This window comes from Notolabrus celidotus, chromosome 20 (assembly GCF_009762535.1).
Source record: "Notolabrus celidotus isolate fNotCel1 chromosome 20, fNotCel1.pri, whole genome shotgun sequence".
In the NCBI taxonomy this organism is placed as follows: Eukaryota; Metazoa; Chordata; class Actinopteri; order Labriformes; family Labridae; genus Notolabrus; species Notolabrus celidotus.
This window is the reverse complement of record NC_048291.1, coordinates 28,037,041-28,109,129: the sequence shown is the minus strand read 5'-3', so window position 1 is coordinate 28,109,129 and position 72,089 is coordinate 28,037,041. Positions and strand designations below refer to the sequence as shown.

Genomic DNA, 72,089 nt, shown 5'->3' with positions numbered 1-72,089 from the left:
TATAGAAGGAGTTAGCTTCAGGATGTGTGTGCATAATGGACAAAAGTTGATTCCAATATGTGAAGAAAATGAAGAAATGCAGCATGAATGGCTGCTGCACCTCTTCAACGATAGATTTTTATACTTTAGTTCAGATTAAGTGTCCTCCCCTCGCCGTGGCGCCCATAATCTGAACAGTTCTGGCAGCAGACCTGATACTGGACTTTGTTGCCTGTACTCTGTTCATTGTCATGCAGCTGAATTTTATGCAAATGTATCATAACAGCAACACAAGCTCCCGTGTAACAGTGAGTTCCAGCACATAAGCTGTATAAAGTTTGTATTGGAGTGGATGTAATAGCCATGTACACAGTAAGCCGCAGCACTGCTGGAGTGTGTGTGATAATTAATTCCAAATGTTGCGGCCCCCAAATTAAAGCCAGTGGCTTCAGCACAAAGCCGCCTGCGCTTATCAGCCCAAAACAGGTCAGCGTTCGATACCGCCTTTCATTCACCCCTCTCTCCTCTTCACCTCCCTTTTCCTCTGTAGCTCTCACTCTCTCCCCACATCCTCGGCTGACATCGGCTCGTCTTCCGCTAATCCTCTCGTTACTGAAAAGAGATGGGGTGAAAGAGAGAGAAAGAGGTGGAGGGGAGTGACGCAGAGGAAGAGAGGGAAGGAGAAGGGAGGTGTGAAGAGGGAAAGACTAAATTAAAGACTTACAGTCATGTTTCTCTATTAAACCTCTGCCTCTGGAGCACAGAGAGGAGAGAATGATTGTTTTCCACATTGTTGCCGCTCCATACTCGGAGCTTTCTATCCACACATCTCTACCGAGGGCCACTGATATTTATCTCCCTCCCTGTCCCTCTCTTTTCCTTTTTTCCTCTCCCTATCTCTGTCCCTCTGCCTCACAGCACTGACTGCAATTGAAGCGTGTTGAGATGGAACACATTATGAGCTGGCCTACATGGCTGGCAGCTGTGTATGAGTGTGTGTTTATGCCTGAGAGAGAGATAATGTGTGTGTTTTAGGTGATAAATATCTGTGTGCATGATCTGCAGCAGCGTGCACGCTGGATTTAAATGGTTTGTTGATATGAACGTATACATGCTCATCTTTCAGCTCGCATTTGAATTTAAAGTCGGCTCTCCTGCAGGACCAACGTTGGAAACGATTAGCTCGACAGTGTAGCAATTAGCAGTGACATGAGCCGGATGATGAAGTGTTTGAGGATTCACTGCTGTGTTCAAACTGCATTAAAGGAACTACGTATCACAGCTGTTTAAGAAGCCCCGCCTTCAACAGTGTTACTCACGTTTTTTATTAGCTTTCATTCGAAACAGGAAACGAGGAGAGGCTAATAGATGCATGTCATGATTGAGCATGTCAGTAACATTCCTGTGCTCACATACAGTCCCTTAAAACTGAATTTGGAGCAAGTTTCGGTACAGATGTGGACTTCTGGACTAGGGCTGGGCGATAATTCCATAACAATAATAATTGTGATATAATTTTTCTTGGTATAAATATAAAAAATGTACCTGTGATTACACCCACCAGCCACTAAAAAGAAAGGTGGCTCTAATGGTCCTTGAATGCTAGTTGCCTCCCTACATTAGACAGGAGAAGAAGATGGCATTGAACAGCCAATCATGTAGCAGGGTTAGGGGTAGGCGGGGCTTAAAGACGTCCGGGGCAGAATGTAAACTCAGCTGAAACGAGCGACACTGAAGAAATCTCAAAACCTAGCAGCTCAAAGCAGAGTTGACTCTGCAGTAACTATTAACTTCCTACCCTTCATTTAATATATAATTTCAGGATGTGGGTAAAGGAAGAGCAGTGAGACAGCTTCTGCTGTGCATTTCAGACACGTTTAACGTCCACCGCGACCGTAGGATAACTGAATAACCGTGATGCATTCACTGCACTGTGGGAAACAACATCACTCTGCCTGTAACCCTTAGTAATCTTAAAGGGGAGAGCACAACAATACTCCACTAAACTGATACACAGAATACAGTTTGATATTTCTTTGTTGTAAATTTAAATCAAATTATGGGAATAACCTCAACCTGAGAAAAAAAGGAATCTACAAACTGAAACTTCACAAAAATCTCATCTTACATTAAAGACCTGCTTCCTGTTAGCACCGTCAGAAATGATGGATTCAAGAAGCTTATCAGAAAACTAAATCCAGATACAAACTAACAAACTGTCTGGTTTCTTTAAATTCACTCAGGAGCAAAAATCTGACTTTATAAATGAAATCATGATTTGATATTTTATCGTGATAACATCATTTTCAATATCGCCCAGCTCTATCTGGACATCAGAGTCACGGTCGAAGTAGCTGCTACCATCCTGGTGCTGAATCACCTGTCGGCAAACTTTGTCATCCCCATTCACGTGACTTCTGAAGCTCCTGTGCTCGCTGTGAAACCCCTTCAGTTCAACGTGTAGTTTTAATGTTAAAGTAAACAACACCACGTCATTGTGAACGCTGCACCAGACCTCTCCTCCTCCTCCTGGATAAACCCGGGTGACATGAGATAGATCTGTGTCCCTGTGGATGGAGGGAGCTCCTGACAGGCTGGTGAAGGTAGGAGACTGAACACTGGTTCCTCTGAAACGCTCTCCTGTCCCTCCCTGTCGCTCTCAGTGTTTCTAACTTTACGTACGAGCTGCATCGCACGTGTTGAAGCAACGTCTGCGTGACTTAGTCCTGTCTTATATCCTTTACCCTGTTTCTTCTACATGGTGTTAGACGCTCTGACCTGTGGATGTGTTTTAATGTTTTAAAATGTGTTGTTTTCTCTGTGACGGCTTGTATCCAATCCATTCTCTGTCTGTAATAATACCTGCTCAATGCTTGATCCTTGGAAAGGTGTCCACTATGTCCACCTGGTTTTGGTTCATGCATAAGTTTGCACATCATCCTCGCGGCGTATTCATTCTACGACAGACAGAGTATGACTCATCTCACGCTGTCTTTGAAGAATCAGCCTAACGTGGAGCACAGAGATACAACCTCCCGTACCTTCTCCTCTGTTCTCCAACACTCAGAGTCTTAACCGTGACATCACGGCGCGGTTAGCATGGGCAGAATTAAATCCCAAGCCTTGCTCTCCAGTGTCAGTGAATCCTCCTCTAACGTGCCCCTCCCCCCTCCGACACACACACACTCCTCCATTTTTAACACTCTGCTCTTGCTCTCTCTTCTTGCCTCCATCCGTTCACCCACCGAGCCAAGCAGTGCATTAACAATGCCCTGCCCCAGAGAAACCCTCTACTACCACTACACACACACACACACACACACACACACACACACACACACACACACACACACACACACACACACACACACACACAGCTTTTCCTCACCTCCCACACAAAGTCACAGTTGCCTTTACTCAAGTGTCTCCGTCTTTTTCGCTTGAGTCTTAGCATCTGTTTTCCATCCCTCCGTCTCCGTCACTCTCCTCCTCACTTCTTCCTCTCTCTCTCCAACCTTCCCTGAAGTTTATTCACAAACATGTATTTTAAATATCCTCTGCCTTTTACAATCTTCTGTTTCTAGCCTTGAGCTGTGTTTCATTTCTTGGAACAAGGTAGACAACACATGGCTTTTTATGCGTCTGTGTCTTTTAACTTCCAACACTAAGACCAGTCTGCTTGTAGCATCTTAAACATAGATACTACAAACAGTATGAGCAAAAGGATGAATATATATACATGCTCATTTTAAATTTGATGCTAGTGACATGTTTGAAATAGTTGGGACAGGGACAACAAAACAACGACATTCTTTTTGGAAATCCTGGACGCTGTGTCCTCCGCTCTAAAGAGGAGAGGGACCACCCGGCTTGTTATCAGCTCACAGTCCAAAGCCAGCATCCCTGATGGTATGGGGATCATAAGAGTCCATGGCATGGGTAGCTTCCACATCTGGGAAGGCTCCATTAATACTGAACAATATATACAGGTTTAGGAGCAACATATGCTGACATCCAGACCATGTCGTCTTCAGGAAGACCTTACAGATTTCAGCAACACCACATTCTGCACGGATTACAACAGCATGGCTCTGTAGTAGAAGAGTCCAGGTGCTGAACTGGCCTGCCTGCAGTCCTGACTCATCCCCCATTGAAACTAAAAATACAACAAAGGAGACCCTGAACTGTTGAGTTGAAGGTTTCAGCTCTTATGGAGTAATTGTTGTTTATGTAACTCACCAGCAGCAGTGAAACATGCAGAATGAATACATCTCTGTCCTGATCTTCAAAGTGAAGACTCCCTAAAATCAGAGTCTGTTGGAGGATTTTTTTATGACTAACAGAGTGAACCGAGTGAAGTAGCACACCTTCACTTCTGTACCGACATCTTTCCCTGTCAGGTCAGGTGTAGGATGTCTTCCACAGTCTTGTACCTGTCAAAGAAGACACGGGGAGGCTCATTGTTGAGCTGTAAAAATATCCTGGCCTTACAGAGATAATGTTGGAAAAGAGGAAGGTGTTCACTCTGAGACCTGGCTTTAGAGACGGGATTTAAGGGCATTAAAGACACGGAAGAAACAGAAAAGTCCTCTATGATCAAATCAGAACTGTGTTTTATATTTATTTAAATACAGTAAATGACCCAGTTAGCATTTTTTAAGAGATTTAAATATTGTTTAGGTCGAGAAATGGTCGAAATCAGAACATTGAGATAACAGATTTCCACTGAAATATACCAGTTAGTGCTTACTGGGTTTTATATGTAAAGTTTGGGGGTAGTTTCTAGAGTATGATGTCAGGGTTGTGCATTTACTTGTTAAAAGAAATTGCAAAAGAAGTTCTCATTCACTCACATGGGTTCAAAACAACTTAAAGTCAGTGGTACTTATTACAAAGTTGACGTTTTTGGTCAATTTGCAACGACGCTGGACGACACAATGCTAATCCCTATGCTAAGCTACAGGAAATCAACTATCCGAGCTTGGCATAACACAGCAAGATTGGAAACAGAGCGAGAAGTTGTCTTAAATCTATCTGCAAACACCTTGTTTGTGGATTTTCTTACTTTTAAGGCTAGCAGTTTCAACCGTTTCAAAGTCTTTATGCTAAGCTAAGCTAATTACCCTCTCAGTACAGCTTTGTATTAAAAAGGCACACATGTAAATGATCCATCCAGCAGGCTGGTAAACTGTGCAACCAAGATATCAGAAAGTGAACCCCTAGCATGCACGAAAAGAAGCTCTGTGCCTCTCTATGCAGACGATCCTGTCCTGACAGAGAACTAACACTAACGCTTTGTCTTCTTCTCCTTCTCTACGATCCATCACATTTTCCTCCACACACCCTCGCCCTCCCTCCTGCATCATAATCTCATAAACTCCACCTGCAGAAGAACCGCCGTGACACCTGTAACTTTGACAAGGAGTTCACCAAGATGGTGACGGACCTGACGCCGACGGACAAGCTGGTCATCATGAACCTGGACCAGGACGACTTCCTGGGCTTCTCCTACACTAACCCTGCGTACGTGGCTCCCAATTAACCCGCACCGGGTCACGCTGATGGACTGGTTGAATATCAGGCAGATAGGAAGGCGAACTAGCACTACAATTGTACTTTGTGTTTGTTTAGTTGATGTCTGTACACGTTAAAGGCCACCGAGTACAAACAAAAGGTATCACGGCTTTCAAAGTAGACTGGACGCCAAAGATTGTGAATGAATCCATCACACGAGGCAAACAGAAGCTGAGTGATGATGAATTTATGGGAAAATGTAAACTCCAAAAGCCAACAATTGACTGTTTCCATACATCATGATGATAAAGAAAGCCCGGACACCGTACTAACCTCACCACCTCAGTCCTCATACGTGGAGTCTGATTATTCACGAGGCAGGAATGAATGTTTTTCCTGAGACACATTGTTGCACCCATTTTCATCTCACCTGTTACTTGTCTTAAGTTTCTTTAACACGTTTCCTGCACTCATGAACACATCCGGACGTAACCCAGCTGCAGTAGACTCAGCAAACCTGTTAAAAATACACATTTAAAAGGATCCATTGCGTAACGGCAAGTCCATGAGGTTATCATCCCACTCAGCAGCGAGGTTAAGCTTACGGTAGCACAGTAGCATCCTGGGAGAGAGGTTAACCCACTCAGTGAACACACAGGCTGATGATCATTCAGGCAAGAGCTAGTCGTAGTCTATGTTTTTGCAGCCAGCCTCAAGTGGACACCTAAGGAACTGCAGGTTTTTACACAGAAGCGTTGACTCAGGAACGGGAGCAGGGTTTTATTTTCAGGATACGACGGGACCAAAACAAACAAGAGCTGCTTTTAGATTAGCAAGTGTCTTACACCGACAACTGGACCAAACTGACATGCTGTTCTTTCACGAGCACGTCTGTTTCATATGCTTTTTAAATCTATCAGTAAAAGGTGTAACTTCCTGAAGCTTAAAAACTGCATCACGGCGAGGAGTGTCTTCTGCAGCCGTTCAAAAAGAGCTGCTGAGCACGCACTTCACCATCAAAGAGCGCCGCGTGTCACTTCATGTGTGTTTTGAACATCGCTGCCTCTCTCAGCCGGCCTGTTTAAACTGTCATGAGTTTCTCTGTAGCAGTGCTGACCGTTTCACACTCAGCAATCACAGAGGGGATATGCTTTATGAGCAAACTCCAGCGCCTGTCAGAGCTTTAATTTCCTCCTCTTTCTTTGGCTCTCTCTCTCTCTCTCCGTCTCTCTCTCGCTCCCCCTCAGCCCCTCTGTTGTCTCTCCTTATTTATCTGTTTATTTTGTTTTGGCTCCAATTGGTATTTCTGACAAGGCCCGCTATGACGACTGGCAAAACACACACCCACACACACGCGGCACAGGTGCACTGTGTAAATAAGGAGCTGCTTTGACAACCCCCAAGTGAGTGATTTCCCAAACAGCAATGATAAATAATAGCAATGCTGCATTTCTCAATAACTTATGTTCACGTTTCTCCTCTAACACGCTTCATGTGTATGTTTGTGTGCACGCTCTGACTAATGTGCATTACTAGAATACAAGTTTAAGCATGTGTGTGTGTGTGTGTTTATAAGTGTGTGTGTGTGTGTGTGTCAGGCTTCACTGGATTTAGCCAATTACTTCAAATTCAGCTCAAATTCAACCAATCTGCCTTCCAGCTTCAAACCACATTACATGAGCTATAATGCCAGCTAGCTTTGCGTACTGTACTCTCTCTCTCACACACACACACACACACAGATACACACACACACACATGCAGCCATACAGTCCAATCCATGACTGAGGGTTGGAATTATGAGGTGAAGCGTAACAAGGCGGACAATGACTGTGAAATGTTCGCTCCTGGAGGCACAGAAGACATATACTGTAGGTCCATTACACAGGCCTAGATAGTCCCCCTCCTCCCCTCCTGTAATCAGCACACAGCCCACATGTATACTATATATACAGCACATATACTGTACATATTTATACTTTATGTATGCAAACACACAACATCCCTACTTATTTATTCACCTTTGGAGTAGACGTTGTATTCTATAAGATGTAAAGTGATGTTTGTGGGTTTCTTAAAGCTCTATATTGTTCAGGTTAATGGTGTAAATATCTCTAAATATTAATCACGCCTACTTTAACATCTGCTGTAGGGAAGAGTAGAGACGTGAGCTATTAGAAGCACTCAGCAGAGATTCTACACGGCTGTCCGTGTGAGACGTAATCCTGCACAATCGAATGTTGGTCTTCCTTCAGATGTTATGAGAAATCTCTAACAGTGATATCTTTATAACCTGAGCTGACGGGGTTAACTGGACCAGGTGATGTGTAGTGAGTAGGTTGTTAAAGTGGAGGAAAACCTGCAGGGCGAGCAGGTCAGGGTTCCAGTCCGCTACAGCAACCCGCTCACCATACATAATCCTGATTATTACACAGCTGTGTACTTAAATCTGCACAGAAGTTATTTAAAAATCCAGATATTCCTACTTGAACTCAGTCTGTTCCATTTATTTGAGTTGCATTCATGTCAGGCTAACACTAGCCTTCCTCAAATGAGCTAGCTTAGCCGTCTTCGCGTTAGACCTTCTCACTGTCCGTTATTTTGATGGACAAGGTTTTAAAAGTTTGGTCATTAACTGTCATTATCCATCATCTTAATGTCTGTTTCATCACTGGATCAGTCTCTCTACCAACGATGAAATCACATCTCTTATTTAACTTCTGTCAGCGTCATTAGAATCAAACAAACTCCTACAGCACTCGACATCGTTATGCTACGGTAACAGTTAGGTACAGCATGCATTAGCATTTGTAAGCTAATACTAATCAAACTACTTTGTAATTGTGGATTGTGTCTCGCTCAAACCACTTTTGGTTTGAAGTTTCTTAGCTAAAGCTTGATACAGTCACAAAGCACTTCCATCCTGTGCTTAATCGCACCAAGGTTTAGAGCGGCACTGTAAACATGATCATAAATGTGGGTACGATTCACTGTCATCAGTCAAAATGAGACGGCCTTCAGACTTTACGCCGGTGTTATGACAAAGATGGAAACTACTTGGTCAACACCATCCTCTGCCTCGTCACCATCACTGTCACTGTCTGTGATATCTCCTTTTCCATTCATCAGCCCTTAAACACTTCCATATCTATAACGTGCTCACGAACTCCTTAACTTCATATTTTCAGTTTTGTAGATTTCTCTGTAGTCATCAGTTTCATTTCTTAAACCTCTACTGCTTTATCTCCGTTTGTTTTCTTCTCTGTTCTTGGTTTTCCGCCGTAACCGAAGAGAATTTGAAAAAACTTGATCATAAATAATGCTTAGATTTGTCCTTCACTTTATTTTGAAATACACAGACATCAGAGCTTAGAGGGATGGTCTGCAAACTGATTTATTCTACTGTAGCAAGCTAACGAATTAAGCTAGCAGTGTGGAGGAGGAGACCAAAGCTGGAGCACTAACTGTATTTTGGGTATCTTGACTCAAACATTAGTATTAAAAAGCTTAAACATGATCTTTGACTTAAAAGTTATGCTAGAGAAGCTTTTCCGTCTTCATACAGAGGTCACTTCATGCTGTCTTTAGTTTTCTAGATCTCTCTCTCATAGCCGTAAGCTTTATGTCACGCTGTCTTCACCTCTATTCTTGTTTTACCGCCATGACTGACCAGACATGTGAAAAAACCTGATCTTAAATAATGCTTAGATGTAACCCTTTAGTATGTTGATAGTTTGCTAATCAAAGGGTCCTTTATTTTGAAATACGCAGACAAACAGAGCTTAGGGGGATGGTCTGCAAACAGATTTTAAACTACTGTCGCAAGCTAACGAATTAAGCTAAGATCAACCTGGACACATCGTAGTGTGGAGGAGGAGGAGACCAAAGCTTGATCACTAACTCTATTTTGGCTGACTTGACTTAGTATCACATGCTCTTTGACCATAAAAGTCATGCTAGAGAAGCTTTCTTGTGTTCAAACTTCATGCTGTCTTTAGCTTTGCAGTTTTAGCGTCTTCCACCTCCGCTGCTTTTCTCCACCGTCTTAATCCCCTTTCTTGGTTTTCCCTCCCTAAACAAACTGGGAACATTCTTTCTTTGATATGATCCAATCAGTCTGCGATCTTCTTCGTAAAGACCTTTGCTCAGAGAAGACGCTACGTACCGACCAATCAGAATGAAGAGCTGTGTGATAACGTGAAGTAACGGCCTGTTTCATATCTACAGTAACACATATAGACACGTTCCTCATCCTCTGGATTCTGCTCATGTTTTAGTGTTTAAAGTTCTTCATCAGGACGATTAGGATTTTAACTATGCATGCATGTGATGATCTCTATTTCTCTTTTATATCTGGATCCATATCTCCTGGATTTATCTTAACTATGTGTTGATTGATGGACTGTTTGATCGCTACTTTATTAGACATTATAGGGTTTATGTTGCTTGATGTAGATAAGTTTGTCTCATATGGATATTAAACGGGAGCCATGTTCTGCTTCATGTGTACATATCTCGCTCTGTAGGTCTTCCATCTCCGTTTGACATCATGAGTTTCACTTCATGTTAGGGGTTAATTAAATGCGTTGCAATAGAAACGTGTAGAACTACCAGGATTAGTTTTCTTTGTTCGTCAAGTTTTGAAAGTGTACAAACTCTCAAGTAGCGTCCTCGCTCCTTCACTCCTTCCTTTCTCTGCGACCTTTTCTTTGATGGCGCCTTTTCATCCATCATTTGATTTTCCTCTCTGACCTTTCCCTCTCCTCCATCCTCTCATTCAGCGTCCTCATTGTCTTTTTCTCACCTCATTTTCCTTCCTCTTGACCTTTACCCCTCTCAATAACCACAACCCATCCTCTCTGTCGTTTCCTGCGTTTATCCGCTCTCTCTCTCTCTCTCTCTCTCTCTCTCTCTCTCTCTCTCTCTCTCGTTTTTATCGTCCCCACCTGTTGGGCATCATCTCTCCCTGATTTGTTCCTCCCTGTTTCTCTTAATGCTCAGTCTTTCTACTTCTGCAGCGTGTAGCTTCGTTAAGGCTACCTGACATCACACTGTACATTTAATAAGCTTTAGTGTTTAAATTTGATTTGCTCTTGAACTTATTTCTGCTTTACTTCAGATGTGCAAAACAACAAATAGTTGAACCTTTATGTGAGAATAATTTACAGTTTGTACGTGCAGAGAACAAAGACTCTGCAAACGAAGTATAAGAATGTGTTTTGTGAGATAGTTTACCGATAAGACGATGTGTATTGTGACGTTTCTGATTGTAGAATAATAAATCATTCTGACATGTTTCAGTTCATCTGCTTCTTGTGTTTTCCTTTCTCTTTGGAGACACTAGCGTAGAGACAAACACAGCTCTCCATGCGCTCAGTTTCAAACTGAAGATGAGTTAGATCCGTCTGCGAAGCAGTGACTGGACAATAACTGCTGGGGGCAGAGTTCAAAGAACGGTCAATTAGCTCTGTTATCAACGGCTCTGCACTGATTCTGTTGTTTCTGATGCAGAGAGAGGGATGAAGGGAAGGAGAAGCGACGTGCGGTAAACGACAGAAGGGCACTGCAGCACACAGGAGAGAGAGAGAGAGAGAGAGAGATGAAAAAGGGGAAAGTGACAAAAGCAGAAAGAATCTCCTCTTTATTTCATTCAGTGGATCTTTGAAAACGCTAAAGAGGGGAGCATGACGGAGGAGCTTATTGGATTTATTTCTCTCTCTCTCTCTCTCTCTCTCTCTCTCTCTCTCTCTCTCTCTCTCTCTCTCTCTCTCGTGCAGCCTCACACACATTTTCATTAGGCAAACATATTAGACACACTTTCACGCCATCAGAGATGTGGCCTCACAATTAACAAACATCTCTTGCTCTCCTTATTCACTTTCAGCATCCTCTCTGTCAACCTGTCAACACACACACACACACACACACACACACACACACACACACACACACACACACACACACATTGTCATTCCTTCTAGATGTCAGAAATGCTTTGACAGAATATTACTGACCCCTCAGATCCCATCCTCCCACAAACACACGTCATTGTTTCACTTTGCCGCACGTTCTCTGAAGCTTAAACTCAAACTAAGATTTTAAAAAGTCTTAATTAAATGTCTAAAAATGTTCTGCTGCTCGGGGATGTTTGCATTTCCAGGAAGTGTCCCCTGGGCGACATGCCCCCGACCCCCCAATGAACTGGTGGAGCTGCTGCACTGTCTGCTAACCAAAGCACACATTATAAACTACAAAGATCCCTGAGGTCACTACAGTCCACTGCAGAACACGACAGATCTTGCAGTGATTTAAAGAAGACACTCTTGTGTCAGTGTTTGTTAATCTGGGGTACATAGGGCTGCTGGAGTTGCCAATCATTGCATCATAATTCAATTCTATTAATCTAATACCCACCTAAAAGTAAACTTCTCAGCAAACAAACACCTGGACATAAATCAGGATGATAAAAACTTACTATAGTGACAGAAACATGTTTGAGAAACATTTATTTGTCCAGAACTCAGCTGCCCGGTTACTCGCCCACTCCCGCTCTAGATCCCACATCACACCCATCCTTCAGCACCTCCACTGGCTCCCCATACAGCACCGAATCAACTTCAAGATCCTGCTCATCACCTACAAAGCCCTCAATAACCTCGCCCCCTCATACCTGACTGACCTCCTCAAACGCCACTCCCCGTCTTGCCTCCTCAGATCATCAGATGCCGACTTCCTGTCCCCTATCACCAAGACCAAGCACCGCACTTTAGGGGACAGAGCCTTTGCCTTCGCTGCCCCGACTCTCTGGAACTCTCTCCCTCCACACATCCCCAATTCTGACTCACTTCAATCATTTAAAAACCACCTCAAGACCTTCCTGTTCAAAAAAGCCAACAACACACAACCTCTACTCCAAGAAAAGTGCTACTATACAAATCCTATCAATTATTATTGTTATCATTTATTTGAGGTGTATTCTTATTTCAAAGTTTGACTCATGTCCCATCTGTTGATATGGAGGAGGCGGGCTCTTGGAGCTATACTGCAGCGAGTCAGCAGCTGGAGCTCTAAAGGTTTTGTTGTCCATCTTTTCATACATTTGCAACAGGCTTCCAGTAGCTCTTGTTGTATTTTAATGTGGCACACTTTCTATTGTAATTAGATATGAAGGATTTATATGTTTTCAATCTTTGGTGTAATCCTTTAAACACAAATAAACTACACACAAGAATGTCACAAATGTACAACACGACAGGCTACATAACTTCCACTCTTTATGCCCCTGTATTTATTGTTGCACCAGTTTGGCCACCAGTCCCAAAAACATCAGGACTCACACCTGCTGTTTGAAATCTACTCAGAATGTAAAAGCATGTAATGAGACATGATAAATAATGTAAACACATCATGCCACCCCTGCACAAGTTGGTGCCCCAGATGGGACAGCCCAGTCAAAGACCTGTGGACGCACCCCTGCTGCTGTGAAAGGATCCTCCACACATCTCAGCGTCTCTCACTTCAGTAAACTCACACAGAAACACCCTGCAGCTGTATCTATGGACGTCGAAGTCATAAATCACAGTTTTGACATTTTAATACCATGCCAGATTCATGCCTCATCACCATATGTCCTCTCTCTGCCCTGGAGACGCTCCCATCTGCTAAAAATACACAAAACCTGAAACAAACATAAACACAGATGTACACAAAGATAGACGCACACGTACATATTGTAAGCTTCTTAGACGTACACATGGTTTTAATGCTACAAACACCTGTCTGTGTGAGAGTCTGCCTCTCTCTGTTCAACCTGCGCCCTCACTCTGCAGCATATTTGTGTCAATCATTTTGCACTTCTTATTCCTCCCTCTTCCTCCAAACACTTTATCTCTCCCTCTCTCTAATTTCTATGTGGTTTTTCATTTCCTCTCACTTCTTCCTCTTTTCTTGCTTCCCCTCCTCCTTTACTTATTCTTCCTCCTCCTCCTCCTCCCCTCAGTCTCTGAGAACTGGCCAGAGGCATGAGAAGGTTCCAGCTCACTGAGCAGAAGCCCTGCAGTCCTCCTCCTCCTCTATTCAAGATCCAGCCTGTCCCTCTCTCCTCATCCTCTTGTTTTACAGCCAACATCCGAGGGAAGGGGAGGAATGGGAGAAATACAGAAAGAGATGGAAACATAGACTCAGAGAGAAAAAGAAAACACAGATGCTTCAGCCTTAAAGTTCCTTCTCTGCACAGTTTGTGACCTCACTGCAGCCCAGAAAGAGAGGAGTCATGATCACAAGAAAAACAGACCATCTTTTGTCAAACCGCTTCTCTCCTCGTCATCCAGCCTAAGGACCAAAGCAGCAAAGACCAGCATGGACGAGCTGACAGCCTCCAAGACTGCAGTCTGTTTCCTGCATCATCTAAAGGCCGCTGAAGTGGACCGTGATAATACGACCACAAACCAAAACCAGAACGGTTCCAAACAGGGGGGCTTGCTCAGACTTCTGCAGGGGTATGAAGTACTGTATATGTCCACATATGCAGGACTGAACACCGTTTATTCACTGTGTATTTATTACATTAACAGTAACATGACAGAGGGAGAACGTTAAAAATTGAAGTGTTGACAAACTGAAATGAGAAGAAAGCTCCCAGCAGACTGCTGCAAAAGTCCTGCCTCCAATAAGGCAATCACAGTTTAGGATTATAAGGTGGCCAATCACACTTCAAGAGGGGGCCATGGCCACCCCTGGCAACCCCCTTGACCCACCCCTGCAACAAGAGTTGTTCCATGCAGGTCTACGGCGCTCCCTGAAATGTAGAAGAGCAGGTATGCACTGAAGTCACTTCCCCACAGGGACACAAGCTGAGAGGAAAAACATCCTGCAGTATGTCTGCCTTCAGTAAATGATGAAAACAGGAGTGAAACAGAGAAACATCTGCTTAGAGATAGACTCAACGAAGACTCCTCTGAGTTACCAAAGACCAGATCCATCCATCAGAGTCAGTATCAGGAGAAAACATGGATCAGAAAATCTCTAATTTGAACTTTGAGGTACGGAAAAAGGCACAAGAGGGATTTGTCGCTCAAACGTACATCCACCAATCACGTGGGAAGGTAAATGTTGCCCCATAAAATAATCTTGATGTGACTTTAACACGTGTAACAAATCTTGGAATGTGATTTCTTGGATCCAGGGTTTCCCTCCCTTTCTCTTTCCCAAGCACCTTTCCCCTTTCATCGTCTCCTCTTCCCTCACAGTCTTTCAATTCTTTCATCCCTCAACACCTTCCTCTTTCCATCTGTCTTTCCTGCTCCTCATCCTTCCCTTCCTTATCTATCCTCCCCTACCCCAGTCTCCCTCACCTCTTCCTCCCTCTCTCCTCTCTCCTCTCCTCCCGCGCTGTCACTCCACCTCCCTCCCTGCCTCCTGTCTCTCAGCCGAGGTGAAACGCTGTACTTCTCTTCCTGAAGTCATTTCTATGTTAATGAGTCTCCTTGTGAGATAATGCAGGCGGCAAAGGCCTCGGACACACACACACACACACACACACACACACAGACACACACACACACACACACAGGCAGAGCTAGTGAGAAGGATGATAGGACCTGTCACTGCTTCCTCTGTTGATCTGTTCATGCAATTATTTAATTATAAACTGTAATCCCTCTCTCTCCCTCCACTTTTCCCCCTCTCTGTTTGTTTTCAATCACTTTAATTCTTCTGTTTCTCCCTCTCTCTCTTTCATTTGTAGTCTGTCCGACAAACTCCAATTCAAAACAGCCCGTTGCCCTGTCAATCAGCACATCATACACCCCATCTTTAAATTATTTACAGCTGAAGAGTCAAGCCGTGGAACTGCCAGGTAGGTATTAAAGCCGCTGCACTGTATGAGATTAACACCTCGCTACTTCCTCAAAATACCAATACATCCCTGCTTCAATTAGAGCATCTGTCTTTCTATTTCCTCCTTTACAAACATGCAGATGTTTCTTGTACACATGTATATTTGAAAACCTACTTTTTATATAGGGAATTTTCAAAGTTGGAAACTTTCAATGGGAATTTATAGGAATAAATGGGAATAAACAGGAATAAACCTTCAAGCAAGAACAGTTGAATATCTCTGATATTCCTCAATCACATGCACATAGCACACTGCTTACTGCAGGGCTATTGAGACCACGCCCCCTATATGCCCTGACAGCCTGACACAGAGCCATCCTCAACAAAGCTGTGACAGTGACACTGAGGAGGAAGATTCGGGTTTGGATGTTGAGGAAGTGGACATGGAGGATGTTGATGAGACCCAGGAAGATCCCATTGCCTGAAAGGGTTTAGACCTGCTTTTCCTATAATTGATGTTTGTTTGTGAAAGGAAGACGTAAAAAGCTAACAGTGAATAAACATACCTAAATAAAGGTTAGAGTGGAGGAAACATGCAGTTATTCATCCCTGCAGTCCCCTCATCCAATCATCTGTATTGGTCTCCAGGGAGAACCTCAGGCTTCCATTCATTGCTGTTTAAACAGGCAACACAATGAGCTTTAAAACAGCCCGACCTGCTCAGCCGCCTGCGGCAAAAACACGCACATACACACAGAAGACGCCAAGACGCGCTCATATGTGAACGAGCTTATACACAACAATGTCACGTAAACGCAAGAACGTGCACACACACTCACTCGTGCGTCCTCGTGCACACATACGCACTCCTGCATGTGAAGTGAAGTGTGAACCTCAGACCGCCTTCTGTGGGAGCCTCGCTGGAGTGGAATCATTAAAAACGGTCCGTGGCTCTTTAAGTGGCGTCTCTGCTTCTCTCTCGGGCGCGATTCTTCATGCATCGCTTGCCAATCTCTCTCTCTCTTCCCTTTCTCTCTCTCCCTCACTCCCTCTCTCTCTCTTCTAACTAATCAGCGCGGTGCAGGGGCTGCTGGCGCGGCACAGGCGGAGCAGAGAGGCAAACAGAAGGGAGAATATAACGCTCTGCTCCCAGTCAGCGTCTTACATTCAGCACCATGGACAGCTCAACAGCATGTCCTTTATGCATTCAGCACCACGGACAGCTCCACAGTACGTCCTGTATGCATTCAGCCATATGGACAGCTCCACAGCATGTCCTGTATGCATTCAGCACCATGGACAGCTCCATAGCATGTCCTGTATGCATTCAGCACCACGGACAGCTCCACAGCATGTCCTGTATGCATTCAGCACAATGGACAGCTTCACAGCACGTCCTGTATGCATTCAGCACCATGGACAGCTCCACAGCATGTCCTGTATGCATTCAGCCCAATGGACAGCTCCACAGCATGTCCTGTATGCATTCAGCACCACGGACAGCTCAAAATCATGTCCTGTATGCATTCAGCACCACGGACAGCTCCACAGCATGTCCTGCATGCCTTCAGCCCAATGGACAGCTCCACAGCATGTCCTGTATGCATTCAGCACAATGGACAGCTCCACAGCATGTCCTGTATGCATTCAGCACAATGGACAGCTCCACAGCATGTCCTGTATGCATTCAGCCCAATGGACAGCTCCACAGCATGTCCTGTATGCATTCAGCCCAATGGACAGCTCCACAGCATGTCCTGTATGCATTCAGCACCATGGACAGCTCAACAGCATGTCCTGTATGCATTCAGCACCATGGACAGCTCCACAGCACGTCCTGTATGCATTCAGCACCATGGACAGCTCAACAGCATGTCCTGTATGCATTCAGCCCAATGGACAGCTCCACAGCATGTCCTGTATGCATTCAGCCCAATGGACAGCTCCACAGCATGTCCTGTATGCATTCAGCACCACGGACAGCTCAAAATCATGTCCTGTATGCATTCAGCACCACGGACAGCTCAACAGCATGTCCTGCATGCCTTCAGCCCAATGGACAGCTCCACAGCATGTCCTGTATGCATTCAGCACAATGGACAGCTCCACAGCATGTCCTGTATGCATTCAGCACCACGGACAGCTCCACAGCATGTCCTGCATGCCTTCAGCCCAATGGACAGCTCCACAGCATGTCCTGTATGCATTCAACCCAATGGACAGTTCTACAGCATGTCCTGTATGCATTCAGCACCATGGACAGCTCAACAGCATGTCCTGTATGCATTCAGCACCATGGACAGCTCCACAGCACGTCCTGTATGCATTCAGCACCATGGACAGCTCAACAGCATGTCCTGTATGCATTCAGCCCAATGGACAGCTCCACAGCACGTCCTGTATGCATTCAGCACCATGGACAGCTCCACAGCACGTCCTGTATGCATTCAGCCCAATGGACAGCTCCACAGCATGTCCTGCATGCCTTCAGCCCAATGGACAGCTCCACAGCATGTCCTGTATGCATTCAGCCCAATGGACAGTTCCACAGCATGTCCTGTATGCATTCAGCACCATGGACAGCTCAACAGCATGTCCTGTATGCATTCAGCACCATGGACAGCTCCACAGCACGTCCTGTATGCATTCAGCACCACGGACAGCTCCACAGCATGTCCTGTATGCATTCAGCCCAATGGACAGCTCCACAGCACGTCCTGTATGCATTCAGCACCATGGTCAGCTCCACAGCACATACTGTATGCATTCAGCACTATGGACAGCCCCACAGCATGTCCTGTATGCATTCAGCACTATGGACAGCTCCACAGCATGTCCTGTATGCATTCAGCCCAATGGACAGCTCCACAGCACGTCCTGGGTTGCATTCAGCACAATGGACAGCTCCACAGCATGTCCTGTATGCATTCAACACCAATGGACCACTCCACAGCACGTCCTGGGTTGCATTCAGCACCATGGACAGCTCCACAGCACGTCCTGTATGCATTCAGCAATATGGACAGCTCCACAGCATGTCCTGTATGCATTCAGCACCACGGACAGCTCCACAGCATGTCCTGTATGCATTCAGCACCACGGACAGCTCCACAGCATGTCCTGTATGCATTCAGCCCAATGGACAGCTCCACAGCATGTCCTGCATGCATTCAGCCCAATGGACAGCTCCACAGCATGTCCTGTATGCATTCAGCACCACGGACAGCTCCACAGCATGTCCTGTATGCATTCAGCCCAATGGACAGCTCCACAGCACGTCCTGTATGCATTCAGCACCATGGTCAGCTCCACAGCACATACTGTATGCATTCAGCACTATGGACAGCCCCACAGCATGTCCTGTATGCATTCAGCACTATGGACAGCTCCACAGCATGTCCTGTATGCATTCAGCCCAATGGACAGCTCCACAGAACGTCCTGGGTTGCATTCAGCACCATGGACAGCTCCACAGCATGTCCTGTATGCATTCAGCACCAATGGACCATTCCACAGCACGTCCTGGGTTGCATTCAGCACCATGGACAGCTCCACAGCACGTCCTGTATGCATTCAGCCATATGGACAGCTCCACAGCATGTCCTGTATGCATTCAGCACCACGGACAGCTCCACAGCACGTCCTGGGGTCTATTCAGCACCATGGACAGCTCCACAGCATGTCCTGTATGCATTCAGCACCACGGACAGCTCCACAGCACGTCCTGGGGTCTATTCAGCACCATGGACAGCTCTCCAGGCGCACAGAGGCCTCTCTTTAAGTGCAAATCTGATGAACTAATTACACTTCAGCAGATTAAATCAAGGAATTTAAAGAGTTTGAACACAGGAAACATTCTCAGAGCGGCACTGCTGAGCTCTGACAGTTACAGTCCCTCATCTCAGGCGTCAGAAACATTGAAATGAGCCTCTGATGGTGTGAAACTGTGAGTCTTTGATGTTTCAGAAAGTGTAACTCTACATATTATCTCCTCTCCCAAGCAGAGCCCGTCATGCTTTATACTGACGGTGCTGCGGTGGTGGGCGGGACATGAAGCAGTGGCCGCCCCTGATTGGCTCCACATGCTTGCTGTCAGCACAGAGTCCAGTCCGAGTAGAGCAGTGTGGCTCTGGGCGGAGTTCGAGGAGACGCGCGGTTAGTTTTAGTTTGTGTTGGTTGGACCGAGAGGAGGAGGAGGAGGAGGAAGACTACGAGAGGGAGGAGGAGAGGGGGGTGGAGGAGGAGGAGGCGACGGCTGTCATTTTTTTCATTTGTACCAACGGGCACGTTTCTCGGGAGCAAATCCAGGCGGGTGGAGCTGTCCTACAGGCTCCGTCAGCAGGCGTCTCATCGGACCCTGAGTCCGGGTTGGAGGGGCTGAACTCCGGCTGTGAAAAAGACAAGAAGACGTTCTGTCTCTGGATGAGCAGGCTGATTAAACACCCGTGCGTCTCCACTGCAGATCATATGTAAGAGAGCTGCATTTATAATCTCTGGGTTCTCTTCTGTGGACATCGAGGAGGAAGGAAAACACATGTGAGTGAGTCAACAGCTGGAGGAGAGGGAACACGACGGACACATCAAGTCTGGGCTTTAAACATGCCTCCATTCAGTCAGTGATTTAGCTGGAGACAGAAGCAGAGCAGCATCCTGAACGACCTCCTCCTGCGCTGCTGAGACACAGACTGTCCAAGGAGATCTTTCACCGGGCAACACATCCAGCGGTGAGTGAGGGGGGGCGATGCTTGAGTAGAACCACATCAGGAACCTTTCCCTCGACCTGTGCTGCGCGCTAACATCAAACAGACTCTCCTTTTTTGTTGTTGTTTTAAAGATGGAGTCCCTCCACACAGAAGACCCCGGCTGTTAATGGTTAACACATTAATAAGGGGACTGTTTTTTGGAAGGGAATAGGAGGGGAGGAAGGAAGGCTAGATAGAGAGAGAGAGAGAGAGGGGGGAGCGAGGAAGAAGAAGAAAGGGAAGGATCTGTGGTGAGTGGTGGATAAGGCGGCTCAGCCCGGGACTCATACATGGAAGAAGGGGAGGAGAGGAGGAAGGGGGCTGCGCCGTGACTCTCCGCTCTGACCGGGCAGTGTCAGGCAGTCTGGGTCCAACCGGTGGTCGTGAAACCCCCCGGTGTGTGCGTGTTTGGATGAGGGTGGTGTTGGTGGTGGTGGTGAAAACCGGTTTTTGATGCGCGAGAAAGTGACGCGCCGCCCTCCCACCTCAACCCAACGGACACGCTAACCAAGTACTCCCTATAAAACCTCCACCTCCTCCACCTGTGCTGCTGCTCCTTCTGTCTTTATTTATCTGACATGGCTCTCCCCTGAACCCCTCCTCTGTGTCGGCCAAGTCTCGCGGGATATTAAGGACATTAGAGGGAGAAGAATCTGAAGTAGCCAAAGAGACTAAGTCAAACAGGAGCCGCCTATATGAAGATGCTGATGTGTGACCGCGGCGTCCAGATGCTGGTGACGACGGTGGGCGCGTTCGCCGCCTTCAGCCTCATGACCATCGCCGTGGGGACCGACTACTGGCTGTACTCGCGCGGGGTCTGCCGCGTGAAGAACAGCGGGGACAACGACACGAGCCGCAAGAACGAGGAGGTGATGACGCACTCCGGCCTCTGGCGAACCTGCTGTCTGGAAGGTACGTGATCAGTCTGACTGACTGGCTGTCTGTCTCTCTGTGTGTTTGTGTGTGTGTGTGTGTGTGTGTGTGTGTGTGTGTGCGTACGAGTAGTGTGCACACGTCTCTCTCTCTCTCTCTCTCCCCCTCTCTCGCTCTCTCTCTCTCTCTATGTTTGTGTACCTGTCTGTTTAACACTCTCTGTTTTCCATGTGTTCCTTTTTCTTTTCTTCACACCCTCACACACACACATTTTATTTCCTAGTGTCTGTCTGACACCAGAAGAACAGTGGCTGTGTGCCCAGTGTGTGTGTGCCCAGTGTGTGTGTGCCCAGTGTGTGTAAGAGAGTATTTTTATTTCATTTATTTATTTACTGAGTTGGGACAATGCACATTAATCAACATTAATGCATTGAGAACAAGCGGCAACCTCCAGTCTAAAAATATGAGTCCAATGCAGAAGTGCTAAAAACTGCAGTTCATCGAGTGTCCACTAGTGGCTGGCTCCGGAAGTACCGGAAACCACATACACACCAATTCAAAGGAGACAATCTTTACAGCAGAAATAAACATGTTAACAGCCTGGTACAAAAGACCAGTGTAGTCTGGATAGCTCATTTCTCTGTCGGCACACACTGTGAGGGAGTGAATTTTTTCATAACGTGGTAATTTCAGAGATATTGAGATCACAAGTCTTCCAATGAGAGGCACAGCTAGCTTGATTGACAGGCAGGAACACTGCAGCTGTTGGCTAGGAGGCTCAAAGCCCCGCCTCTTTACGTCACAATCGCTCAACAGCAGCAATATGGCTGCCGGCGATGATTGGCCTCAAAACAGCGCTTCAGAAACAGATGGGTGACGTCACGGATACTACTTCAGACAAATCAGGACTAACAAAACACAGACAGACAAATCAAGACTGACAAAACACAGGCAGACAAATCAAGACTGACAAAACACAGGCAGACAATATCAAGACTAACAAAACACAGGCAGACAAATCAAGACTGACAAAACACAGGCAGACAAAATCAAGACTAACAAAACACAGGCAGACAAATCAAGACTAACAAAACACAGGCAGACAAATCAAGACTAACAAAACACAGACAGACAAATCAAGACTGACAAAACACAGGCAGACAAATCAAGACTGACAAAACACAGGAAGACAATATCAAGACTAACAAAACACAGGCAGACAAAATCAAGACTAACAAAACACAGGCAGACAAATCAAGACTAACAAAACACAGACAGACAAATCAAGACTGACAAAACACAGGCAGACAAATCAAGACTGACAAAACACAGGCAGACAATATCAAGACTAACAAAACACAGGCAGACAAAATCAAGACTAACAAAACACAGGCAGACAAATCAAGACTGACAAAACACAGGCAGACAAAATCAAGACTAACAAAACACAGGCAGACAAATCAAGACTAACAAAACACAGGCAGACAAATCAAGACTGACAAAACACAGGCAGACAATATCAAGTCTAACAAAACACAGGCAGACAATATCAAGACTAACAAAACACAGGCAGACAATATCAAGACTAACAAAACACAGGCAGACAATATCAAGACTAACAAAACACAGGCAGACAATATCAAGACTTACAAAACACAGGCAGACAAAATCAAGACTAACAAAACACAGCCAGACAAATAAAGACTAGTAGTAGTTGTCACAGTTTCTGATGTGTGATGGTAACTTGTTCCAGGAATGTGCTCCTCTTACAGATCCACCATCTGACTGGATTTAGTCCTACACCTAGGTACACTACAGTCTCCTCTGGTTAGAGCTCTAGCTCTCTGTATCCTATAATCCCCCCCAAACACAATTCCTTGGAAGCTGTCCTTCCCTGAGTTCACAGTTGCCTCTGTTCCTCTGCAACACAATAAAATAGAATATTAATTAATGTGATGTTGTTGTCAACACACTACATAGCTGAAGGCACAAATAAAGCACTAACAGGCACAAACACGGGCAGCTGGCAGCGTTATCAGTCAGTGCAACACTAACAAGTACCTGGAGCTGCACTCTGTTTCTGGGAACTCTCATGCGCAGTGTTGTTAAGAATTGTCCCTTTAATTCTGGAGCCATCTTGCAGTTAAAGCCAGAAGACACAAGTTTAGTGGAGCGTGGTGAGGCCGAGGTTAGAGCGAGTGTTTGGCGATCACTAACAGTTCAGAGAGACCGTCGATTTCTGCAAAAGCAACAGAATACACCCTGATTGAAGTCACTAATGCAAGTAGAGGCAAATGTCCGTTCAAGATTACAGCGTGTGTAAAGGAAATCCTTGTCTTTCTGTCCTCTACACATGAATATGGTTTGAATTGAATAAACACCGAGCAGCTGCGGCTCAGTGATACAATCGGTGGTCTCTCAAAGGAAGGTTGGAGGTTCACATGCTCAAGTGTCCTCAGACAAGACACTTAACCCCAAACTGCCCCCCGTGGCAGTGCCAGCTTTACATAACAGCCTCTGCCATCAGTGTGTGAATGGGTGAATGTGACATGTAATGTAAAAGCGCGTTACCCAGGGGTCTATTCTAGGACTCAGATTAACGTCACTGTCTTGAATTAGCCCAGAGAAATAAGAGTCTCCATCTTGAGAATGTAAATCCAGCTACATGGAACAGGTGTGGAGGGTGGTGCTGAGACAAGAAACATACATCAGGCTCCACAGGTGTGAGTGTAGCCTCGTCTGTCTGACTGTAAATTGAATTATAGAGGCAAATCACAACTAAAGTCATCTCATAACAATTACAGAGCCGGTCTAGATCAGACAGTATCTTGTGATATCATGTACAAAGACCAGACATTGATCCACCAATCACCTGGCGACAGAAACCTCCAGCAGGACCAGACTCATGGGTGCACAGCCGGCTCTGACTGCATGCTTTTTTAACTCTCTCTGTTCCCAGAGCTGGAGTCTAACAGCTGGAGAAGCTGAAATGTAAACCTGGACACAGATATAGGTTAATGGGGCAGGGATAATTTAAGCAGTTACATAACACAAGATAAACAAGATGAATTTAACTCCAGATTATTTTCATTGTTCAGCAGTTAAAGCTTTGTTCAAAGCAGCACACTCAGAGCCTGGGGTTCGACTTGGCCTGAGGCTGCATGCCGATATCTGTCCATCCAAACACTCCCCAATGGATTCATTAATCTGATTGAAATGTGTTTTTTAATGTGAGAGAAATATGAAGCCCCTTTCCTCCACATCATGCACCCCAATAAAAGGCTGCAGACTTCCCAGCAGCAGTCCATGAGACCCGCTCTGTGTTCTGTTCGATCTAAAAGACTGCTGGAAAGCACTGTCATGTCAGAGCTTCCTGTCTCGGTGGACGCCTCTCTCTCGCTGCAGCATCGACGGCAGACTTATTAAACTGACGATCTCAATCTGCTTTTGCTCATTAAGCACAGAAATACTTGTTTAATTGAAGAGCTTAGGATTGACAGGCGGTTTAAGCGGAGCAGAGTCTGACTGAGTGAAAAGAGATGTTCAGTGAAACAATGTGATTAACAACATCCTGCTCGTCTCTAAGATTCAAATGTGAAGCCGTTGTTAGCACATTTAGATTTCTGGATTCTAACAGGATGTGGAAACGTGGCTCTTCTTTGAAAAGGCTCAGGCTATGATCGAGCACGTGATCGTGTCTCAGTGATTATGGAGGGTATGGAGGTGTTTCATATATCGGCGTTTGTGTGTTTGTTCATCTTTCTTTTTGCATCTTTGAAATAAAAACACTCATTGCAATAATCTTATAGATTCAGAACAGATGACAAGATTAATATCTGTCTGCACAAAGACAACCCCAGCTGTCAGATGCACAAGCCTTACACATACTAAGTAACATGATGCTGTTTATGATGATGTTAGCTGATCAACAACAACAACTGGACCCCAAGAATTACATGCAACAAGTAGGCGTGGCACGAAAACTCCTCATGTTGAACAATTGCTACTCTCTGATCAATATTTAAATGATGCAAATGTCACATTAAGACCATTTTATTTAAAGGAAACCAGGAGACAGAGTCAGGGGTGGCATGTGGCAAAGGGGCCGCAGGTTAGAATCAAGCCAGGGCCGCCCCTGTGTGAGGATTATAGCCTCAATGCATGGAGCGCACCACTTAACCACAAGGCCAAACTGCTGCCCCCGTTTTGGCAAACATTTATAAGTTTGGGAAACGTAGAGTAACCCGGGACTTCCAAAAGACCTGTGTCTGGATCCGTGCTCTCTCGTCCCCACCGATTGCGTGTTCATAGCAGGGAGCAGGACCGCCGGAGAGCTGGAGTCATATGACCGAGGTTTTCTCCTCCTCCTCTCCTCCTCCATGTTGTCTTTCTGGTCCTCTGAAAACCTCTGACCTGTTGACTCCAGGCCTGGCTCCGCTCATCATGACTTTGGTTTGTTGTTGTAGTTAAGTGAAATACGATCTGGTGATAACACAGAGTGTTTTATTCTGAAAATTAACCGGATGTTTTCATTTTGTTTTGGTGAAACCTGACTTCCTGTCCCGCTCCATCTGCTCTGTTGAGATTGATGCGTCGTGCTCCGGCATCCGGCACAAATAGAAGTGTTGTGCAGCTGGAATGCAACAGAGCGGATCCAGAGGAAGTTAACACATGAATAGACTAGAATAGAAACCTATCACCGGTGCAATTTGGCCGTAACTCACGATATGACGCACAAACGTTTGCTATGTGACACAGGGGTCATGTGAGCATGGAGGTGCATTCCTGGGATGCATGGTTATTGATTTCCTGCATCCTTTGGGATCTGAATGCATCAGAGACGTGGACGCATACAGAGAAACATCACTTGTAGCTCATTATGATTATTGAATGTATAGGTGGCTTGCTTGTTGCTACCTAACAGGATGAAACCAGTCTCAATGTTCACTGTGAACTCTTGCTGAGGCCCCGTCTGCACACGGCTAGTATTACCTAATGATCTCTAGTAATTTGTAATAACAGGAGAGCTTCTATTTGATCTTAGTACCGTGCAAATCTGCAATATCATCCGCCTGTTCCATATTTTACCTCATAAAAGGTCATGAGCTTGTTGATGTCCAGTGCAGAGTGACATCTCTGTGAATGGGGACCGCGTTGTGTTTATTCTGGATGGATTTCCGTCTCTGCGCCTCGTCCCTGCCGAGGATTCTGTCGGCTGCACTGACAATTATAAGTGAACGTTTTGACAGCGTTTTGGGTGCAAATTCAGGTTACACAGCAGGGAGGCAGGTTCACAGAGAGAGCAGAGTCAGATCCATCAGAGCAGTGACGTCTCCTAATGATTGGATGGATGACACGCATGGTAGCAAAACAGGAAAGACGTAAAGTGGTGACCTATTGATCGAAAGGAAAGGAGGGATGTTTAGAGATCATGTCTGGAGATATTTGAGTATAATGAAGGTAAATACGGACGCTGTGTGGAGGTCAATCAGTCCCTTTAAATCACGGCTTAAGACAACAAACATGTCTGCTTCATTATTTAATGCTTAAAGTCATCGGTCAGTAATCTGTGCTTTCTTTAACATCGTTCATTAAACCTGAAAACATAACTCACTGTAAACGCTTTGACTTTCATCCTCTGAAAACACTCTGCATTGGGAACTTTGTTTTCAATTACCATAAAAAAGAAACATTGCCTGAAGTAGAAGCATGTGTGTGTGTGTGTGTGTGTGTGTGTGTGTGTGTGTGTGTGTGTGTGTGTGTGTGTGTGTGTGTGTGTGTGTGTGTGTGTTTGTGTGTGTGTGTTGTGCATGTGCGTGTGTGTGTGATGCAGCCAGACATAACCATCTCATTCTGGGGGGCATAGAAGGCTATTACAGGGCCAGATGGCACAGGTATAAGCTTTATTGAACACACACACTCTCTCATTTACATACACACACATACACACACACACATACACACAAACACACACACACATAAACACACACACACACACACACACACAGACCTATAATTGAATGAATAAATAGACAAATTCTAGGATATTCCCAAGCCACCAAATAAGCACAGCTGCAGGAGCAGCACGCCAAGTTAACACAATGTCAGCACAATGTCAGGACATGCACACAGACACATGCACACGCACATGCAGGCTCACATGAAACACTAACTCATGCTCATACACACACACACACACTCTCTCTCTCACACACACACACACAGTGAATTAGTTCTCTTTTCTCATTTGGCCCATCTTATCCCCCTTTGCTCCATCCATGTCCCTGGTTGTCACGGTTTCATAATTCATAAACGCCTCACAAAGTGACAGGAAATGGATGTCTCTGACTCGTCATGTGGCTCGACATCAGAGAGCAGCTGAGAGAGAGAGGGATGGAACAGCAGAGAGGGGGATGAGGAACATCATGTATGCAGGGTTCTTGCAGGAACACGTATGGAGCATGTAGAGAGCAGTGATGCGTACGGACTGTTCGGCGTATATCATGCAGCTATTTACAGAAGTCTCTTCACGGGGGAGGACATACACGCTGATAATCAACCTTTGAGAATACCAAGATTGCTTTTGCATGACATCATTTATAGATGAGGCTGAAGTTACAAAGGTTTACATTTTTATTTCATGTGGTTCAACTGAGTTTCATAGAAGGTAGAAACTGAAGAATGGTATTGTTTTATGAAAAATGTATGCTCATGATAAGTTTGATGCCAGCTACACGTTTCTAGAGAATTAGGGTTAGGGTTACCGAGTCATGTTTAGGGTTGTGTTGCATCAACTCTTCTTTCAACAACACATTTAAAAATGGAGTTTGGAAAGTGACATGTCGTCCCTTTCTTCCCTGATAGAGGATTTCAGATCAGAGTCTCTGCTGTTGAATTTTTCGTTTCATGATGGTGACATTTAAATGGAGTGACGCCTGCAAAAACTAAACTACAACAGCATGGCTCAGTAGTAGAAGAGTCCACTTCAGCACCTGGACTCTTCTACTACTGAGCCATGCTGTTGTAATCATGCAGAATGTAGTTTCTGCAGGCGTCACTCCATTTAAGCAAAGATATTACACCTGAATGCATTTCATCCAACCTAGCCAACTGGATTTCAACATGTACACTATATTGCCAAAAGTATTCACTCACCCATCCACATAATTGAAATCAGATGTTCCAATCACTTCCATGGCCACAGGTGTATAAAATCAAGCATGCAGACTGTTTCTACAAACATGTGTGAAAGAATGGGTCTCCCTCAGGAGCTCAGTGAATTCCAGCGTGGTGCTGTGATAGGATGATACCTGTGCAACAAGTCCAGTCATGAAATTTCCTCACTCCTAAATATTCCACAGTCAACTGTCAGTCAGTGGTGTTATAACAAATGGGAGCAATTGGGAACGCGACAGGAACTCAGCCACGGGGTCAGCGGATGGTGAGGCGCATAGTGCGCAGAGGTCGCCAACTTTCTGCAGAGTCAATCTGCAAACTTCATGTGGCCTTCAGATTAGCTCAGGAACAATGCATAGAGAGCTTCATGGAAGGGGTTTCCATGGCCGAGCAGCTGAAGCCATACATCATCAAGTGCAATGCAAATCGCCGGCAATGTATTGTATTTCCTAATTTGAAGGCTTTTAATATAATTACACAAGAATATATCAACTGGAATCAGCACTATATAACAACAGACATGACAGCAGAGAAAAAAGAACCACAGATACATTTAACTATTACTCCAAATCAAATTTGAAAAAGGCTCAAAGAAAAAGGGTAACGGAAAAAATATAAATGTTTGCTTTTTATCTTTTCAATCAGGTCACAGATCACACAGCTGTGGGAACAAATCTCTTTAAAAATTGCATTAACTAAGAGAAAAGAAAGGAGACCCACCGCCATCGAAAGCCCAAAACCCACACACTTGATTGTGTTCACTTTTAAAGAGTGTAAACGGCGATTACTACGGATTCCCAATGAAACAAAAGCTGCACATCAAAAGCTAAGATATCAAGTCTTTTAAAAAAGGTACAATCCGACAGGTTGAATACATATTTAATCCAGTCTTTGTTATTACCATAATTATTCTACCTGAAATAATATTTACTCTTATAAAAATAATACTGGAGTATTAAACACGAGAATTGGGAAAATTAAAAACAAGGAAAACGGTGCTTCAAATTAAAAGTCAACAGATTGAATTTACAGGAAAAGTGTTGAGTTTTTAATGTGATGTTCATGACACTCCCAGGTATAAATCACTCGTTAACATCAGGTCTAAATGGTGTTAATTGTTACAGTGAAGTGCATTTTAATAAGTCCACTTTGTTGTGATGTCACCGAGCCTCCTCTGTTAACTCGCCGCTTGTTTGTTGTTAGGTTTGGATTTCTTGCATGCAGCAAATCTGTTGTTGTGTGCCTGTGCAGGTGCACCACGGTGTTAAGCTCCTACTGTGATAAATGAGCATGAAAGAGCGAGGAAATGAGAAGAGAAGGAAGAGGAGAGGGGGGGGTGCAGAAGGATGGAGACACAGCATGAATGAAGAGAGAGCAGAATGAGCATAGGAGGAGCAGGGGAGGGTGGTGGTGGTGTTTGGAAAGTGATGGATGAGCTGTGCATGGCCTCTGTTTCAGGTGAATCTCTGGGGAGTGTTTGACCGCGCCAGGGATCTAAATGATCACCTGGTAATAGAGAGAGGGAACAGGGTTTTAAACGCAGATGGGGGCAGGAACGATCACCCAGGTGGCCTCAGGAGGACGGGAAGAGGGGAGAGGGAGGTGTGGGGAGCAGAAGAAAGCGTGGACGAGGGGTTAATAAGGGGAGAATAAATGAACAGGGCACAGACTGAAACACTACATGACTAAAAGTATGTGGACACCTCCGTCTCGGTTTGCTCTGCAGGGAGATTTCTATGCTAGTCATATCTCCAGCTTCCAGTCCCCCTACGTTCCCTGCTTGTGTGTGCACAGGAAAACATGGCGTCTGAATCTGAGTGTATGATGTTGAAGTTGTTGCTGATAAACCTTCAGCAGCAGGTGATCAGACTGCAGTTATTGCAAACAAGGAAAGAGAGGAGACATCAGAAGAGTTGGAGTGTACGGCCACTGAATCAGGACGGTGGCAGAGATACCGGAAGTGTTGCAAATGCAGAAATAAGATGTCACCCAGCGGACCAATCACAGAGCTTCTGGTCTGAGTTGTTTCAACATGTAGTTACATTTTTGAGGAGGTGCATGTCACGTTACTTACATGGGCTTCTGGGCTGTACAGGCCTGCGTATAACTTCAGCAGCAGGAGATTTTGTGCCCGTTAAACCTGTGAGAATGAAACAAAAACACAACGTCTTATTCTCAAAGCAATCTGTGTTTCTGTTTCATTTGAATGAGCTGCTTTAGCTGGCTTACTCTGAGGATGAAGCTTTGTTATAAACAATGAAATTAATGACATGAATCAACTTGGGGGTCCCCTCCCGAGTCAGCTGATCATCTGTAAGTTGACAGATTTGATCTCGGTCAGGATGAGAGCGCACAGTGCAGCTCTGTGCTGCAGAAAGTAGAGATGCTAACAGCTCATCCCTTCAATAAGACGCAAAACAAGAGCAAACTGCATGGAACTGCAAAACTTGTGGGCGTGGATGCACTTGAAGACCATTACAATAACAGGCTTTGTGAAACTGACTTTAAGACATAGCCAAGACCAAAACCCAGCTCCCAAACCTCAAGTCCCAGTCCTGTCTTGAGTCCAAAGTGTTCCAGATTGAGTCGAGTACAAGTCACTGAAAAATCTGATATATTATGACTAAACATAAAGAAGAAATGGTTTTAGAAGTAGAGACTAATACACTAAAATGTGTATAAATAAACAAGAAAGGGAATAGTTAATAAATAAGTAAATAAAAGATAAAACATGACTAGTTAAGACAATAAAGAAGCATAAAATAGGTTATTACATAATACAAATGCAAGAGTTAAAACAATACAATATTAGAATAAATATAAAGTGACATTAAAATGATAAATTAAAAGAAGTTATGGCAAAGGCTACATGAAAGCCGGACTAAATATACAGGTCTTTAAAAGTCTCAATATTCCTGACTCCTCTCAGATCCTCCGGCAGGCTGCAGGATTCCAAGTTAAGTCCCCATTACCAGAGTTGGAGTCAAAGTCAAGACCCGCTACCTGAGTCTGAGTTCAAGTCATGTGCCTCACATTAAGCCCTGTTGGGTTGACTTGGAATTAGGTCAATCAGCAAAAAGCTGCAGGCCCCCCTCAGATTGTAGTCCTGGAACACCATGCACATGCAGTGTTTGTGGTTCCATGTTAGTCTGGCGAGGTGGATTGGCTGGACGCCAAATTGAAAGTGTGAGGAGAGAAGACGAGGGAGGAACTGGAAGAGGATCAGTGGATGTTTAGTCAATGAAAATGAAGAGAACAAGGTAAAATGAGGCGATGAGAAGATCTGAAACAGGAACAAAGAAATGTTTTGGATAAGGAGCGAGGAGAGACAACATGGCCGTTTGAGGAAGAACAGATTGAGAGAAAAGGGGGGAGAAAGAAAGGAGAGGAGGGGAAGAGGTGTGCAACCAAGCAGAACCTGTCCCGTTCTCTTTCATCAGCCATCACTGTGGAAACTAGCCTCTTCCTCTCTTCCTCCCTCCCTCCCCCCTACCTCTTTTCCCTCTCTCACATCTTCCTTCTTCCTTTGCCTGGAAAGAGGTAATCAGAGAGAGCGAGCGAGGTAGGTAAAGGGTGGGAGAGAGAGAGGGAGAGAGAGGAAGAGGCACAGTCACCCACACTGAGCTGTCAGAGGCGCTCTGAGGAAACAAGCAGTCCAATTTGCTCTGCTTTTCAACTTCCCTTTCCTCTCCCTCCTCTTCCTCCTCTCCACAAAGTGCTTTATATTCTCGGTGTGTTTGTGAGGCCGGGTTTGGAGAGGCCACTCGTATGCAGCATTTGGACGACACATGGACTGATTAGGGACAGCTCTCCGAGGAACAAGGCTGTCTGCTCCACAATATCTGCAGCTCTGGTTCTGAGTTTAAGCTCTGTGAAAAGCTAACGATTCAACTTCACTGAGAGCGACCGCTTCTCCACCAAACACAGAGGAGAGGAAGAAGATTAGATGGTGTCGTTTTGAATCAGACTCCTACCGACCATAAACAGTCCTAACTACAGGTGCACAGAAACCAGTTCCTCTCCTGACACAGACTCAATATGTAGAGTTGAGTATCTGTGAAACCTGCAGGATTAAAAAACTACAGATTATTTGAGGTTAAAATATTAGCAGCAGTGTTAGAGACTGTGACCCGTGTTGAATTCTGATCTTTATAAACTCCAAAGATGACATCATTTCCATTTCTACCAAACTGGGTCCTCAAGTTTTATAGTTTTCTGCACACGTGCTCACTGAACCGGGCTGTGCACTGCATCCAAAGACTGTTTTATAAATGGACATAGCCTCTGTGACGTAGAAGCTTATAGATTTGAAGCCTGTCGTAGGCAGTCGCTGTATTGGAAATGCTGACTCAACCTAACAAGGTGCAAAGCGGGGCTGTGGCCTCCTCGCTAACAGCTACAGTGTCCCCGCCTGTCAGTCAAGTCAGCCACGCCCTTATTTGGGCATAACTCGTAATCTTATTATCTTCAAAACTAATAGTACAGTGTGTGCCGATGTAGAAATTAGCTATTCAGACTAGAACTGATTTTGAACCAGACTGTAAACATGTTTATTTCTGCTGTAAAGATCGTCTTTTTGAATGGGTGTGTGTGTGGTTTCTGGTGTTTCTGCAGCCAGCCTCTAGTGGACGCTCTAGGAACTGCAGTTTTTCCACTTGACATCCAGAGGTTGCCGCTCGTGTGCTACTCTATTCCTGTAACCCTCTAAACATGTCCAGGCTGAAACCTACACCTGACAATAGTTCCAGTTGTTACATCCTTTCTCTTCTTCTGAGCAGTTTGATGCTTTCACACTTCGTACTTAAACTGAACAGCTCAACTTGTTGGTCCAAGGTTCATTAGTATCATCACTATCATCTCTCTCTCTCTCTTCATCTCCCTCTATCCCTCTCTCCAACACGGTCTCAGCAGATGTGTGTCTAACATGAGTCTGGTCCTGCTGGAGGTTTCTGCCTGTTAAAGGAAGTTTGTCCTTGCCACTGTAACTTGCTAAATGCTGCAAAGTGCTCTGCTCATGGTGGATTAAGATGAGATCAGACTGAGTCCTGTCTGGAAGATGGGACTGGATCTGATCTTGGTGTTGGGTCTTTGTTGATAATAGAACATAGAGTACGGTCTAGACCGGCTCTGTTTGGATACGTTTTTTATGAAATACAGAATCATTATATTTGCATTGGGTCATGGCGTTAGTTCGTACATGCATTAGAGTAATACTAAAGGGTTTGTCAGAGCAGGAGTTCTCAATAGTTTCTGTTATGACACCTCATCTCTGGAAGCATGCTAGAGAAGGCACCCCATGTACAGAGTCCTCATCCCACTGATCGTTGGTTTGATTCCCGGTCCTTGGTGCATGTCAGTCCCCCTCTCTTTCCTCTCTAGTCCACAAAAAGTAAAGAGCGAGAGTGAAACTGAAAGCAGGAGCTTTTTTAAAACCTCTCACTTAGATCGTTGCTTCAGCAGCCTTCACCTAATTTCCCCCGACCCGTCACAAACGTCTCCTCCTGCTCTGATCTCGTATATCCACCTCAGTGTTTGCTGACATCAGAGCACTCTCGCTTTGTTACGGTGACCTCAGGAGTCTGGGTCTTTCTGGGCCGTGTAATTTTATGTTGATTTATGGTGTTGACCTGTAACTCTCCTGTACAGAGCGTGTGTATGTGTGTGTATCTGTGTGTGTGTGTGTGTGTGTGGGAGCGGGCAAGGACACACAGCTGACACCTCATGGCCAGCTCTGCTAAATTGTTGAGGCATCTGGAACATTGTGTTTTTCTGTGTTTCGCTCCTTTTTACCCTTGATTTGAGGCACTATTTGTTTCTGGTGGAATAATTTAACTGCTCAGTATGCAGCTGCAGCTCTGCTCTCTCCACCTGTCTTATCTCCTCTGCTGTGTGATCTCACTGAAAACATTACCACATCCAAACCTATACTCCAGGTAACCACTAGATGAAGTTTGCAGCATAATTAACCGGAACGAGAGAAACTAGCCGGTTTATTTTTCTGCTTTAAGAGCCGCTCTGAGTAACTCGTTCATTCTCATGTAGGGTGAATTGTTTGGCCTGGTGTGCCCGGTGTGTGTGTGTGTGTGTGTGTGTGTGTGTGTGTGTGTGTGTGTGTGTGTGTGTGTGTGTGTGTGTGTGTGTGTGTGTGTGTGTGTGTGTGTGTGTGTGTGTGTGATTCACCGGTTTCTCTTTGATGAGATCATAGGCTGGTTGTGACACTTGACATGAGCCTATGTGACAGCCACTGACTCACTCCCTGATGCAGCGTATAAAGGTAACTGTTCAAAGCTTCAGTGAGAAATATGTGACACGTGCACACCTACCTGTACACACACACACACACACACACACACACACACACACACACTTATGTATGCATGCTGTAGCTGCAGAAGTGGGGCAGTGTGTGTTTGCTGACAGGTATACAAACCCTGTAGACATGTCTCTGTTGTTTTTATGTTTCTATAAGAAGGTGAAAGTTTCCCATCGATGCAGAAATCATCTTCCTTCAGCACCAAGAAAAAAATCACTTGTTTCTTCAAAATGTGGGAAACAAAATGTCAGTAAAGCAAGAAATGAGAAGTCAGTGGTTCTCAAAGTGGGGTCCTGAGACCCCTGGGGGTCCGTTAAATAATTAAAATACATTTCTAATAAATTATAAAATTGTACTGTGTCATTAAAAACAGCATATCCACCATTGTTATGGTACCATTTGGTGGCTGAAGGGATATGTAAGTCTCGCTACTGTTAATTTTCTGAAAGCGTTTAAGATCAATTACTTGAAAAGTCTAAATGCTGTCATGTTGAGTCCACAAGGAATGAAATGACCCTCTGTTTGAAAGTCTACAAGTGGGATTTACATGATTCAAATTAAAGTGTTATCTGTTTATCACTATGGTACAGGTCTGAAGGATTTACAGTGATACGTTTTGCAATACAAATAGTTCCTAAGAGTGCAAATGGTAGTAAGCATGTGCTTCATCTATGTTACAATGGGGGTCCTTGGAAAATGTTCTCACCTGTAAGGAGTCCCTGGCTCTGTAAAGTTTGAGAACCCCTGTGATCAGTAAACCAGTGCTGCATGGTTTTGAGATATTGGGCGATTATAGGGGACAAATTTGCGATTTAAGATTGCAATTTAATAAATGTTATTATGTATACTTACGTGGTTATGAAGCATGCAGGGATTATTGAGTGTTGAAATTTGTATTTCTCAATTTTAAAAAATACATATATATTAATTTAATACATTTTTAAAATATAAAATACAGCTTTTATATAATTTTGAAAACATATATTATCAGTTTAAAAATTTAATTATTATTATTTATTTTTTCTAATATTCCTCCAAGGTGCAAAGACGATGTGGCACTCCTTTGAACATCATCTGTAAAAATTTAAAGTTTGTACCGTCCTGTTCAAAAATAACAGCATCTCTGCAAAGTGCAGACACACACAGTGTGAGTCTTTTTTTTTTAAGTTATATTTTTTGCCTTTATTTTATAGGACAGCTGAAGAGAGACAGGAAATGTGGGGAGTAGAGAGTGGGGGAAGACATGCTGCAAATGGTCGACCGGCCTGGAGTCGAACCAGGACTATGACCTCTATACGTGGGGCACTTAGACGCTAGGCCACCAGCGCCCCAGTGCTAGTCTTTAAATTTAAAAACATTCCCCTGCAGTACTTCTCAGGTGATGATACAGATCGGTCGACTTCAACTTTTGCACGTTTTGCACAACACTTCTTTCTGTTCAACGCCGCTGTACCTGAATCTTAAATACTCCCACACGGCAGACATTGCAATTTCTTTCTGCTGCTAGTTTAGTGTCGCTTGCACCTCACACTCCTGCTCACTGGCATCCATGCTGGTTGCTCTGTGCTCGATTGTCATGTGACCACAGAAACATGCTGCAAATTGTGCTCAGTGACAGCCAACAAATTTCAGCTCCCTCATCAATCAAGAAATGCCCGATCGGCTCTGATCTAATGGCTGAGATCAGGACCGGAACATCCCTCCTGATCACCTTTCTGCAGAACGATCAGAGCACAAGTGGATGATGCAGATTAATATTGACATCATACATGAGTCGACCGTGAGAAAATCAAACCTCTGCTGAGTCTTATTTTAATGTGAATCAGCATTTTCAACCAACAGGCAGAAATCAGAGATGAAGGAGTGAAAGACGAGGATGTTTATCAAAGATGATTTTAATTCATGTGAACATTTGACGGATTATACCTTTAATAAATCCAGATATTCAACGATTTCCAACGTCTTCTTTGTCAATCAGAGTCACAGTCGGAGTTTAGTCACTCTCCCTGCTCTCTGCGTGAGCCGATGAATCAATTTATGAATGAATGTGTGTGTGTGTGAGCGTGTGTGTCTGTGTGTGTGTGTGAATGTGTGTGTGTGAACCTCTTCATATGCAAATAAGCAATTAGCGTGGAGTCGTTCGTTGTTCTTCGCGGGCCTCTATCCTCCCATTTCTCTAATTCTCCTGCGTCGTTTTACCACCAAACCGCTTTCAACCAGCACTTCCTCCTCTCTTCATCCTCCTTCATCTCGCTTTCTCTCCTCTTCCCCTTCATCCCCACACACACACACACACACACACACACCAACACACACACACACACATCTCTCACACACATCCCCTGTGGTGTTGACCATGTGTGAGTGGGACTGAATGATGGGTTGGCATAAAGTGTACACACACATGTACGCCAACAGATGTGTGTGTGTGTGTGTGTGTGTGTGTGTGTGTGTGTGTGTGTGTGTGTGTGTGTGTGTGTGTGTGTGTGTGTGTGTGTGCATGTGTGTGTGTTGGAGGAGGGCTCTTACTAAGGAGGATGACTCACTCTCTGCCTGACACACGGCACACTCGTGGGAGACTGCATCCCAGTCAATACAACGAACACACACACACACACACACACACACACACACACACACACACACACACACACACACACACACACACACACACACACTAAAGGCACACACACACTGATAGAAAGCATGTATATATATAAAAGGCTTTTACTTACATGCATGATTAATGACGTTCATGTATCGGTGTAATGAGCTCGCATGATGTTTGTCTTATAGTGGCTGTGGTCATTCGTGTGTGTGTGTGTGTGTGTGTGTGTGTGTGTGTGTGTGTGTGTGTGTATGTGTGTGTGTGTGTGTGTGTGTGTGTGTGTGTGTGTGTGTAAGGTGTGATAAGGCTTTTCATCTGTGTTTTCCTCTCATGCCCTGAAGGCTCCAGCTCTGTCCAGCATCATCTCTCATCTCTCTCTTTCTATTCCTCTCTGACTCCATCTCTTCTTTCTAACGTTTATTCACATCCTGGGACCGGGTGTGTGTTCACGTGAAGTCCTTTAAGCACCAGCAGCCAAAAACATTAATATAACTCATGCATTAATTTCTAAAAACCTGTCAAAGTCAACGAACATCATCTGGTGGTTTGATAGCGGTCAGTTTTAGCTGTGTGCTCAAAAATCTGACGTCTCTGCACACACTGTTTACTGTTCCTGTTAATCAGCTGCAGGTTCTGTTTCTAAAGATATCATTGCATCCTTCCAGACACTGATGATGATTCATAGACTTCAGTGTTGGATGCAGAGTGACCCTTAGAAGCCGGGGCATTTAAAAAACTAAGAGAGCGCTTTCAGTGACGTCACGTTTTAGTTTCTGAAGAGGTGTTATGAAGTCCAGTGATGATGCGTGGCGTTTGTATGATGTTCTGTGATTGGCCGTACGTTGGAGGGTGGGATGTTTTCTCTTTCTGAACCTAAACTGATCCGCTCTGTTTCTCTCCTCTACAGGAACATTCAGAGGTGTGTGTAAGAAGATCGATCACTTCCCAGAGGACGCAGACTACGAGGCAGATGCTGCTGAATATCTGCTCCGTAAGTCTGAGGCCGACACGAGCACGACATTAATAAACACGCACAACACAATACACCCGACCGGCTCCAGCTAGGAGCCAAGAAGTCAACAGAGAAGAGTTTGCATCACAGCGTACTCATGATTCTACATTCTCAACCTTGCAGCCATTATACTGACATCATACTCCGGGTTGCCAGGTCTGCAGTTTTCCTGCTGCTCTTTGGTAGATGTTTAGTCGGCAGGTTGAGTGAACTTACTCTGATGTCATGTAAATTAATAATAAAAATCCATATCATGAATAAACCACTTTGTTTACGCTCCAATCCAACTGAATCAACATGCAGATCAGGAGGTCAGCTACACATCTACACACTGACACAAACACAACCCTGCCTGAACACCAACAGTCACTGCTGCTGGTGTCCAATGTAAAAGCAGCCTGTTTACACCTGTATACACCTTGTTATGTGTTAAAAATACAGTGCAGCAACATTATCTAGTGTTTCTGTGAAATTAAACACATGCATATGAAGTAAAAATAGCTGATTTATGACGTCTAATAAGGAGGAAGAGGAAAAAGAAAGCACAGGAATCAAAGGGATTCTCTGCACGTGTGATGCTTCACTTCCCTTTGATAACTTAAGGATGTAGATTAATGGTGTAATTATGTAAATATTGCAGTTCATGTGATGATGAGAGCAATAATAGAGTACTTTAAAGGCAATATAAACAATGTGACGGACGTTTTACAGGCTTATTTTGTATTATTGTGGCATTGTGCTTGTTTTGTCAGCCAGACCTGGCAACCCTGATCACAGTTTTAAAGCTGTGTTCCTTCTAAATCAGAAAATTGTAGGAAATTAGAAAAGATGATGTAATGCTGACGCTCCATGTTGCTAATCCATCAAAAATCAGGAGGATTAATAATATTTTTCTGATTTTTTTGTGTTCAACCTGAAAAAAAAAGGAAGATGGCTGCCTTTAAACATGTTGAATTGTAAATGTTTGAAGCTAGATGAGTAAAATCTATAAAAACAGACTCTTATTTACAGAGAAGGGGGTTTCATGACGATGGCGAGCCCGTGAGATCATGTGTGACGTTAGCTCGACAGCCTTACTGAGTAGCTGTAGTATGACGTCAGATTCTCGGCATGTCATGTAAACAACCGCATCAAAAAACAGGATCCCTTACAGCCGACGTGTCAGCCTAATGTCTAAAGTGAAGAATAGATATTAGCCCCTAAATAGAGCGGGTTAAATGGAGAGAACAGAACAAACAGATGAGAAATGAGAGGAGAAGAAAGGAGGCAGCACCTTGTTATTTCTAGAAAGAGTAATAGGACAGGATGAAAAGGAGCCAGAGAGAGAGAGAGAGAGAGAGAGGGAGGAGGAGGAGGAGGAGGGGGTCGGTCTGTTTTCCTCTCACAGTAAACACGGCGTAAAGATGGACGGAGCGAGAAAACAGCAACAAAAAAAGGTCGGGGGGGTTGGAAGGATTCAGCCTGTGCATCTTTTGCGTTGCTCCACTGAACACAGAGCAACATCCCCAGAGGCAGCCAATTACATCTCAGGCCTCAGAGCCGGCCAGCCAATGGGAGGCAGGGACCTAGTGACCACCATTGCACACAGCCCAAGGGTGTGGGCCATGGGGGAGGGGCTTAAACGCTAGGCCACACGACGCCACTGGTCGCTGCAGTCCGACACGCCGAGCCTGAGATGTTTTGAACGGTGAAGATGGGCTCGCAGAGATGTTGAAGGTTTTTGTGACAGGATCCTCAAACATCAGCTTTGTAAGTGGGACGCGGCTCAGCCCTGCGTGACAAGCTGTTTGCAAATATCCTCCAATATGTTATCACATCACTCACACATATGGGCCTCTGACAAGTCTCTCACTCCCACTGTAGCCTCGCTCTCATTCTCATCATCTCTGCGAGTCATTATTTTGCCTCACATATGTGTCAGTGTGACTCTCCATCTGTCTCCGTTTCTCTCAATCTTCTCCCTCTTCATGCATTCCTCCCTCTCTCTCTCTCTCTCTCTCTCTCCCTCGCTCTCTCTCCTCTGAATGCTTTAACATGTACTGGATTCAGACTCAGCCAAGCATGTAGCAGTACATTCAGCCCTGTGAGTGTCTCATGTACAAACTGACATGCTCTTATAGTATCTGCTGCACCGTGGATTTAAAATAGATCTAGAATATTTATGCTCTGACCTGAAGCTTGATGAGGTTTTAAGGGGGTGCACACTCGGGTCAGGTAAAAGCAGCATCCTTTAATGTGAGGTCACATGTACAAAGGTTAAGAGTTATGCTAATATGTCTCATAATCCTCCTTTAAATAGTGTCTATGTTTCAGTTACATCAGGTTTGCACATTTCTTTCTATCTCTGAAGCTGAAACAGCTGCAAGAACATTTTCACTAAGCATGTGCACGTTCAGTCGACTCAACATTAAACATCATCCTCGCTAGTCTGCAGTCGGCCAATCAAATTACTAGTATTGTTATTGTTGTAGGCTGAAGATGTCAATCCAATTTTTGCTCAGAGTAATGGCTGTCACTAACGCTCTAAAGCTCTACTACCTGGATGTAAACAAGCACAGGTGATGATGTCGTCTCGCAGCGTGGCGTGGTTTGTCAGTATGTTGATCTAGTAAATGGAGGTAAAGTTGTATGTAGGCTGTGTCTGGTTAAACGGACATATAACCACTCCACCAGAGACATGATGAACCAGCACAGACATGAGGACGCTAACCTGTTGGTGGTGCTAGCTCTGCTAGTGGTAGCCACACTCTGCAAACCAATTTGGCATTGTTTACCGCAGACTTTGTGTCCCCTCCTTCAGCTGTGTTAAATGAGCTGTGCTCAGTTTGGACTGCTTTCTTATACCCCCTTTTCGACCGAGGCAGTCTCAGGGATGGTTCCAAGCCGGCGCTCAATTGAGAACCGTTTTTTCGTGTTATGACGGCAAGTGAACCGGCTCCTGGCTGGGAAAACCAGTTCCAGAGCGGCTCCAACAGGACAATAGTGTAACACGATAGAAGACCTCTCTGTGTGTTTTTATGATGGTATATTGGTCACACCGGTGTTTAGGACACAGCTCGTTTTATAGATAATAAAAATGTGTACACATAATTTTACAGTAATTTCCAAACTGCCTTTAAACTCATGAGGATGGACTCAAAGGATAAAACATGCTCCCTCTCCAGCTCTCTGTATTCACCAACGCTGAACTAGAAGGGATCCTCATGATAATAACATTTAATATTGACATCTGTCTCTAAATAAGCAAACCACAACCATGACAATTTACAACCATGATGATGCACCATATACATTATGATAAAAAATAATAACATCATTCATCAGTCTGCAGAATCTGAGTTAAAGGTTCATGTAGTCATTGTGTTCCCTCTCTTCTCTGTGTGCAGGAGCCGTGCGAGCCTCCAGCATCTTCCCCATCATGAGTGTGGGTCTGCTGTTTCTGGGAGGGCTCTGTGTGGCCGCCAGCGAGTTCTACCGGAGTCGACACAACGTCATCCTCAGCGCGGGGATCTTCTTTGTGTCGGCAGGTAAGTCTGCCCTCCTTTAACATCACCTGTGTGCGTAGAAGTTCCTGTTTCAATCAGGAGGGGTTGGTTTCTGCTGAAGATCAGATTTGATCCTGATACTTCCCAGCAGCGTGAGCCTGAAATCCACAGGTATATCTTTGATTTAACGGACATTAACGGCTCAAAAGAATGCTAAACCAGCTGCCTCATGATGCAGATTCATAAGAAGTTAAAAGTCATGCTTCGTCAGGTCTTTACATTAAAGGAGAAATGCGCACATTTTCAGATACTCATGGTTTGAATGGAGGTTGGACACCAGAATGACGAGGAAGCTGGAGAGAGAAGATGCAGCCTTTTCCAAAACTGCACCGGTGTTATGGTTTATTGAGTGACCGTGTTAACTTGTGACTGTCATCCAAATGCGTCTGTGGTTATTGGAGCTAAAACACCGGCTTGCACGTTGCCGTCTCACAACATCAGTGCCGGCTGAGAGGCTTCCTGCAGCTTGCTGGAGTTTCAGTTCTTAGACTCAGGTCTGGAGGATGTAGAGATGTGGATCTCACTAAAGTGAACAACTTCATCTTTGAGTGTTGCAAAGCTCAACTAGATGACATCATTGCCCGCCATCTTTGCTGCAGCTCCAGCCAAATGCATGAAACACCTCACCTCACAGAAGGTTCAAGATAAAACTTAAGTATGCACAAGGATGCCGATGAGATGCCAGCAGTTGAGGTAGCTCCAAGGTTCTACTTGTGTGTGTATGTGTGTGTGTATTAGTGTGTGTGGAGCCACTTCAAACAGAGGACGGGCGGCACTCAAATATTTGTGGAAGAAGCCCGTCAGGCATCTAAAGCTCACAGAAGAGCCTGCATGATGTGCCAGAGAGAGGAGACACAGCGGCTCATTAATCAATCAGAGAGACACCACAGTGAGCGAGCACACACACACACACATGCATACTCACACAATCTATCACATGGATGCGGACACATAATTACATGTAAACACACACTTATGCTCCTTCCCCTCTCCTGTAATTGCTGTTTAGTGGGATGTGTAGGGTCCCATCGGGTTGTGTCGTAGATTTATGGATCCAAATTGGTAATTATTTACCACGGCAGTGTGCGGCTGGTTCTGCTTAATTACAGCCGGCTAATTGTTCCTGTTCTGTGGGTTCCAGCACGCTGCATGAGCCCTATATTCTGGACTAATGATATGGAATAAGAGAGCCCAGCTGAATGCACTGACTCTCCTCCTCTTCTTCTTCCTCCTCCTCCTCCTCCTCCTCTCTGATACTTCAGTTATTTCTTTGGCTGTCCCCCATTTCTCCTTCACACACATGAAGATGTAACCTGCACAATTATCTTTACACGTATTTCTTGACTTTGGGACGAGCGAGTGATGTTGTCCTCTGCTGTAGTCCGAGTAAACATCTTAACTAAACTCAGGAGGTGACGGCCGTTCCTAGCAAATATCTCAGATTTGACATGTTTCAAGCCATGCAGACATCAACACAACCACTGACCTACAGATACACACAAACTAAGGAAGGAAAGTAGACATTAACACAAAGATCTACAAAATAAAACAGGAAGTCAAAGCCAGATTGCAACACAAAGAAAATACAAGACTAAACAGAAGCACCTCATGACGTCACGATCAAATTATCAGCTTTTGTCTCACGCCTGATGAGTTCATTCGCCCTCTCTCTCTCTTTCTTTGGCTTCCACACAGTTGCTTGAATATTATTGAATTAGTATCCCCACACTATACTTTAGTCATGGTGGGACACTCAAATGAAAAACCTTAACGTGGGCGTAGATTAAGTCTTACATCGAATAGCCATATAGCAGGCAGCCCAGGTCATTCCCTCACTCCCTCTCAAAGTTTCCAGCTGTCCTATGGAGCTCCTGAGGTAACATGGACAGAAAAATATAAAGAGATAAGTTTCTTATGAGCATGAGATCCGTTTTCGGTGCCGTTCTGAGACAATGAAGCGGGGAGGATGTGGAAGAAAAGCCATATTATCCTTATAATGAAGCCCAAGGTTGAACTAAAGCTCAACTAACTCCTGTACTGTCACTTTAAGATCGAAACAGGAAGATGCACTGGTTGATCGCCGGTGCACATCTGGTATCTTGTGCATGCACTAGCACAGGGGTTCCCAAAGTGTGGGTCAGGAGACACAAATGGGGGGTGGTGAGATGTCTTCCAGAATGTTTTTTTATCTAAAAATAGTAAATTTAACCCATTATAGTAAAAAATGTCGACAAGAATAGTAGCTAAGCTTTGAATAAAACCTTGAAAATATAAAATATAATGAGTTTTCTGCCTTACTTTGTCCCCAGATGACTCCTAAGTTTAGGGTTAGTGAATAATTCATTATCAAAAGCATCAGTAGCAGAACAGGAAACACAGACACATGCTCATATAGGTAGGGTCATTTTCTGCAGACGAGCTAAATGAAGACACATTAAATCACTTTGAGGGACAGTGGGGGACCTGAGTCTTTGGCACCTATGTTTTTGAGGTCATGGGCTGAAAAGTTTGGGATCCCCTGCACTAGTATCTTGTGATCACAAGAAATGTTCTGTGAAAAGCCCCAAAAAATCTAACTTAAAACATAACACAAACAATAGTAATTAAATGATGAAAAAGTTGGACCTGCCGTGAGGCGTGCAGGAACTCTGTGCAGCCACATATTGTTCCCCGAGGTGGCGAGGCAGACAGGTAAGAGACTGCGAGCAGCAGCCTCATGAAAAAGTCACCGACTGTAGTTATTTTTTGGGAAACTGGAGATTCCTTCAGGAGTCAGAGAGGACGCAGCAGAAGAGAGTGAAGCAGTAAACTTTCTCTCATTTGATTTATTAATGAGTCCCCTAAAAACAACTCAGGGACACAGAGAGGGAGAGGATCGGCTGCTTAAATCTTTCTGGATGTGAGTTTGAACAGTGTTGTATGTCATATTGAGCTCTTTGAGAAAGCGATCGATAGGTATGATACCATCCAACATGAGATAGAGAAGGGGTCGTTGTTGTTTCTGCAGAAGCTGTTTATTTGTCTCTGTTTTGATGAATAAAAACAATGACCTCGCCTGCAGATGTGACAGCGTTTGCTGTTGTTGCATTATTTTTTCTACAAGAAGCTCAATCCTTCTCTGATCCCCCCCTCTCTCTCTCCATCTCTCTGTCTCTCCCATGCAGGCCTCAGTAACATCATAGGAATAATCGTCTACATCTCAGCCAACTCGGGGGACCCGGGTCAGAGCGACAGCAAAAAGTCCTACTCCTACGGCTGGTCCTTCTACTTCGGCGCCCTCTCCTTCATCATGGCCGAGATGGTCGGCGTGCTCGCGGTGCACATGTTCATCGAGAAGCACCGCAAGCTACGGGCCAAGTCCCGCACGGAGCTCATCAAAAAGTCCGCCTTCAGCCGCATCCCCTCCTACCGCTACCGCTTCCGGCGCCGCTCCAGCGTGCGTTCCTCCGAAGCCCCCAGCCGCGACACCTCCCCGCTGGGGAAAGGCGGCTACACGGGGCCCGCCGCCTCCGAGATGCCCATGTACACGCTGAACCCGCGCGAGGCAGGAACCAAACCCGGCGGTGGCGGCGGCATGGGCGGCCTGCTCAACTCGGAGAGGGAGTTCCTCCAGAGCAGCACGCTCACTAAAGACTACGACAAGGACTCCAACCGCAGGACCACGCCTGTGTGAGAGGTGTGACTGCAGGAATCAGCCAATCAGAGCATCAAAGAGGAGGATGGTGATAACTGGGGACACACAGGGTTACGGGGAGGGGGCGGGGTTTGATAAACTTTGACTGTGAACTGTGAACTTTTAGCCTTTGAACTGTTAATCCTGAGCCCTGTGCGAGTGTCAGTGTGTGTAGCAGGGTTGGTTCTGATGGAGAAGTTGTTCCCGACTCCACTTAACCACATATCACTGTAACGGTACCTGGTAGTCCTTACGAGAGGAGGCGCGCTCATAAACCGGCCTCTTTTAGACGGGAGGAGTCAAAAACGTGGTTTCCTGCTCGGGACAACTTCTCCTGAAATCTAGAAATAATGTGAACTACAGGGAGAAGAGGAAAAAAGGTGAGAGACTCGATCATCTTTGACCTTTGACCTCTGACCTCCTGACCTTTTGAGCATCAGCAGAGTTGCATTAGTGCAGGGAAGCTGTCTCTCAAGCCCCTTTCACACATGGACGTCCGACGTTTCTTTGGACAAAGTCGGGACATTCAGATCCTGAGATTTTAGTACTTTCAGGAATTTGCCTTTCACGCCGAGCTCAGAGTCTGACACGGGGTTAGGTGTAGCTACAGGACGAACACAGGAGTGGGGAACGATAGACGATCATCTGAGGTGAGCCGCCGAACTCTGCTCAATTTGAACAGCATCGCTCTGTTGTAATGGAGAGGCTGGACGAAGATGAAGTTAAATATTCGTCCCTTTTCCCTCTCAGTTATCATGTGAACGTTTGATCACATGTGTGAAAGGGGCTTCTGATTATGATACTGTATAAAAGTTTGGGAGGATTCAGGTCGGTTCATTTTCAGTTCACCTTGGATCAAAGTGAAGGTGATGTTTATGGTTTACGGCAGCACATTTGTGTCTCTTCTTTTTGTTATTGTATACTCTCCGTTCATATTTATGGATTCATCAGCTCTCTTTGAATCTGAACTGAAACTGAATCGAGCTGGTCCTCGTGACCCCTCATCTCTCTCTGCTGTTAAACCTAGAGATCTTTTTTTATTGAAGGTAAGAGTTTGATCACCGGTGCTTCCTTTTTCCCCCGTTTTCAGTCATCTCTCCGTTTCTTTTCACACCCTAAAGAGATGATCAAATCCTTTTTCCGTTCATGTGTGCGCCTTCACTCGTCACCTTCCACCTTCCACCTTCTCCTGTACAGCCCCATACCTCAGCACACCTCACTGCCACCCTCTGCATACTCTCTCCTCCACCCTTTCTTCGTCTGTCTCTCTTTGGGTCCGTGTTTTTTCGTTGGTGTGTTAGACGAGTTAGGGTTTGTGGAGGTTGTTGGTTCAGGAGACCGCTGAGCTGTGAATAAACTTAAAGGCAGAGCCAAAAGACGCGCAACTAACTGATAGACACTTTTTGGTTCGACTGCTACCTCTCACTGAAGAACTTTCAGACGGATTTAGCATAAAGACAATTTATTCTTGTACCAAAACTACAAATTTTAGCTGCAGAATTTAATAAAATGCTCACTTTGTTTGAAAGTAGACGTCTCTCCTCTCTGAAGGAGGGTCAGTTTGAGTTCAGCTAAAGAGAAAAACACGGCGTTAGAGGGAATTGGAGGATGCTCCGATAACATTCGGCGTAGATTTGTGCTCCGTTCATTCGAGCTGTCACTCACAACCTCTCCTCTTTACCTCACACACACACACACACACACACACACACACACACACACACACACACACATACACTCTTTGCCACAAACTGGACGTGGCCTCAGTGACGTCACCCATTGGTCTCTGAACTGACGGCCTCCATATTGGCAAATCTGGCTCCAACTAGATTTGGGTTGATCTAGAAACAGGCATAGAGGTGGTTTTAAGTCTGTAGCCGAGCCCACCTGTCAGACAAACTAGCCACGCCCCCTAATTATGCTTATTATGCATAACTATTAGCCTTAAGAGAATATAAGTGGATGAAGTATTAAAATCTAACCCCCACACTTGTTTCTAATAAAGGAAGGAGGGTTTTTTTTGTACTTTGCATTAAATATGTTACATTTCGTGATAAATTTGGCGTTTAATTCCAGCTTTTGGGGCCTGCCTCAAGTGGACACTCGAGGAACTGCAGCTTTTTTGCACCTCTGAGTCGTTTAAGTTTCCACACCTGAGGCTACTTCTTGAATCTTACAGATCTTTGATGTGTCTCTTAGCAGTGACATGACTTTAAAACACCTGATCAGCTGCAGATTGTTGAGACACTGCAGCACAATCATGCACAAGTGTCTCTCTTTGGAGCTATATCTTAGTGGATGAGCCAAAAGCATAATGCAGATTACATCATTGGAATATTGGTTTTGCAACGTGACCATCCTGATCTAGTTTTTGCAGAGCCAGATGTAGATTTGTACAATATGCCTGCATTCCTATCCAGGTCGCCATGCTAGCTACTTATCCAAAGCAGCTAGCCGTTCTCTAAAGAGTTCATTTTAATCTAAAAGGTATTTTTACACATTGTCACATTGGTTATATTTAGAACTGACCATTACAACCAAAGCTCTAATGATAACTGGATAACTGAGTGGTAAAGTTTGGTCCTCTTCTCATCTGATAGCATATGATCAAAAAGTCGCCCCTGCTGGTCAGAAGAGAGAATGCAGGTGTAAGACACTTCACTTGTAAACCCTTGTTAATGTTAGTTCTGGCTAATAATTACTAAAAGGGGGGGCTGGTGGTCTAGCGGTCTAAGCGCCCCACATACAGAGGCCACAGTCCTCGTCACAGGGGTCGCCGGTTCAATTCCCGACCAGTCGACCATCTCCTGCATGTCTTCCCCCCGCTCTCTACTCCCCATATTTCATGTCTCTCTTCAGCTGTCCGATGGAATAAAGACAAAAAGCCAAAAAAATATAACTTTAAAAAATAAAAAATACTAAAAGGTAAATCCACCAACAAACATGCACTTTATTATAAACCATATCAGAGTCCAGGAGACATCACATGACACCCACTGATCCAAGCAGGAGGAGGAGAGGATGTGACGGAGTGAGAAGGAGGTAAAAATCCCACAGAAAGGGATACTTAAAGCCGTGAGGAGAGCGAGCACAAGTAGCAGTAGCATAACGCTAACTTCTTTCAAACTTTTTCTGGGACCGGGAGAGAAAAAAGTGAGCTCATAGAAGAAAGACAAACACACTTCTGTTTCTTTCTTTTCCTTCCAAAGCCACCATTGCACTGTTTTGTACAAACTAAACATGAAACAACACTAAGCTGATACGTCTCACCACTCCATGGAGACCCTGACAATAAAATGTTTTTAAACCTCAGTCACTGTTTAATTTATGACGCTGCTGTTTAACTTATGTCTTTTACGCCATAAATGGAGCTTAAAGGGACAAATGTGCACCACCACGGATGAGCTCTCGCTGTCCTCCACGTGTAAATATTAATTTTGCAAGCTAACTACAACATCAGCAGTTGTCACGGACTGTGAAAGGGAAAAAACTGCTTTTCTCAAAGCAAGGGCTTTTAATATTTAAAGGACAGGAGCACACAAGGGCTTTTTATGCTCAGCGCTGCGGCGTTGTCTTAAAGGGTGTTATGTGGGAGCTGAGGAAGGAAAGGCAAAGTACATTTGCACAGGAACAAGCGTTTTTAAACCAGCTGAATAGCTAACGAAGGGTAGAACATGCTTCAGAGGGGCAGAGGAAGAGAAAACACAAGACTGTACTCCTCTGCTACAGGTTAGCTTTAGCCTTAGCTGCTTCTTTTGCTAACTTTAGCTTAGATAGGTAACTTCTGACATAATCAGCGATTTAAATATTGCCTTAGGCAGAGGTAGGATACCAATTTTAAACTGAAAGTTATTTGAGTTAGCTTAAGGATCGAACATATATTAGCTTAATATCGTTAATCATACTTGGTGCCAAATATTACTCCAAATGTATCCTGTAGATCATGGCCTCCAGGTTAGCTCTCGATCACAGGTCCACATCTCTACGTACTCTCTTCTCAAAGGTTTAGCGACTCAGCAGAAGTAGCCATGTAGCTCAGCACATCAGAGGCCCCCAGGATCCCGAGGGTCTGTTCGGGGTCAGATTTCAGAACTGCATCCATGAGCCATGTCAGCATTGACCTCTTAAACCATGCATGCCATATCCATCCGCTTCCAGTGCTAACATTCGCTGCATCTCTGATTGAGTCTCAAACAGCACCCTAACCTCTAAACCCTGGAACGCTACTTTTAAAAGACGCCTTACAAAAGGGTGTGAGGGCCCGTAAGCCTGTGCTGTGTGTACCGATGTTTACTCCAGTAGAGCACAGGGTGCTGTTTGAGACCTCTGTCTATCTCTTCTTACCGCCATACAGCTTTGATACTCTGATATCAGCAACAGATAATTGTATTATTAGTAAAAAAAACTCTACTCTAAAGGTGCCACTGTGCAGAGGACGAAACACTCTGTCACACATTATAGTTATTAATCTATTAGGGGGGTTTCAGAAGGGAGCAGAGTTGGGAAGCAGGGGTCGTAGTCTTTGTAATAATCTATTATTCTAGTTTCATTTTCTACTTGGATGTGCTTTGTGAGATTGTGTTTGTTTCGATCACATCTGAAGCCTCTGAGAGGAGGAGAGGACAGAGAAGCGCTCGGATGATCTCTCGTGGACATTAAGCTCACCTCACTGGTGCCGGAGGTCACTGAACACTGAGAACACACACATACACACACATATACGCATTCAAAAGGAGGGTTACTATACTTCTGAGGACTTATAGAGCCAATGCAGGTATGTTGTGAAGAGGTGAGGAATGTAGAGAATAAAGCAGGTGTGTACAAAGAGACGCTTTGAACAGCCTCAAAGTACAAACATTTGAGCCACTGCCACCAAAAACTATCCTACAAGAAGTGTTTACATCTTACTGCAATGCATGTGGTTTAAATACTGTAAAATCTGGACTAGAAGTGTGTGCATAAAAGTCTGTTTTGGGGCCGCCAAAGGGAAAGAAGTTTAAACCATGAAGACTTCCAAAGCTTTTCACAAAGTCAGCAATGTGCAGGGTCCATGCAGATGTGTAGCTCCATCTGGTACCATCTTATCTTGTCACAACCAGTCCAATGTGAGTGATCCCGCTCCACTGGTCACTTGTTGTGCTCGACTAATGAGTCCTTTCAATCCAACCTGAACTCTGCACGGTTTATTTACTGATTATGATACCACAGTTTTCTTTAAGTGCATGCTAATCCAAAGCTTGATCCGTAAGGCAACTGGACTGGTAGAAATTCTTGAAGACGTTTCACCTCTCCTCCGAAAAGCTTTCCTCAGTTCTCACCAGACTGGGAAAAAGCTCGAAGATATAAGCCACTAACAGTCGTGGGTGTGTCCAGGAGTCCACAAAGGGTCCTAAGTAGGGTTGCCTTACGGATCAAGCTTTGGATTACCATGACCTGGATGACTGAGAACCTTAACAGACTTTAAGTGCATGATAACGACCTGATGAAGGAGACAAGCCGTTAAAAAGTGGCGCCTCGATATGTCTAGCGTGCTTTGCAAATTGAAGCAGCTGCTTTCTTTTTCCAAGCACCATCTTCTGGGTGAAATACCTTTACAGCGTGCACAGGACACAACTCCCTATTTAGACTTCAAAAAAGTATCTAAAGTGTGTCTTATTTTCCAAATATTACGGTAGTTAAATCATATCTGTTCCTCTAATCAGTGTTTTTGCAGAAGAACCATAATGGACCACATTTCATGGACTAACTTCATATTCCTGAATACTTTAGGCAGCTTCAATAACTGTAACAATAACAAGTCCTTTTAAACCCAATAATGTGAGACACTTTAACCTCATTCATAACAAGGCAACGGAAAAGCAACACACACCAAAACCCAAAGTCCACAAGAGCCTCAGTGATTGGATTCTACAGAGACATTAAGGAGCCCAATGGTAACGGCCGCCATATTGGAAATGCCGACCTCAGCTAACATCTGGCTCATCTGGAAGCAGGCAGAGAGATGGCGTTGAGGCCTTAGCTTAACAGTACAACACGCCCACCTGTGAGTCACAGTATGCCTCATTATGCTCGTTATTATTCAAAGTAACCCAGGATAAATGTTGGGGTTTAAGAAATGAGGCAATGAGACCAAAATCTGTTTTGTACCAGGATGTAAAGAGCTTGAAGTCAGCTGTGACGACGGGCATGTTAACATGTGGTTCCTTAGCTTTTGGAGCGAGCCTCAAGTGGACACTAGAGGAACTGCAGTTTTGTGCATTTCTTGTGCTCTCTATAAGCTCAACCAAAATATTCCAAAAAATGATGAAAAACTAATTCAGGTAAATGTGCAGAATAGGTCCTCACAAGTATAGAAACACACACCAAGCAGCATTACACATACACTCATTAGTGTACCCAAACATGTAACACACACTCATACAGAACACACTCACAGCTTCAGCTTTGCCCGGTGCCGCGTGAGGAAACGTGCGTCATGTTACGAGATAAATCACTGTGTCATGTTTGGACAAAAAAAAAATCATCCTAAGTGTTTCTCCAGGAGGAAGAACTACAAACTGTTTCTGTCGCTGTGTTGTCGCTTCCGATGGAACTACAAGTACACTGAGCCAGCTAATCAAACATGGAGGACCAGAAGAACTGTGTGAGAATCTGAATTTAATGGAAAAACATGCTATAATGCACACTCACAACACACACACACTAAGACACACACACACACTCACACACAACCACTGAAACGTACAAGGTTACTGTGTGAGGGGGGCTTACGGGTGGAGTTATGTGCCTGCATGTTTGTGTGATTGTATGTAACTGTTCAGTGTGTGCATGTGTGAGAGTGTGTGTGTTTGTGCGTGTGTGTGTGTGTGTGTGTGCAGTTAGCCTCTCCTCACCCATGCACCCAGTGCCTGCCTGTCCTGCCTTCAGAAAGCTCCCAGATCAGCCATGGGGCTTCCAGTGTAACCTCCTCTGTGTTCCCACGACCAGGGATCAGTTTTAGAGCTGACTGTCCCGATCATTCGTCAGCAGCCATACAAGGTACTCGGACTGTTCTGGAGTCAGTGGTTTCTGGTTTATTAAGGTGTTTAGGTAACAAGAAGGAAGTCATGTTTTTTCTGGCTTGACTGTTGGCCTTTTATTTTGTAACAGCCGTTCCTCTTCCCTCACTTTTTGTCTCTTCCTGTGCAGCTGATTCAGGATTGGCAGAGGGGACTTTACAGCAGAGACAGTAATCTATCAGATCCCTAATGACAGCTGGTCCTGAATCAGGACCATTTGGAGTAGCCTGCTGGTCTATGTGTTTTTTGATCTTCCTTAAAAAACAGCCCCATGAAAAGAGTCATGTACATCTGTGGAGGAGTTGTCTTTAGCAGCGTTGAAATGACAACATGTATCTCTTTGAGGGGATGAAAGAAGTTTTCTAGCTTGTACTGCCAGTTAGAAATAGAACATCTGTTATTAATGTGAAATATAGAGAGAGCATTAGAAGGGGCGTGTCCAGAGAAGAGGCCAGGGGTGTCACGCCCCCCCTTAAAATCAAGCTGGCCACCCAGGGTACCACCCCGAAAATCCTGAACTGAACCATGATTTTGCTGGTTGTCTTGTGAGACGTGAGATCTTATCAGACCGAACCCTTAACGCACATTTCATTTAGCTAACATTTAAAGCTCCTGTGAAGACTTTTAGCTCGTTATGAAACAGACTCAGATCGTTCTGTTGCCTCTTTTTGACCCACAAACACAAACCAGTCCATCAGAGACCAGATCGATTTACCTTCAGCTGTTCTTGATGCTTGTAACTAGCGATATAATATAAATAGTTTCAACATTTTGATCCTTGTAGGTTTAAAATACTAGCTACATGTTGTGTTATAAGTAAAGCAGCTGCCTGCCACGAGCCGGGATGTGTCTCTGATTAATGGCTACTGCCATGACGCCAAAACGCTCTACTACCTGGATGTAAACAAGCACAGATGACAGCATCTCGTCACACAGGCAAAGGCATGTGGAGGTTAACCTGCAAGGAGGACAGAACGCTGGTGGTGCTAGCTCTGCTATCCTTAGCTCCAAACTAAAGCTCTGTGATCCTGCATTTAGCTGTGTTACACAGATTGTGTTCAGTGAGTGGTAACACTGACTTTTAATCACAGCAGGATGAGATTGTTTTATCAGAAATAAGAGACAACGCTCTGTCCACGGGGGGCGACAAAATCAACATGGACTGAGAGTTCTTTACACAAGCTTTAAATTCTGACTCTGGGCGTGCATCCTTCATGGAGTCCTTACAGAAATGAGCTATTGTTTTAAAGTAGAGCAGATATCAGTGGTAGCAACAGAAAGGGTCATTTGACTATATTTATTTGACGTCTTCTGCAGAAGTCATATCTCAGTTGGGTAACCCCTTTTAATAAAGTCTGGACACGCCCCTGAGCATGGTCTCAGAGTCTAGGATTAGAACTAGCAGCAGGACTTTGTCCAGCCCACGTCAGACTTCTGCTTCCTTTACAGCCTCTGCTTCCTTCACAGCTTCTTGCTCTCATGTGCCAGACCTCAGTCCTTTAGCTCTGGAGATTTCATTTGAACTGTGTTATCTGGACAGGAAGCAGAGAGCGATTAAAGTCTGTTTCTTAAGGTCCGGCCCGCGCCGCGCTCTCAGAGAGTGTTGTTTATATGCAGAACATACACGAGCCGGCACGGTTGACTGACCAAGGATGAAGAGCCGGAAATGGCAAGATGTTTTACCAGGCGTCGAGAGTTTTGCTCTGCATCAGGTGTATTCAGGCTCCCTCTTGCATAAATTGTTCATGAGCAGCAGCAACAGCACCTGTAAAAGGTTTCTGCTCTGGAACAAGTGTTTCAGAGTGTGCTGCTCTCACACAGAAACACCTTCTGGTGATGTTTCCAGCAAAGACACCTTCAGTTCCTGCAGCGGGCCAATCATTTAATGGAACAGAAGCTTTGACCAAAACACACTGGATCGAGTCAGGCAATGCAACACAGTTTTATAACGTTGGTATTAGCATTCTTCCATGAGAGCCACTCACAGGTTAATATTTGTATTCTTTAGGTCCTATGGAGAAAAGAGTCCAGTTAGCTAATCAAAACTCTACGTATTCACCAACATCTTTTCTTAAATTTACTCCCAAGAAAGTCCTGAATCATTGGTAAATAAAACCTTTTTAAAATAGCTAATGTTAGTCATGTCAACATTGCATGTTGCGGTGATGGTGTTAGCATTTATCTCAAAGCAGCTAAGCTCAAACTGACCTGAGGACTGTTACAAACAAACGCCAGACTACAAACTCAGGAGAAGGGATGATAAGTGAGAAAGATTTAACTTTATGTTTTCTGAGTGCAAAGTGACGAAGACAAAGCCTACAAAATAATAGATCACAGAGATCCTGGACCGCAGAGTAGAGGTTTATTATCATGTCTCTAAGTGTAGCATTAAGTGAAACTTGATTTAGACTTTATCACAGGTGTTGTAGCAGTTTGCTTTGAGGTGAACTTTGAGGTGAAAAGCAACCAGCCGTACGATGGAAACTGAAAACTGAAATGCGAGAGATGAGAGATGAGAGAGAGAAATGTGCAGCTGGAACCTGAAGTAGCATTAACACACACAAAAAAAAGTCCCCACAAAATGTGAGCTGTAATTTAGAAACACTCAAACCGTAGTGAGGGGTGGTACACGCTGAGAGGATTTTAAAATCTGTGTTAATGGGCAGCTTTTTCTCCTGCTCCATTACTCTGAGCCCGATCATGAGACACACAGTCCTCTACAAACACACACACACACACACACACACACACACACGCATGCAGAGACATACTGGCACTCACATTTGTCTCTCAATACACTGGCACTCTGACTGTATAACACTCACACATTTACAGACACACACACACACACACACACACATACATAGCTGCCAGCCAGTTCACTGTATACTTTCTGATGTAAACCTCCAACTAACAGCGGTCTGACACGGATACATGCTGTGAATAAAAGCACACTTTTACTTACATGATATAAATATGATTACCTATATCTAGAGAGAAGGAATATTATGTACAGTATAATAATTAGAAAATAAAGAGTCACCTTTTCAAAGTGCCTGTGGTGAGTTCATTCTGTGTGTGAACGACGTGTGGCTGTGTGACCTGCTGAGACGGAGAGGTAACCCTGCAGGGTGTGTGTTCTTTCTGACACATGAGTCTTATGAGTTTAATCACAACACACTAGAGTTTTACTGAGGAGCTTCAGAAGCATCGAACAAACAAACAGAAACCAGCTCTTCTTCTCTGCTCCTCTACATCGTGATGATCTGTACCGCCTCCACAGAGGTTTTATAAACTACTGTTGTAGATCAGCAACTTTCTGATCACTTAAATGTAACTGAAGGTAACGACAACAAAGCAGAGCAGAGCTGTGCCAATCCTGGAACTCATAAGGACTTGCTAAATCTTAAAATGTATTCTCTAAAAGAAAGAGAGGACATCATGTTGATGCTTTGACCGGTGAGTAATGGGCCAACTTTTAAGGGTTTCCAGTGAAGCCAACGGTTAGTAAAGCTCTACTTTTTCCATGCATTGTGATTTGTTTACAGCAAGTTAAGATGCCAGAAGGAAATTGTCATTGAGAAACAACAACTAAAGGCTGATTTATACTTCTTTGTCGCTCCTACGCAGCAGGGGCGACACAGACATGAACACCACATACTTGTGCGTCAATGCGTCCATGTCTCCTCCTTCCGGCCCGCTACGATCTCTGTTTCCTTTTCCACAGAGATTCAGAGCGTGTTATGTTAATCTACAGCTGATACATGTTGCTGTTTATCATACAGACATGATTACATGAAGAATAGAGAGGAGGAGAGGAAATACACGGACGATGAGCGGGGATCCAGGAAGTGATGTAAATACAGGAAATACAATGCCACCGAGTGGACCAATCACAGGGCTTGTGGCCCATGTCGATTCTTACATTTTGGAGGAGGTGCACGTCAGCTACATGCATAGGTACAGGAGCTACGTGGACCTCGGGCGTGGGCTACGCCGTCGATTAGATGCAGAAGTATAAATCGGGCTTAAGAGAGGATTTGTTTCTGCACCTGCACACAGATATCAGTTTAAAGGCAGTTACGAGGGCTGAATGTTGTCAGACATTTGATCATAAGTCCTGGAAATTTCAAACTCCTTTCCATTCCTGTGTGCAGCGACAGCTAGCAGAAAATGAGACGCAATATGTAGGGAACTACTCATAAGACAAATGGAAATCGCCAACAGATTCTGCATTTATATGGGATGTCATGTGTTAAGTGTCATGTGAAAAACGTACGTTTCTCCAAGTGGACACAGCCGGTCTGAGGAGGCTGCATTCTGAGCTGCTGTTCAGGTTAGCAATTCTCGTTGGCTGATTTCAGGTGAGGGTTCCTGAGGTCCTGAGGATTAAAACAAGAGTCGTATTAAACCCAGACATTTCCTCCACTCCAAATCAGACAGAACAGTTAATTAAAACCATAAAACAAATACTGCAAACAGCAGTTTCATGTAAAAAAAATCTGAGTCTGTTTAACCCTCTCAAACAAAGGCTAAGTGAGAGATCTTCTACTTCCTGAATCATTGTTCAAACCAGATTTTAATCACAAATTCTGCTAAAAACTGTATCAGAACATCCACACCGATCCAAAGCTGCACAGGACTCAAGATGATCATGCACATACAGCATGCACACTCCTCCCCCCTGCACTAATGCAGATGTGCATCAGCCGTGTGGCATCAACTGTGGTGAAAAGCCCTCTGCTCGTCTCTGCAGCCACCACACAGATGTCTGAAAGACGAAGAGGAACCGGGCGGGAGGAAGACGAGAGTCAAGAGGGGAAATGAGAAAAAGTGGATGAAGAGAAAGGAGGATGTGCCAGGTTTGAAGTGTTTGGAGGTGATGAAGAGAAGGAAGCTCAGAGAGGATTATGTGTGGATGCCTGTTTGTGTGGGGAGCGTGACTGCACATGGAAGTAAAGGTAGATGGATGCGTCTGATAGGATCCCTGCATCCATCATGTGCAGTGTTTATCCATGTGTTACAGCAGGTGGTGCACATCTGTTAACAGAAGGAGCTGCAGGAGTCTCTGATCAACCTGCAGAGTGAAGGAGTCCATCAGGTGACTCCCGAGGAGGAGCTGGGAGAGGAGTTGAAGCCTCTCTGATATGTAGTTTGGTGTGAGGCCATGCACTGCCTTAAAAAGAAATTTAGAATAAATATGAAAATCAACATGCAGCCAGTGTAAAGATTTTAAAACAGGCGTAATGTGTGCTCTCCTTCTGTGTGAGATCTGCTTTAACCAGGCGTTACTACAGCAGCAGGGCCAGAGGAGCTTGTACTTAAAAGAGGAAGGATTCAGTGGAGCTCAGATTCACCTGATGAATATTCATAGCAGTGACGTCACCTATGGAGCTCCGCGTCGTCGTCATAGAGATAAGAGTGGATGACGGGATTATGGGAGAGTCTCCGACACACTGGGATTTTTCTGCCACTCTGCTTTTCTTTCTCTTAACTGCCTTTATGTTTGTCTCTCATCTCTCCTGCCGCACTGAGATATATCGTGACCATCGCCCACGTCTCATCTTCCTCTTTACCCCCTCCTCACCCCGGCTCCACCAGATTTCCTCCCCTCAGTGATCCTCTGAGCCGTTTCTCCCTCTGCCTCTGCCACATCTCTCTGTCTGTATCCCCCCCACCCTCCCATCCAGCACTGTGTTACTGTAGTAATTGCTTTCTTCGGCTCCATCAGCCCAATAAGAGCAAATGGGCCCTTATGGTAATAGCCCATAAAGACACCGAGCGACTCCCAGCAGGAATCAAACATCAGATTATTTTACTGTAACAGACAGTCAGGTCCCTCCGTCTGTGAGCTCCAGAAATAAAACAGGAGGGAGAGAGGAGCTGAAGACTGAAGGTCAGAGAGTTTATTCAGGATGGAAATATTGAAAAACGTTCCCAACTCCAGCTTCAAAGACACACACACACAAACACACACACACACACACACACACACACACACACCAATATACACCACCTCGACAGTCACACAAATACAAGGATCTGTGTTTGTGTGTGTTTGTGTCCCAGTTGGAAGCTGCTCTAACAGCTGTTTGTGACTGAATGAGGCTCTGAGGGAGAGCTGCTGCCAGCTTTGATATCCTAATTATCTATCTATCTATCTATCTATCTATCTATCTATCTACCTACCTACCTACCTACCTACCTACCTACCTATCTATCTATCTATCTATCTACCTACCTACCTACCCATCTACCTACCTACCTATCTACCTACCTACCTACCTACCTACCTACCTACCTACCTACCTACCTATCTACCCATCTATCTATCTATCTATCTATCTATCTATCTATCTATCTATCTACCTATCTACCTACCTACCTACCTACCTACCTATCTATCTATCTATCTACCTACCTACCTACCCATCTATCTATCTATCTATCTATCTATCTATCTATCTATCTATCTATCTATCTACCTATCTACCTACCTACCTACCTACCTACCTATCTATCTATCTATCTATCTACCTACCTACCCATCTATCTATCTATCTATCTATCTATCTATCTATCTATCTATCTATCTACCTACCTACCTACCTACCTACCTACCCATCTATCTACCTACCTACCTACCTACCTACCTACCCATCTATCTATCTATCTATCTATCTATCTATCTATCTATCTATCTATCTATCTATCTATCTACCTACCTACCTACCCATCTATCTATCTATCTATCTATCTATCTATCTATCTATCTATCTATCTATCTACCTATCTACCTACCTACCTACCTACCTACCCATCTATCTACCTACCTACCTACCTACCTACCTACCCATCTATCTATCTATCTATCTATCTATCTATCTATCTATCTATCTATCTATCTATCTATCTATCTACCTACCTACCTACCTATCTATCTATCTATCTATCTACCTACCTACCTACCCATCTACCTACCTACCTACCTACCTACCCATCTACCTACCTACCTACCTACCTACCTACCCATCTATCTATCTATCTATCTATCTATCTATCTATCTATCTATCTATCTACCTACCTACCTACCTACCTACCTACCTACCTACCTACCCATCTATCTACCTACCTACCTACCTACCTACCCATCTACCTACCTACCTATCTATCTATCTTTGCCCTAGTGCATATTAATGTCTGTGTTTTAGGCTGCACATTGATGAGAAATTTGCATAATTAAATATACTTTCTGATGGTCACGTAAAGTGCTGGAAAATGCTGCAAAAATTAGCTCCATAACGTTCCATGTACGACACTCCTACACACTGTAGGAAACAAGCTCACTTAAAAATCACTGAACTGTCTTTAATGAGTCATAATATTAAGACAAACTTTGTTCCCCAGCTAGCCAGTGTCTTAGTTTATATTATATACACTGAGGCTACATTAGCATCCCTAGCTAGAGCAGTGATTGGCCTCTTTACAGATGTATTTATGAAGTCTTTAAATTATTCTAGAGCATTTTAGTGTTTATAAGACAAACAGAAACAAACATGTAACTCTTTACAGATTAAAACACGACAATGAGACAAAATTCATTACCTTGTTCCTATTTCCAGTTGTTCATAATGTTGAGTCCTGAGTTGTCATCTGTTCTCCATCACCTGTCAGACCGTTAGTGGAGATGCACCGGTGTCTTTTGTTTACTTCCGGTTTCCCGCAGGTAAGTTGAAAACGCGCCTTCAAAATAAAAGCCCCAAATCCGTTCACAACAAAGGTAAGGTAAACATTTTAATACATTTTTACACATTTGTGTTCCCTTAGAGTGGCCATTTCCAATAACCCTGTGTTCTGATCTTTACACAAACTGAAGCTGCTGTAAGTCATTGTGCAAATCTGCATTTAGATGAAGCAACAGTTCCACCTGAAGCTACAAGGAGTCAGTGTAATGACACAAAACTAGGCCTAGTGTGAGAAGGGATCACTTTGGATGGACAATGTAAGTAATTTGTACTTTTGAACACAATTATTTTGTTTCATTTTTATTTTATTTTATTTAAGCTTTATTTAACCAGGTGAGAACCCATTGAGATCAAGACCTCTTCTACAAGGGCGACCTGGCCAAGAGGTCAGCAGCACACGTCACAATAAATAGTACAGTTCAATAGAATGGAGCATATATACAGACAGTGTGTAGAAACAATCAATATTTAAAAAGTGCAACTAATTTGCAAATAAAGGGAAATTTGTGAACACATAACAGCATTTTTTTTTAAAGAAATTAAAGGTACAGTGTGTAGAATTAAGCAGCGTTAAGCAGAACAGACAGAATTGAAATATAATATTCATAAGTATGTTTCGATGAGTGTATAATCACCTTATTTAAAAGGATTTTGTATTTGTTAACTGAGAATGAGCCTTTTATATTTACATAAGGAGAAGGACCCCTAACATGGAGCCGCCATCTTGCTCTGCAACATTTCTACAGTAGCACCGAATGAACAAACTATACACCATGCACATTGTTTTTAATAAAGATTAGTTGATAAAGGAAGGATCATACATCACAGGAGCTTCTTTTTCAGGGGGTTGAGCAATACCGTTATACAGTATATTCCCCTTTCTACACACTGTCCCTTTAAGGAAGCCATCCACATGCCACAGAAGAAGAAGAAGTGGAACAACAAACCAAGGCCACATTTACACAAATCATGGCTCAAGTTGTCCAGTCCACTGATGTTGATTTCTGCCTTCATGTCTTCATGTATCATGAAAGTCCAATCACACGAGAGAGAGTGCTGCTAAACTGAATATATACTAAATGTGTGTCTATCTCTTTCTATCTGAAGCTCCTCTCCAGGGTGTGAATAAAGCTTCCTTGGTGTTGGATAAACTTTGCAGTCGACATCGCCGTCCCTTGTGTCATTCTGCTGGCATCTCCAGAAATCTACCAAAACACTTCACAGTCCTGACTCGATGATGATTGTCTCACAGTCTGAACTTGAAGACAGAAAGCTTTAGTTCAGCACCACAACGAGTTCACAAGACCTTCTGCAAGTTGAGCTTTTGAGGACAAGAGACACTTCTGATCTGTGAGAAGGACAAACGGAGTGAAGAGCACTCTGAACCGCATGGCGTGTGTGTGTGTGTTTGTCCAAGTGTGTGTGTGTGTATGTGTGTGCAAGTGTGTGTGTGTGTGTTTCCTGAGTGGCAAATAGCACAATGGCAATCTGCATTGTGAAAAAAAAGCCTTGGAGCTGTGAACGCTGCTCAAGCAGAGACAAGATGGAGAGAGTGTGAGCTGAAGAGGAGGATGAAAGAGGGGACAAAACTACACAAAATATTCAACCTTACCTCGCTGAGAGGACGAGTTATAAACACTCACTTCATTATTTTATTTCTGAGGACATTATCAACCCACCCAAAACAAAATACTTTGGACTGACAACCAGTTAGAGAAACAACACATGCTAGGGAGCCAGGTCCTTCTCACACGGCTTCTAGTTTTACATCATAGATCGACATTTGTTGACATGAAATACAGAAGCTTGAATCCAAGTTTACCTACATTGGATTACATTTTAGGCATTCAAAGCATGATCTAATCTCAAGTGGAATAAAAAGGCTAAACATTAACCCAGAATGGATGCACACACCTTCATTTAACCCTTAAAGGATATAAAAACAGTGTGTTTATGAAGCAGTGCTCAGGTTAGTTTGAAGTATGCGCAACATGGGCGATATCCTTTGAATGTAGAGATTGTAAAGAGTTTGTTGATATCAAAAGTGTTAAAAAGATTCTAAATATAGCTTTGAAGTGTCTGAGGTGATAGTCATGAAATACTATCATATTACGTAGACTGTACCTTTAATTCAGATTATCTTTTATGACATATTCAATGTAAAAATACAAATCTAATCCAAGCCAGATTACTTGCTGACGAGCAGACTGAACCATTCTGCACATTCAGGGGCCTCACAGAGAAAGACTGTCAGTGTTTCAGGTTAAAAAGTTCAGAAATGTTTTCATGTATGTTTACAGTTTGACTTTTTTTATGAAGTTATGATTCAGAGAGGAAAAATCAAAATCAAACACAGTCTACATTTTAATTTCAGACCCATTGAGGGCCCCCTTTCCCCTGTTGGGGCCCTGGGTGGTCAGTCCCACATTTCTTTCCACTTCAAAGCTCATGATCCACACACACACACACACACACACACACAATTCTGAGGGTATAATTGTTTTCAAGCAGCTCTTTGATGGCTGAGTCACTGAACATGTCCTGTATCACATCTCGATAAGAAGAACATCAGTTTAAAGGCAGCAGCTGTTTCCCTTTCATCCTCTCTCCTTCCCTCTCCTCCTGCATCTCTCCATCCTCCCACTGCTTTCACAATGTGCGCTAAGCCAGGGAAGATAGGGCAAATCCCTCCTCTGAGCAGAGCAGGCTGGAGAGAGGAGCAGAGCGAGAGACACGGAGGAGCTGAAGAGAGAAGACCGAGTGCAAAACGCTTCCTCAAACACTCCTCTCTCATCTTTCCTTTCATTCCCTCCATTTATCGGCATCCAGCCAATCAGCATGCAGCCCCCGCTAAACCACTGTCTCCTAGCTCCACTGTGATATCCTCGACTCCCTCATGTGTTTGTGTGTGTGTGTGTGTGTTCACTACCAACCTGAGGTGATGATGTCAAAGAAGGTTCCTGCTCTCTAAGCTTCCTGCTTGCTCGCCTTGTTTCCTCTCCTCTCTGATGATTCTGTGAATGTCTTTAAATTATCAGAGCATGCTGTAAATATGTCTTCATGGCAGTATAAGATGAGAATGTCTGTTGGATTTCCTGCCTTTAAATTGAATTCATTGGCTCGTGGTTATGTCATCAAAAGCTATGCATAGGCTACTCCTTGAAGTGGTTAAGTCAGTGCTGCAGACTGCTGCCAGGTTATGAGGGACAGAAAATCACACAGGAAGTCTTTAATCTGACAGGTCAGAATAAAATCTATACTGGGAGAAAAGTCTAGTATAGAGGATTGTGAGAGCGTTATGTTAAAATGGCATCTTATTTTCTAATCAACAGATATCCATCGTACATGTTAAAGGGGACATATCACGCTTTTTTCATCAATATATATTGGTCTAAGAGGTCCCCAAAACATGTCTTTAAAGTTTATGCTCAAAAAAACACTTTGAAATCAGATTTTGGTCTGCCTGAAAAGCCCTCTTCTTCCTCAGAACACTCTGTTTTCTCTCTGACCACGCCCCCTCCGGAAGTGGATGTGCCTCGGCTCTCCAGCACGTTGATCTAATGTTTACATGTTGGCTGAATATACACGGCTGCTCAGAGATCGCGTTACTTCAACCCTCTGAATCTGATCCTGACGGAGAGGCGCCTGCAGCAGGACCTTTCTGAAGGATTGGTCATAGATTTAGTGTTTCTTGTTGTTTTATTTATCAGTATGTCGACGTGTGTCTTGGTACACAGCTACGAACGTGTAGCTATGTGGCTATGCTAACTAGCGCTAGCACTTATCCATGATAAATAAAAATCATCCACTAGATCTTCAAATCTGCAGACGTGGGGAGTAAAACCGACCTCTGCCAGAAAGGCACAGCTACAGCTACAGCTACAGCTACAGCTACAGCTACAGCTACAGCTACAGCTATGAACATGTAGCTATGTGGCTATGCCAATTAGCGCTAGCACTTATCCATGACAAATAAAAATCATCCACTAGATCTTCAAATCTGCAGACGTGGGGAGTAAAACCGACCTTTGTGTTTATTAAGACAGCCTACAACTAGCATGCCTCCCTCCTAAGCTCCTTGTTAGCACACGTGTGCAGGGAATGAAAAACAGAGGAGGGGTTGAGTTGTATTTTATACAGTCTATGGGCTGAACGAGCTCCGAGCTCTGACTCCGTGACAGACCGGATATTGTTGTTACGTAACAAAAACACTGAAGTCTGAAACGGCTCGTTTCACACACATTTACAGAAAGGTGTAGAAATCAGAACAGGGGCAGAATGGATTCTTTTCATTCTCGGGGGGTTTGTAGACAGGGACACAGATTTCAGGTAGAGAACCATTAAAAAGTCAATTTTGCATGATATGTCACCTTTAACACATCTAAAGTATAATTTTCATATTACAGATATGTAAAACTTAATTTTACTTATGCATAGTGCTCAATATTTATATCCTTAGTTACATTACTAGTCACAAGGTATTTTGAACAACACATTTTTTGGGAAATCTGAAATCAAATTATAATTAATCAAATTAGACATCTAAAAATGTGAGTTTTTCCTAGAAATAATTAATATCATTATTATTATTATTATTATTTTATTTATTTTTTAAATATTTTTATCTTGTTTTTTCAGATATCCAAAATGTTAATTATGGGATGTTGTGAATCCAAGTGTAAATCAAAATGTAAACATGCAAATTCTTCAATCTAAAAGGCTTATGTGCTTAATAATGGCACTGTCAGAAACTATGGCCTTACTCACTTAACAGAACACTATAATAACCACTGAGTCTCTAGATAGTTTGACCAATAAACAGACAGTAAATTGAGACAAATACTCATCATTATAATTCATTGTAGTCACATTCAGGTGTCCAAAGAGGAACTCCAGTGTGTATGATTTAGTAGTATCTGTAGCAGGTTTTGACAGCACCTAACAGAACATTCAGAAATGTATCTCTCAGTGTTTGACAGTAACAATTAATTCATTTTATAATATATAGTAGCGACTTCTTAGGGTTTGTTTTTAACTTTCTGTGGGAGCAGAAACTTCCTGGACTCTCCTGGTAGCCAGTTGTTGTTGCCAAGATCACACAACCATCTATAACTTCCCTTTTAGTTGCTTTAACATTTAGAAAAAGGGGAAACATGAATTGGTTTAACTTTCATGTATAAAACAAATTGCATGTTAACCTGAATGTCTGAGGACAGTGCCAGGAAACTAAAGGAAGTCACCTCAAAATGTGTAATTTCATAACAGGGAAATTGTCTCCATACATATTAGCGTTATTGCAGATATAACATGTGCATTTTGGGCTGCACAAATTAAAGAACCCAACCACAACAGAGTCTTAATTTTAGATTTGAAACATGGTGCTGATGCACTGTATCACACCCCCACAGGGACCAAGTGTGTGGAAACATGAACCTTTAACTCTGCCTGTCCTCTGCAAGACAGTTCAGCCTCACAGCACCAGCATAAATGAAGCTTTGTCTCCTCTTAGTGGATAACTCATGCTACAAAAGCAAAATAACTACAGTCAAATGTTTTACTTTATAAAAGTATATGTTCATTTTGCTTCTTTGATTAAAATGTTTGTTTTTCTGTGACCTAAATCTCTGTGAGTTTCTACCCAGGAGTCTAACCCCTGCTTTTTAATCATTTTATTTAACAAAGATATTAAAAATATACAAACATATCAACAGGTCATTCCTCAAGATGAAGGAATAGACAAGTGACAGCAGGTATGTAAACTTAATGAGGTGTAAATCTGGTTTTATTTTTGTGTGCCTGTCCGTTTCCCCCCGAGCCAGAACAGGTGCACCACTCAGAGCGTGCAGTCACCATGCTGCCTTCAGGTGCAGGCAGGAGAATTGTAAAATCCAAACTTGTCTTTTGTGTGAAGCTTTATAGACATGTAATACTTTTAAGGAATCATAAAACATGCTGAATGAGTAGTTGTCCTTATTCTAACTTAAATTTGATTTTAAGAATTCTTCTTTTTGTCAAAGTAGGCTACGGATGTGCACCAGTTTCGAAATTGTTTATATATGATGTGTCATTTTCACATAATTCAATGGCACTGAAGCAATTCTTATGAATTCAAACAAAGGCTGTCAGTTTTATGATTGTTCACCTACGGAAGAGGATTAGGGCCACTGAAAACAAAATTATATATATTTTGAATCATTTCGAGAGAAAAGTCAGAATTGTGATTTTTTTTCTCATAATTATGACTTTAATCTCAGACTTCTGAGTTTTTTCTCCGAATTATGACTTTAATCCACTGAAAAAAAATAAAACAAATTAAGCTCTAATAAATTTTATTATCATTATGAGGAAAAAAGTCAGAATTCTGACTTTAATCTCAGACTTCTTAGTTTTTTCTCAGAATTATGACTTTAATCTCATAATTATAACTTTAATCTCATAATTATGACTTTAATCTCAGAATTCGGACTTTAATCTCAGAATTTTGACTTTAATCTCGGTCTAATCTCACTTTTTTTTCTCAGAACAAACACATAAAATATATATTGGACCTTAATTCATTATTTTTCAGTGGCCCTAATCCTCTTCCATGTTCACCTAATGAGGTTAAGCTTCTTAAAAAGATTTAAATGATAATAAAGTTACATAAAAACAAATAAAAACTCGATTAGTTTATTTTCTCGTAGTACACATACATACAATGAAATGGGCTTCATGAGGCTGTTATTAAATCTATACAATAATAAATAATACATTATATTCATATTATCCTATGCAGAGATTTGTAATATGTCATCAGTGATGTTGAAGTGTCCGAGGTGCCCTGAACGCAGCATCAGATGGTGTGTGCTGACGAGCCGTTGCTTGTGGAAACAGCTGGTAGTTTCTGTCAGCGCACACTCTGCCTGTGGATCAGCTTCAGGAATAAAGTTCACTTTAGTCTCTAAACCTACAGAACTAGTTCAGATAGGAGTCTGTGAGTCTGACCCAGCAGACTGGGGGACATGTCATCCTGTGAACTCTAACAGACAGGTCTTCATTCAGGACCTAGCCTGTTAGCGGCTCACACTGAGGCTCGACCACAAGCTAGCCGGCTAACTTTGTAGTCCTAAAGAAACCTCTACCAGGAGGCAGAGCTCCTGTCAGCTGAAGGCTTCCAGACTGTGTAGGAGCAGCTTTCAGCCTCTCTTCAGCATGACTCATATTCATTATAAATTCTCCTCCAAACTCAGCTACGACACGGTGGTCTTTGATGGGCCAAACACCACCCTGAAGGACCTGAAGACCCAGATCATGGAGAGGGAGAAGCTCCGAGCCGGGTACTGCGACCTGCAGATCACTAACGCGCAGTCCAAACAAGGTAAAGACCCAGATGTGTTCACTGATAGAAGGGGAGAGGGTTTGTCATGACAGGTCTGGACTTTGGAAGGAAGCACGTGGTCCTGGTCTGACAGCTGTTTGGTGAGCGGTGTGTCAGCCTGGGTCAACATGTGAGGGGGGGGGGGGGGGGAGGACAGGAGGGGGGGAGGACAGGAGGGGGGGGGGGGGGGGTGCATGATGTCCAGAAAAGTCAAGCCACAACAAAAGCGTGGGATGAATGGGACAAATTCCTCCTGTATTCACCCCCCATGCTGTTCATCAGCCGGCCTGATGGTGCAGGATCAGCCCTGTCACTGCCACCAGAGATGGGGGTAAAAATAGCAAAGGTAGAGCACAGGAGCAGAGCACAGGAGCAGAGCACAGGAGCAGAGCACAGGAGCAGAGCACAGGAGCACAGCACAGGGGGAGAGCACAGGGGCAGAGCATAGGAGCAGAGCACAGGAGCACAGCACAGGAGCACAGCACAGGAGCACAGCACAGGAGCACAGCACAGGGGGAGAGCACAGGGGCAGAGCATAGGAGCAGAGCATAGGAGCAGAGCACAGGGGTAGAGCACAGGGGGAGAGCACAGGAGCAGAGCACAGGGGCAGAGCACAGGGGCAGAGCACAGGGGCAGAGCACAGGAGCAGAGCACAGGGGGAGAGCACAGGGGCAGAGCACAGGGGGAGAGCACAGGAGTAGACCACAGGAGCAGAGCACAGGGGAGAGCACAGGAGTAGAGCACAGGAGGAGAGCACAGGGGCAGAGCATAGGAGCAGAGCACAGGAGCAGAGCACAGGAGCAGAGCACAGGGGCAGAGCACAGGGGCAGAGCACAGGAGCAGAGCACAGGGGGAGAGCACAGGAGTAGAGCACAGGAGGAGAGCACAGGGGCAGAGCATAGGAGCAGAGCACAGGGGAGAGCACAGGAGCAGAGCACAGGGGGAGAGCACAGGAGCAGAGCACAGGGGGAGAGCACAGGAGTAGACCACAGGAGCAGAGCACAGGGGAGAGCACAGGAGCAGAGCACAGGAGCAGAACACAGGGGAGAGCACAGGGGCAGAGCACAGGGGGAGAGCATAGGAGCAGAGCACAGGAGCACAGCACAGGGGCAGAGCACAGGGGGAGAGCACAGGAGCAGAGCACAGGGGGAGAGCACAGGAGTAGACCACAGGAGCAGAGCACAGGAGCAGAGCACAGGAGCAGAGCACAGGGGGAGAGCAGAGGGGGAGAGCACAGGAGCAGAGCACAGGGGCAGAGACCAGGATCAGAGCACAGGGGCAGAGCACAGGAGCAGAGCACAGGGGCAGAGCACAGGGGCAGAGCACAGGGGCAGAGCACAGGGGGAGAGCACAGGAGCAGAGCATAGGAGCAGAGCATAGGAGCAGAGCATAGGAGCAGAGTACAGGAGCAGAGCACAGGGGGAGTGCACAGGGGGAGAGCACAGGAGCAGAGCACAGGGGGAGTGCACAGGGGGAGAGCACAGGAGCAGAGCACAGGGGGAGAGCACAGGAGTAGACCACAGGAGCAGAGCACAGGGGAGAGCACAGGAGCAGAGCACAGGAGCAGAGCACAGGGGAGAGCACAGAAGCAGAGCACAGGGGCAGAGCACAGAAGCAGAGCACAGGGGCAGAGCACAGGGGGAGAGCACAGGAGCAGAGCACAGGGGCAGAGCACAGGAGCAGAGCACAGGGGCAGAGCATAGGAGCAGAGCACAGGGGGAGAGCACAGGAGCAGAGCACAGGGGGAGAGCACAGGAGTAGACCACAGGAGCAGAGCACAGGAGCAGAGCACAGGGGCAGAGCACAGGGGCAGAGCACAGGAGCAGAGCACAGGGGAGAGCACAGGAGCAGAGCACAGGGGCAGAGCACAGGAGCAGAGCACAGGGGGAGAGCACAGGAGTAGACCACAGGAGCAGAGCATAGGAGCAGAGCACAGGGGCAGAGCACAGGAGCAGAGCACAGGAGCAGAGCACAGGGGCAGAGCACAGGGGGAGAGCACAGGGGCAGAGCACAGGAGCAGAGCACAGGGGCAGAGCACAGGAGCAGAGCATAGGAGCAGAGTACAGGAGCAGAGCACAGTGGGAGAGCACAGGAGCAGAGCACAGGAGCAGAGCACAGGGGCAGAGCACAGGAGCAGAGCACAGGGACAGAGCACAGGGGGAGAGCACAGGAGCAGAGCACAGGGACAGAGCACAGGGGGAGAGCACAGGAGCAGAGCACAGGAATCAGTAGTTTGGGAAATGTGCTGCAAGGATAATGTGATACAGGGATCATACATGATTGCAACCTATTCAGGATTATGCATAATGCAAATATAACATCTGAAACCTTTTATATATTTGAATAATTTGTTTTGCTAAGGTGTGCATGCACGTACTGTTAGATCAGACTGTTTTGAATAATGATCATGTGTTGACAGATGTGTTTTTTGATCTCATGTTGGAGGGGAGTTGATTCCAGGCAGAGGAACTTCTAAAAAGAACAGATCTCATCATACACTTAGTTCTAGGACTTGGTGTTAGCAGATAACCAGTGCTCACATGACGTGACGTATACCTGTGATTAAACCGGATTATTACCCAGCTTTCTTACTGATCTTCGGGTTGTGTAAGAAGCTTGATTCTGATTGGTCAAAACCCCTTGACAGCGGTTATTAACTTTCACTAACATGAGCAACACCAGAGACAAACTGATCACATGCATTCATGTCAAAACAATCCACTGAAAAGAGTTCTGTCACATTTAACAGGCAGAGAAGAATCCATCACCATGGAACTCTAACTGACGTGGAATCACTGGGACTATTTTTTTATAACACCTGCTAACCATACATTATCCCTTACATATATTAGTCTATCACAAAATAACTGTGGTGTGTTATTCCATATAACAGTTTCCATAAATGACAGAAGATGTGATTTTAATTTAGCCTCCACAGTTAGCCAATATAATCTTTTATGCATCTTTATGCAAAGTTAAATTTCTTTTGAAATTTGAAAGTTTGGCATCTAAGGCATCTCATTCACATCATTTCTAATGTTTATAAATGTAAAGATGAAGAGATTAATGGTGGAATCTGATGTTTATGGGCTTGAATATCTATTGTGCTAATAATAATTATAATAATAAAAATTGATAGGACTTATAAAGCACTTTTCTGGGTACTCTAAGAAGCTTAACATAAAGTGCAAAAAAATGAAATAGAAAAAACAAAACAGAGTCAGAGTTGTGGATGTGTGGAGGGAGGGAGTTCCAGAGGGTCGGGGCAGGATCTTGAAGTGGATTCGGTGATGTATGTGTGTTAAAAACAAAGACAGCTGTTGGTGTGGTTAGCTTTGATTTAAGGAAGCAGCATAGCTACCTAACTCCAGTAGAAAGCAACAGTTGTAGTTGCTTGAATTTAAAGGTTCATTACAAACAAAATAAGCAACACTTTCAGCCTTAACTCAAGTGGAAACTGCGTCACGGTGTTAACCAAAAGTCTAACCAGTGCTCACTTGTCATCAAACGATTCACAGCTCCTCTGATGATCATTCATACCCAACTTCTAACATCTCTCTCTCTCAGATAAATCACCTTAAAGCTTTAATCCTCAGACTTTAACCCCCGACTGACCACGCCTGTCTTTCTCAGAGTACAAAGATGATGAAAGTATGATCCCCAAAGGCTCCTCTGTCATCGTCCGGAGGATCCCCATCGTTGGAGTCAAGTCCGGCTCGAACAGCAAAACCCGCAACATGTAAATGTATTTCTTTTTTATTTTCTACAAAGGATGCACACTCGCCAAATCCCTGCTCTGTTATTAGTGTGGGTATCCCTGCTATTGAGAAGTCTCCACCCGAGCTTAAAGAGCTGCAGGTCTACCTGGTGGAGGACTCCTGTGAGAAACTATGACTCAGGTCTTGTGTGGTTAAAGATGAGAGCTCCTGTAAGCTCTTCATTCATAGGAACGTTTATTGTTAAAGGGACGACACGTGATCATGAAAGCACATCTCAATCCTTCACTGGTTTAAAAGTGAAGGTCATCATAACACAGCTATTCTAGTTTGTTTAGTTCAGTGTGAGCAGTATGTGTTTGTAAGAAGAGGGTCACACTGTGAGGGAAATAACAAGATATACTCACCGGAAGCTGTAACTCAAGGTGACTCAGCATTAGTCATGCTTACACAGCAGAACCTGCAGTGGTGTGGATTTAAGGTGTGGAGGGCAGAAAGAAAAACCCTCACCATCATATGATTACCTTCATCGGCAGCGTGCAGACGGGCGGAGAGGAATGAGGGCTAAGCAGTGATTTGTGCAGCTCAAAAGATTAAACGTAGCTCACAAACGACCCACCTGCAAGAGCACGTTAACAGACACTACTTCAAAACACTGCCAAGTTACTCTGACTCATCAGAAAAGATTTTTACAAAGATTTTTTTATAGGTTTTATAAATACAAAAAAAATACGGTGGAAATATTTGTAAAAAAAATGAGTGTGAGTTCATCAGAGTCAAATTTAACATGGTAAGAAATGCATATTTTACTCATGAATTGTGGATAAAAAAAAGGAAGGGAATATTTTATTAAGAAAAAGATTAAGCTTTTATTTTTGATGCTTGAAAATATAAATTTCAAAGCTAAAATATCGTGAAAAACAGCTACTTGTCTGACAGT

At 44.2% G+C, this 72,089-nt stretch overlaps 2 protein-coding genes and 1 long non-coding RNA gene across 4 annotated transcripts in view; 2 read left to right on the top strand and 1 right to left on the bottom strand.

Moving 5' to 3' along the window:
- The first annotated feature begins 20,156 nt into the window (after positions 1-20,156).
- Positions 20,157-48,584, top strand: cacng3b (calcium channel, voltage-dependent, gamma subunit 3b). The gene is made up of 4 exons (XM_034711276.1): positions 20,157-20,984; positions 37,950-38,033; positions 41,441-41,581; positions 44,764-48,584. Exons 1-4 carry the CDS (start codon positions 20,768-20,770, stop codon positions 45,270-45,272), a joined length of 951 nt encoding a protein of 316 aa, XP_034567167.1. The 5' UTR covers positions 20,157-20,767; the 3' UTR covers positions 45,273-48,584.
- LOC117832232 lies at positions 30,192-60,046 on the bottom strand. Its single transcript, XR_004635170.1, has 3 exons — positions 59,937-60,046; positions 56,610-56,712; positions 30,192-30,261 (listed from the first exon to the last, which is right to left on the bottom strand). It is a non-coding gene; the product is annotated as an uncharacterized LOC117832232 (long non-coding RNA).
- Positions 60,047-66,903: 6,857 nt separating this feature from the next.
- The window catches only part of LOC117832366 (E3 ubiquitin-protein ligase RBBP6-like), a 15,902-nt gene continuing 10,716 nt past the window's right edge, over positions 66,904-72,089 (top strand). The window contains exons 1-2 of one of the 2 annotated variants that reach the window (XM_034711457.1): positions 66,904-67,433; positions 71,067-71,172. In XM_034711457.1, coding sequence (XP_034567348.1) covers positions 67,268-67,433; positions 71,067-71,172 — 272 coding nt within the window. In that variant the 5' untranslated portion in view covers positions 66,904-67,267. The remainder of the gene's footprint in view (positions 67,434-71,066; positions 71,173-72,089) is intronic. The other variant, XM_034711456.1, reaches the window with a different exon arrangement.

Bases quoted from the DNA above. Each gene is read 5' to 3' on its own strand.
- cacng3b (XM_034711276.1), top strand. From the start codon at position 20,768: ATGAAGATGCTGATGTGTGACCGCGGCGTCCAGATGCTGGTGACGACG. The intron at 38,034-41,440 runs GTAAGTCTGAGG...CTCTGTGTGCAG, and splicing joins TGCTGCTGAATATCTGCTCC to GAGCCGTGCGAGCCTCCAGC. The intron at 41,582-44,763 runs GTAAGTCTGCCC...TCTCCCATGCAG, and splicing joins GATCTTCTTTGTGTCGGCAG to GCCTCAGTAACATCATAGGA.